This window comes from Hetaerina americana, unplaced genomic scaffold (assembly GCF_022747635.1).
Source record: "Hetaerina americana unplaced genomic scaffold, ioHetAmer1.1.p SCAF_37, whole genome shotgun sequence".
NCBI lineage: Eukaryota > Metazoa > Arthropoda > Insecta > Odonata > Calopterygidae > Hetaerina > Hetaerina americana.
This window is the reverse complement of record NW_027286952.1, coordinates 2,805,527-2,866,474: the sequence shown is the minus strand read 5'-3', so window position 1 is coordinate 2,866,474 and position 60,948 is coordinate 2,805,527. Positions and strand designations below refer to the sequence as shown.

Here is a 60,948-nt window from a genome sequence, read left to right as displayed (position 1 = left end):
CCTTGCGCACGACTACGAATGCCTGTGACATTGTATGTACGGTATTTCGTCACAACATCTTGTTCCTTTAAAAAGCCCCAAAATTTCAGAGTTTAAGAGGACGCCTCGGTAGCTTAAGTGGCTAAAGCACTCGACCGGATATTGAGGGATCTGGGTTCGTATCCCAGTCAAGGCGAATGATTTTTACACCCTGAAACTGTTGCATTGAAATGCAGATTAGCGGATGACTCCGTTAAAAGTTACTGTTGCGGCATCTCCCGCAGTTTCTTTGGAATTTGTCAAAGTTCACTCCTCATTTACATGACGAAACACATAGTGGAGATGATGAGGGTGACACCTCCATGATCTTCAGTTTACCACTTCATCCATCATTGTGTCATAGATCATAAAAGCATCCATTTGACTGATAAAATAACATTTATTTCATTATGCATAAGGTACATTGATTGCATTGTCACTTAGAGGTAAGAAACATACATGAAAGACATTACAGGTTAACTTTGGAGGCAACCCATACATTTTATAACAACATGAGATAAAAATGAGTTTTCACATGTTAAAAGAAAATACTCAATATCAATATACATGGACACAAGTATAATTATACAGTTATCAACATAGAATCGAATGAAAGTAATATTATTGTTAAGACAAAACGATAAGTTACAATGACAAATAAATCTGTATACAACAATGTTTAAAACACTTTCTCCCCTTGCCCAATGGATTGGATGACAGCCGCCACCATCTTGGTGCATCCTAGAAGAAAAAAAAACAATCAACAAACACGATTATGGTAAATATGACTAGAGTATTCTTAATTTTAAAATAGCACTTATTTGGATCAAAATAGAAAATAGATACATATTTTGAAAATTAAAACATTCAACCATAAGGATCATAATACTCCAAATAGAACAGTGGTATTGAAATAATATCCCTGGAAAACTACTTCTAAACCGCTACTAAAACTAGGGAAATGACATTAACATTGTAAAAGAAATATTTGGCAAGCCCTTTCTGATTCAGGAGGCCATCAAAAATCATGATGAGTTAGTTCTAACGAACAATGCATGAGGAGATATTAGAACGACTAGAGGGCGAATCAAAATGCTGTGCTATTGAAGGCTCCATCACTTGCGATCAACCTGAAGAACATGTCAACTACCCCCGGGGAGTTTCTCAATAGTTTGACAACATCTGGAATGCCACCACATTTCCCTTCTTTGAAATGTGGCGCAATTGTCTGCAGTTAATTTATTTAAACACTTCATCTGTCCACTTCAACCATTCTAGACTTGTGACAGAGGGCTTGGGTGACATTGCATTCCAACATAAATCAACTTGTGAAATCAAACAATCTGAAAGAACATTTCCACCTAGAATCCACGCAGAATTGCACTGATTTACCAGCCGTTTTCATTAAGACTACAATTTCCAGTTAGGCTGCCATATGCAATGCCAATTAACATAGCACAGGGATCAGCATGTTATCAACTAGCCAGCCTTTACATATGCCCAGTTGCGCACATACCCTTTTCTTGGTTGAAGAAAAAGAGAGAACACAACATTTTGTCACAAATACGAGACAAGGAAGGAAGGTGGCATTGTAGGGTGCAATGTCAAATGGAGGTAAATTGTGGGATGCTCTCATCATAATGTGCAAAAAGTCCAAAAGTGGCCGTAGTGGATCTTCTGGATTTGGTTTGGAGCTCTAAGACTGAGGCCGTCCTGGATTCATTTCAGAAAGGCTCCCTCAAATCTTTTACCCCTACCCCCTTCTCACTCATGGAAGCAATTCCATCCATTTCATGCTATTCAGAAAATGAACCAAACCCATTTCACTCTCAAACCTCACTGGAACCATATGAAAAATGAAGCAGAAGGTTCGGTTTCAAACCCTTCACTAGTACACCCCATGATGGGTCCAGGGACTGTGCTCAACTGTTTAATTGACACATCCACGCCTCCAAGACCATTAGAGCCAGTAGTCTTTGAAGTCGTTGCCACTCCCAGGTCTCCTCTATGTTCCATGGAACTCCACATTAATAATGATTAAATTTCAAGCAAGTATTAATTACTACCATTATAGATTCCACAAGGATGTATTCCAAGGATATGTATTGTTTCAATGAGTAATATTGACTTACCAGGCAATTATTTAACGATCATCTTCACTCAGACCCGTTTCACCTATGAAATGATTATTTGGTGTATTTGATTGAGTTCTGAGAGAAACGTTTGGGCGCGAAATGCATTCACACACACACACACACACACATCAACTCCAATTCTGGGCTTCTTTGCCATATTCTACAAAGACTTTGGAAATGCTATGAATTCTATACTTTCCAAGTATAGGTTACCACTAAAAATAACTTCCCCTAATTTCTCCAAAGAGTTGCCATTACCAACCATCTCATCATTGCCACTTATTTCCGAGACTCCCATTCCTGAGCTTTTCTTGAATTTGAGCTTTATACATGCAACAAATGCTATATTCTTGCTGATATTTCTACTGATACATCAAGTGATTGGAATATGATTTCATATTTTTTGTGTGACATCCCTCATATTAACGTCATGAAGTTACTTTCAGATTTCACCTAAGCGGCAATATGTTAAGTTCCATGAATGAGAGTGGGTGGAGGGGGGTCAAGGCCCAAGAGGAGCTGTTCTGGAATGTGTTTGACCCCGGTGCTCCACTCCAAATCCATAAGAGCCACTAGGGTCACTCCGTGGACTGGCTTTTCGAATTTTCGTTTATAATAAGTCACACCGTTGCTATGCTCATTCTTGGAATTCGTAATTTTACATTCAACATAACTGTTTACATATTTAGATTAGCATAGCAACATTACTAACAAGACATTTAAATAGGATATCAAGTGGAAACATAATAATAATAATAATACATATGCAAGCAAATTATACCATTATTTAAATTGTATTGACAATCTAATGATCCAAAAATAGACTGTTGTTAAGATGGATTTTTGTACAATTTGCACTATTGACAAGTGCTTGTATGTGTCAGTGCAAAACAATTTTGGTTTCAGAAAACAAAGATCAAGTCATCAATTGTAGCATTAATAGTACCAACTATATATCCTGTGAACACAGTAACATAAATATCCTGTGAAAAGCTACTCCGTCCTGAATCTCAATTCGTCACACTTGGCCAATCATTTGTTGATCACGATTTTTTTTAAATACTTGAGTTGTAAATTAATTTGTTAGGAAAATATTCTACCGCACACACCCGTAGTAATTATTACCTTCCCCAAGGTCATAGGACAAATCAAGCGCTTCAAAACCAACCATACCTAGTTTTCTCCAGCAAAAGAGACTAAGAAAAATTACTTTAAAGGTCACAAACTGTAGTGCAGATCAACCCTTAGAGCAGTAGTGTTATGTTAACACGTTGAAGAATGACTTGCACGATTTTGTTAAACCCAATATTAAAACAAAAAATGGAAGATGAATGATGTTCACAGTGATGATGTCAACCAAATTGCTAAATGAAACACACTCAATAAAATTTACGACATTGAAGAATCTAATGATTTCAATAGAAAAGGGGGTAGAGGTTAATTTTAGAAACGAGCCTTCTACGTAAATGGATAAATTTGACAAAATGACTGCTCACGAGGGAAAAAAATAACAAAATTATTTGAAAAATATGTCACTAAGGAGCAGTCCCATTTCCTTTTTTTTGACAACATATAATTCATTACAATTCAGTCCAGAGTTGCCATTTCTCCTCACCAATTACCTTCACGCTGAATTAAACATACATGATGTATAAGTATATGAGGTTTGTAAGTGCCTTTGATGCACCCAAGTCCTCCCAACTGACCTTGAGCACCAGCTGCCGAAGCATCACTTCCTTGGAGTGCAGCCCACAGCCTCTGCCACGCACGACCACCTCTCCTTCTCCGGCACTTCCTTCTGCCCCAGCTTCCGTCGGATTGGAGACATCCTCCCATAATCGCTTGCCCTCGGCCCTCCCCCTGACGCCAACTGCAAAATACTCCGCCGCGCTCCAGATGGTGCCTTGGGTGTCTCCTGCTTCTCGTACATGGTTCTGCGGCGTAACACACTGGTCACCTTGGGCTTGACGAACTCGGCTGTGGATGTGACATGCTCCTCAGAAGTCTGCGTTGCCTTGTCACGCAGGGGCTGCGCAAAGGCCGGGAGCATCTTGCTCCTCAGGCCGTTTTGCACATACCTCAAGGCAGGGGCGATATCTTGGTCTAGGCGTAACGACGATACCAGCTGGTGTAGGAGGTCAAACGTTGACCTCTCCAGGTGGAATTTATTGCAAGCCTAAAGAAACAACACATGGAATACACAAGGGACACGTGTGAAGGAAGGCATGCGTAACACAAAAAAATAAATTCATAGAAAATAAATACAAATCAGAGAATCAAGTGGCCAACAAATGTGTTCTCATGAAAATTTCTAGGCTACAAAATCTCTGAAAAACAAATTTCCAAGACCTTTCCAGACCCATAAAATTAATTTCTACATTTTATTTGTTTCAAATTTCCCACCAATATCATCACACAAAATTCTTGAGGTTAAGAAGAAAGCAATCACTTTTTAACCATTTCAAATGGTCCCAACCACTATCAGCATGAGAGGAATCATAGATGGGATGAATGGTGGGGGGGAAGAGAGGGAGGAGGGAGAATATGCAGAGTGAGGTGAACATAGGATGAATGGTTGGCAAGGAAGCAGGAGGGGAAGGTGCTAATCACTGAGAAACATTTAATCCAGGAGGTTGGAAGGAATTAAAGAGCCAAATGCAAGTCTGTTCAATCGGCCTTAATTGGATAAAGGTGACTGTAGATGGGAGAGAGGAAATTATAGTGACATTAGAGCTATTATCAAAGGTGTTGTGGGATAGCGGCATGCCAGGCAACTGGAGGGGAGGCAGGTGGAGAGAAGGGGTTACACGATGCTCAGTGGCCGTTTATTCTTATTTTGACGAGTGTCGTGGATTGGACAACATAAGGAGTGAGGCTGAGTTGACATTAAAGATAATACACAACATTGTTTGAGGTGTAGGTAGAAGCTGGAAGGGATGGGAGATATTTCATAAAGTAATGCTCGAGAAGGGTATTAATGACCAGCATGGATCAAGTTAGCATGTTGTTCAGTTGCGTGGAGTTGGGGAAGGATTCCGGGAAATGAAGTTAATTTATAAAAGGACCTGTAGAACTTGGGAACATTCAAAAGATTCACAGGACATTTAAATTTTAAAGAGAGACATTTTGATTGCAGTTTGTCATTGGTTTTATCGTTAGAAAGGAAAGATCTTTTATTAGGTTATTTTTATGGACATGGAAGTAGATCTAGAAATAGAAAGAGGATTTATTTTCCTTCTGCTGTACACTGAAAGCAGTGGAAGGGAGGATGTGGAGAATGTAAATGGTAAATATAGTTTTGAATAAAAGATAGGCAAGGACATATTTGGAAACTAGAAACTCAGAGGAAGGGGCTCTGTACTTGTGGATGATGGCCAAATTGTAGCAGGTGTTCGGCCTTTTTTAAGAGCAATCATCACATGATGAAATTGAAAGTGAAATAGACAGCTGGAGTGGGTGAATGTAGAACAAGAGTGGATGAGTTTTGCATTTGGCAAGTGACAGGGACCCATGAAGGGGAAGGAGTTCAGTTTGGAGGGTGGTGAAGTCTAAGAAGATTGGTGGGTCATCTGCAGGAGATAGTGGAACATTTGGAGACAATATTAAAGATAGAGCTGTCCAGCAGGATGGAGAAAATGTCAATTTCACTTAATGCATTCGGTGAAGTTGATGCAGAACAGTGAATCAGTGCTTGATTAGAGGAAAGGTATGCATGGAGTAGAGAAGGAATAATATTGATTAAGAAGGCAGAATCAATAGGTGCATTATAATATGGAGGCTTTGAGGTTCTGTAAATGAAAGGTCAAGGGATGAAAGATTATGGCAAATGCAATGGGCACAAATTGAAAGTGATTGATGGATTGCTCATAACATATTATCCTTGAAGTACATGTACAAACATGGTTTAAATGCCTGCGAAGAGAGGAACTCATCCTCAAAAAGGTCCATTAACAGATTGGCATGTGATGGGAGTCATTCTTGTGCTCATGTCAGCACCTTTAATCTATAGGAATAATTTATCCCTGACGGAGAAAATATTTTTAGCATAAAAAAAGGTTAAATTGAAGAGGAATTAGGTGGAGGGAAAAAGGGGAACAAGGCATTAGGAAAGGAAGAGCTGTAGTGGAGCAAGGACTTCATTGTGAGAAAGTGAAGTGTACAGGGTATGGATACTGTCACAATTCTGATATTGCTTTGCAGTGGGAGTTGGAGACTGAGGAGTCTACCAAAAAAGTGATGCATGCCACAGATGAGAGAGAAATGTGACGAGGGATGAAGGGATTTGGGATGCGGAAATGCATTCTGTGGGCAAATTAATATCTGATATGACAGGTCATCCTGGGTTGTTTGGTTTGTGTATTTTGGGAAGCAAGTAACAATGGAGAGTACATGGGTTAGGGGATTTGGAATGGTTGTATCAGATTTGGTAAGCTATTCCTTGGGGTCATGGGTTTTGGTTGTATTTAAAACTGGATGGCAAATTGGGATCTTGGGAAAGAGGATGATGGAATGATATCATTTCACAGGTGGAATCCTTCTTCATTGTGTGTTCCGTCTCTCACTTAAAACTGGTTAATGATTCTTTGACCTTTGGGACCCTGAACATTAGTGTACCTCAGTGTTTTAAGTATAAATTTTAGATGCATATTAGAAAAAATAAATCAAAGAGACATTTGTGGGAAAATTCAAGCAATTAACATTTTTGGTTTTTTGGCTAATAAAATCATTCAACGATAACAGTGGGAACTTATAATGTCTTCAAGCCTCTGGTATGATTTATTGAGATGTATTAAAAAGCAAATTTTAAACTGTACAAAATGCATGGGTGGAGAGAGAGAGAGGCCAAATATGGCAAAGACTGTTTAAAGACGGATGGACTGGTTACTTTACCTTAATAGCAAACTCTCGCAGCAGGGCAGAGTAGTCATTTTCCCTCTCAGCTCTAAGCGTAGCAGCTAATCGCTGAGACATAACACGTCTCCAGTTCTTCTGAATTATAATTGCAGTTTTGTTCATGACCTCGAGCTTCTCTTCTCTCAGTTTAGCAGCTTTTTTTTGAGCTAATTTGCACCTCCAATTCTTCTGTAGTACACATGCAGCTCTGTCCATTTTGTCTCGTTTCTCAGCTCTTAACTTTGCAGCCAACCTCACAGCCAATAAACGCCTCCAATTCTTTTGTAATGTGCAAGCAGCTTTGTTCATGGCTACAAGCCTCTCGGCTCTCAGTTTGTTAGCCAACCTTATGGCTGTTAAACGCCTCCAATTCTTCTGAAACACACATGCAGCCTGGTTCATTCCTTCTCTTCTCTCAGCCCTCCATATTCTAGCCTCTCTCCTAGCTAGAAGATTCTTCCAATTCCTCTGAATCAAACAAGCAGCTTCATTCATCATTTCAAGTCTCTCAGCTCTTAATTTGGCAGCTAACCTCACGGCCAATAAACGCCTCCAATTCTTCTGAAATACACATGCAGCCTGGTTCATTCCTTCTCTTCTCTCAGCCCTCCATATTCTAGCCTCTCTCCTAGCTAGAAGATTCTTCCAATTCCTCTGAATTAAAATGGCAGCTTCATTCATCATTTCAAGTCTCTCAGCTCTTAATTTGGCAGCTAGTCTCACGGCCAATAAACGCCTCCAATTCTTCTGAAATACCAATGCAGCATTGTTCATTGCCATTATTCTTTCGGCTCGTAATGCCCTTGCTCGTCTCCTTGACACAAAATTTCTCCAATTCCTCTGAATCATAAATGTGGCTCGGTTCATTGCCTGTAGTTTCTCAGCTCTTAAATTGTCAGCTAGCTTTATGGCCAATAAACGTCTCCAATTCCTCTGAATCAAACAAGCAGCTTCATTCATCATAATAACTCTCTCAGCTCTTAGCTTGGCAGCTAACCTCACAGCCAATACACACCTCCAATTCTTCTGAAATACCAATGCAGCATTGCTCATTGCTTTTTTTCTCTCTTCTCTCAACGCAGCAGCGTGCTTCTTGGCTAAAATACCCCTCCAGTTCTTCTGTATGGTGCTGGCAGCTCTGTTCATTGCTACAATCCTCTCCAATTGCAATTTTTCAGCTTTCCTTTTGGCAAGAATGCGTCTCCAATTTCTCTGAATGGTGCACACAGCTCTGTGCATGGCTTCCATGTCATGAGCTCCTTCTTTTTCCAATGGATTATTCCACACTCGTGGAGCCATGGTGGATCCGTCAATAAAATTTGGAGCAGTGCAGAGTTCGATGCCATTGTGGGATTCAAGCAAGCATGCATTTTGTCCCTTTGTGTATGTATGATTTATTACAACCATATCAGTTTTCATATCTGAAAATAAATGAAAAATTATTTACTCATCTCCTGTTACAACAGTCAATCATATAAACCATAAACAAAGTTATCAACCTGAAGGTCGGTTTGGTAGGTGATGGCAGAGTTCACCCAGTAATAAGCCCTATACGGCATGTGAAATTCACACATCATGGTAAGGGGGGCCAGTTCCTTTCCCTATGCTGGATATGGTTTCCCAGGAAGTTCTGGTACCCAAAAAAATCACACAGCTTGTGGAGCTGAGGGTGCACAGGAAACGAACCCAGGACCTCCAATCTTTCAGTTGTCTAATGCTCTACCCCTGGACTACCACGGCCCACTGTATGCATATATCATATATGTATATGATACATACATAAACGATATATATTATGTTTACAATTTCTTCAATTCAGAAATGTTGTATTCTGACCAACTGAGCACCTTATTCTCTCTGGGGAGATTTTACTTTGTTAACTTCAATAATAAGATAGCAGATTACTCAGATGAAAAGCCATTCTGCTCTTCATAGATCAGCAACTTCAGAAAGGGAAATATGAAATGGACCAAATGCCTATAAAATTACATCAGATGGGAAAGAGATGAGGGGTGGTTACAGTGGAAACGCAAAAATTTTTGTTCTGCACGCGAGTGCAGTCAAATTTGTTGCATCATTCATTGAATAGCTTAATACAGATACCATCAAAGCTTATCAATTGGTGAAGAGAGTACATTTTTGGAATAGAATTAATATTTTAACTAAAACTGAATACTAAAACAGGGTTATAAGTAATTCTGATAATTAGTCACTGTGGCCACATGCCACGATTGAGTAATAGTTATTAGAAGAGACAAATGACAGCTATGGTCATTTGCCTCCAGTATTGAGAAACTCCATGGCTCAATGGGCTGCTTTTAATTAAGAAGCTTTCATTTTCCAAAGGGTCAATCTACATCTATTTGGAGATCCACAAATTGTCCTAGATGAGGCATTTTCCCCGAAAGCAGTCATCAACACTTTGCGAAAAAACAAATATAAAATTCATAGTAATAAATGACACAACCCATGCTAACTCCTATGAGTATATAAGATACCCCTATTTTACATGGTCAATAAATGACCTAATAATTTGAAAAACTCATAGCATACCCATTTACCCAAAAATGAGTAAATAATATATTTATGTGTCACCATATTTAGCTGGCAGAATTTAGTTGGATTTTTCATGAATTTTCAACGACAAAAGTTAGGGCTCAACTAATGAGATGTGAATAAACATCTATTGAATGTTATTAATGTACGTCAGACCTCACCTAGAATCATATATCATGTGTCAGAGACCCAGGACAGAAGGAATTAAACATGATATCAAGGAAAGCTGTCAGTTTAATGAAGAATAGCTACAAATGAGCATTTACATAAGCATAATACAGGTATCAACTTTCTGCTGCTGAATTTTTTTCCTTAATCTAAGACATTTTCTTCAGATCTATAGTGAATATCCTTGCAATGTAATCTTAACCCAGGATTTACACTTTCAAATTATGATGCAAGACAATTTTTTGGATAATTGACCAGTAGCTAGATGGCAGCTGACACACTTCACTGATAGCACAAGATGCACAAAACTTTGATTGCACTGATAATACATACATAAGCTCAAACGTGACATATGAATATTTGTTTATTTCATTTCCTGAAAAATTTATTGGTTAGTTGGAAATGCATTAAATAATTATCATAGCATAAAAACCAAACATTGTGATGGTTGAATTTTTTTTCATCAAAGTTTCATGGAAACACGTAAACTTAAAATTCAGTGCCCACAGTTCAATTGCCCACCGTACTTTGTGGTCATGAAGGCAAAGAGGTTGGAAATTGGTGTTAACGCCTGTACTTTTACTTTTTGGTGATCTATCTTATGGGTTAAACGGAAGAAGGGACCATTTGGTCTCAATTTTGCAGAAATAAAGACCTCTGTCTATCCCTCAATAATTCTCATAATTTGAGCAATTTTCCTGTCCATCTCATACACTTAATACAATTGCTTTTGTTTCACTAAGTGTAGAGTTTGCTTTTGTTTCACTAAGTGTAGAGTTCTGTACGAGAATAGTGAGGAAACCTCTTTTAAAATGAAAAACATGCAGTTCACAAAACTGATTTAAATTAGAAGATAAATATCGTTATTTAGCCAAGAGTACACTCGTATGCTGGCATTTCGAGCATCCCTGGCTAAGGGATTTGATATACCAATTTCAGCACTGATGACAAAGGGTAAAATCCCAGAAAAGCATAGAAAAAGGTGCCTTTCCATGTGAATGAAATGTAATTTCCACTCACCAAATTCAGCGAAACCAGTGGCAGCTGAAACAGCCCAATTGCTTCCGTCCACACCAGAGGGCTTATGGAGGAGGATGGGTGAGCACTGAGGGGGATGGGTGGTGGGTGTCGCCCCTCCCGTCATGGCCAAGTGGATGGGGGACGACTGGCTCGGCATGCATCCCACCATCACTCCTCCTCGGTCCACGCCTTCACCGTTCAGGTCCTGCAGAGATAAGACATTCTTCACCGTCAACTTGACCTCATCTATGCTAACTTAAGTTAATAATTCAAGGGGGCAGGAAGGCTATAAACAAACCACATCAGAGGAATAAAAGTGAACAGAAGAATAAATTTGGAAGCCGAAAAATGACACACCTATGCATTACGCAAGCTGCACCTGAGTGAATGAAAACAACAGTTGCCAGCCAAGGGTTTCCCAGAATCCTAAATAAATACGCAGAATATTTAAGGATATTCAGGCCATGAATATGAATTTCCGAGAAATCGTATCATCAGGACAAGGAGGCTTGGCTTGGAGTCACCCACCAGTATCTACCTCTTTCAATATCTAAAGAATTTCAATGTACTGTAACCCAATCTTTTTTAAAAACCCCCAAACAGGAAGTCTGATTGACAGTCTGACCTGGTGGGACGAATTCACAATGCAATATCCCTCTCACACCGAAAAAACAAATGAGCATCTTCTCGTGGTCTGATTTCACTTGACGAGCTTTTTTTGGGTGAGGAGATTAAGAAGTTTTCCACTGGCTTGATTGCTGTTGGCGGACATCCTGAACAAGGTTTGTCATCAAGTGACTTTTCACCTTCTTTGAAAAAAGAAAGCCATTGGTACGTTCGAGATTTTCCCATAGCACAATCCTTGTAAGCTGTTTTTAACATCACAAAAGTTTCTCCTGTTTTTTCCCAGCAAGCAGGGAGCAAAATTTCACAGCATAACAATGTTCACTTGCACCTGCCATGACAGAAAACAAGGAGCAAGCAAAACTGCTTTTACATGACGAATCGTTGTGACTGAACACAACCTTCCCAAATGACATCAATGCTTGCACAGAACTCCGAACGATTTGCATTATGGTCACCTAGCGGAAGATAGGCACACTTCGTAAGCTCCACCAACTGCAGAACTATTCCGGTTATTTTGGGGCCCCCCTCATATTTGACAACTTCATGGTTCCGGCACAGTTCTCAGTCTCAAAACCAATTACAACCATAACCAAATGGAAGTATTTCGAAAGTTTTCCATGATGCTGCAACTGAAATTTCCATGCATTTCTATTTCAATTTGATCATTTATGCACATACCACCCGTGGAGAACCTCCTGCCAGCTTTTAACTTCCAGTGACATAAATCTCCAAATTTGCCTTTTCATTTAATAGAAACTTAATTCCTAGCTAAGCACAAATAGACCAACCAAAGTATCTTCCCCTTCTCAGATCAGATAGTGCGCACAGCGATACCAAACTCCCAAAAGAAACCTCTACATCCAATTTCTCAAGAAAATTCCACTTGCTCAATGCTCCAAGTTAAGTTTCCTTTTACTGCCGTGCTTCTTTTTTGGTTACTCTGTTGTCAAAAGTTACTTCCGCTTTTCTGCCACTGGATCCCATAATCTTTAAATATCTGGGTACCCTTGGAGATTCATAAAAAAATTGATGTTAAATCATCCAACCATCTATTTCCAAGCCATGTGCCACATACATAAAACTCGCAGACTTTACATGAACATACGAATTATTTTTCGTGCAGCAATAGTATTATAATAATTTCAAAAATACAGCTGGAAAATTGATTGAAATATTACAATAATTTTCAACCGTATTTATGGAAACTTGAAAGATGTTTTTTGTTGGCCGAGTGCAGCAGAGTTACCTCTTGCGATCCCATAATAAGCCAATGTACACACAGGCAGGACACTGTCCAGATTAGCAATGGTTTACAGTAAATTTATTTCAACACTTACGGTGGCCAAATAACACAATTTTCCAAACTCTTTGAATTATAAATGACATAATAATATGAAATTAACCAATGACCGGGAAAATCTTTGTCATAATCATGTCCATTTCAAAATTACCTCAGCGTAAAAGATTGATGCACATGATTTTAAAAAATCAAACAATTTGAGATTATGCAGAATAATGTATCAATAAAAGGAAGGACCTTTTGTGTATATATTCTATTGTTTCAGGCTTCACTTCGTGGAAGTAATTGATATCCATTATTGAAATAGAAAGAAAGACTCGTACTTTTCCACAGATTTTATTATACGGCACGACGCGTTTCACCGACTTGCGGCATCATCAGGTACCTGATGATGCCGCAAGTCGGTGAAACGCGTCGTGCCGTATAATAAAATCTGTGGAAAAGTACGAGTCTTTCTTTCTATTTCAATAATGGACCTTTTGTGTATTCGATGGTTTCTGGCTCAACTTTGTGGAAGTCAATGTTCATTAAATGTGGAACACCAAGTATTTTTCCACTGCTCTTTATTTTGGTATGAATAGTTTCAACGCTAAGGCATCATCATCAGGTACAAATTAGTCAAGTTGCGGTCCATATATATGCCATTCTCTCACCCACCCCTTCCCCCACAAAAATGGTAAATCAATGGACCAAGCAACTTGACTAATTTGTACCTGATGACGACGCCTAAGCATTGAAACTAGTAGTAGCAAAATATAGAACAGTGGAAAAATACATTGTGTTCTTCATATAACGAAGACCTTCCGTGCTTCACTTTAATGTTTGCCACACACAAAATCTCTCTCTGGGATAAATAGTGCTTACAATCGAAGATTAAAATTTGCATCTATTCATTTGCAGCCATAGGCAGCTTTCTGGGAGTGAAAGACATGAAAAATTAAAAGCAAAACCTTAGAATTTGACAACCTGGGAGTTGACTAGAGACTATTTTCTTGGGATGGGCCATTTCAAGTGATGCAATTACGATTCATGCAATTACTTTTTAGTTAGATTGAAGGTTTCCACAGCAACTAATATTTTCTCTACATTTATAATCGTTTCTGGGTATCTTGCTGTGCACTGAGTATTACTTAAGACTCAAGACTTCATTCTTCTCGCTGCGAATGACATCAAGAGAGATGTCAATTGAAATAGATTGCGTGTTGTGCATGAGTTGCCTTTCCCTTGGTGTGTCACAGTATTTCATGATTACGTTAATGGATTTTTCAATGTTATTTGCCACTTAAATGTTCCCAGAAAACGGTGGTGGTGTCCGTGATAGTATATACATGCTAGTATCACTAATATTGACAAAAGAACTTCATGTTTACATTTACTCCAAAAACAATTAAGCATCATGTTCCGGAAAAATGTAGTAAATCACATCAGAAAGACAATTCCTATGTTAATTGCACTGTGTGTGATAAAAAACACACATTTCTCCTGTTCTGGACTATCTGAAAGTACTCGGAGGCATATGTCTAAGTTGAAGGGAACAAGTAAATAATTTAATTACTTGGGGGAAATCATTGATCAACATATTAACTTGGGTGAAAATATTTTAAAAATAAATAACAAATTAAATTGCATCCTTCATCAAGTTCACTACATCACTAGTTATGTACGAGGGTCATCCGGAAAGTAGTACCCGTTCGTGAAATAAAGACACAAAAGTAAATATTAACAAACATAAAAAATTTTATTTGAAAGAGGATACTTTAAACTACTTCTCAACATAATCTCCAAGCAAATTAAGGCATTTGTCATAACGTGTGACAAGTTTCTGTATTCCTGCTGCATAGTCCTTCGCCGCCAGCTCATTGAGATACGCGAGGGACCCATCTTGCACAAATTTTTGCATAATGCAGATGGTGTTTAACAATTTCATGAACAATTGTTCGAGAAACATTGGGAAAATGCTCACAGATGTCATCAATTGTGACGCGCCGATCGTTCCTCACGAATTCGTCAACTGAGCTCACCAGTTGGTCTGTAATGACAGACGGTCTCTCCGAACGCTCATCGTCGTGTGTGTTCCCCCTCCCCATGTTGAAGTTGCGACACCACCGCCGAACAGACGACTCGTCCATTACATTGTCTCCATACACCTCCTTTAATTGGCGATGAATATCACATGGGCGAACGTTTCTTGCATTGAGGAATTTAATCACTGCCCTCACTTCACAACTGGCGGCGTTCTCAATTTTTTTAAACATTGTAAACAATCACAGAAACAACACAGGCAATGCTAGCGTCACGCAACTTGGCTCAGAGAAGGCAGACAAGCCACTGAAGCTATCTGACCTCGTCCAGCGGCTACTCGCGTCGTCAGCACTTCATGCGGCACGAACGGGTACTACTTTCCGGATGACCCTCGTAAGTTTGAATGTCATTCAGCTAGGGTATTTTGCACGGGTCGAGAGTATTTTAAGATAAGGTAAAACAATCTAGGGATCTACTGGTTCCAAAAAAAATTAATATACTAAAAAACAAACAGCAAAAAATTCTGGAGAAAATGTCTCAGGCTAGATCAAAAAACACAAATATTCTAAATGAAAGGTATAACTTTCATAAATTTGGGATTCTGCCTGTAGACAGGCTGTATAGACATGTCATCATAATACGAAACCATTTTTGTGACAAATACAAAATACCAGATTTAAATAAAAAGGAATCACCATTAAGGGACAATATTAAGCACCCAACAAAAAAATTTCTAATGAATCAAGGTAGAAGAAAATTGGAGGTACCTGTACCTCTATTTTTTAATGAAATGCCTAAACGTTTAACAATATTACAATCATTAATTGGGAGAATAAAAGCCTGGCTATTACACAGAATGGATTAGGGCTTGGAACAAAACCTGACTTAGAATATACGTAGCTTTATAATTGCAACACTTTAAGCTCTCATTTTTGTTTGTGTGGCACCTGCCATGAAGCCAGAACTGACTGGCTTCATGGCAGGACCAGAATGAGTATTCCATTTATAAATTTATGCTACTATTTTATATCATGAAGATCACATAAATATGGTACATGATAAAGATTGTCTGTAATTGTATATTGTATTGATCGTCTTTAACTCTATTGCATATCATATATTATTAAGATTACACTACTATTGTACATGAAAAAAATAAAATAAATAGTTAAATGATAAAAATAACAGTAGTGTGAAGATTTCATTTTATTGAAAAGAAATGAAAACAGTGTTTCTTTTAAGATTGGGGCTGATTTAACTCTACTCGATAAATTACTCAATTGTGAACTATGGCCCCAAGGTGCATGTATAAAGCGATTTTTTTTTCGCAAGCCCTTCGCCCGTAGTGATAGGGTAAATGTATCGACGGGAATTGCGGATGGTGTTGAGGAAAACCGTGCTGAACTACCCTTGGCGGTCCCACCTGGGTTATCGCAGCGAGGCACTCCTGTGAAAACTAGATCGAGTTCTAAGTGACTAGGAGTGGATGGAAACTTGCTTAAGTTTCTTTATCTAAACATACGATCTCTCAGGAATAAGACTACTGATTTAGAGGTCCTTCTCCAAGAAAAGAAGAGTGATGTTTTATTAGTAACAGAACATTGGCTATTAAGTGACGAAATCCAACGCTATGCTATCAATGACATGAAGCTTGCAGCGTCGTTTTGTAGACAGGATAACAGAGGTGGAGGTGTTGCAATCTATTGCAAACCTTCATTGTCTTTCTCACTTATGAAGACAAGACACAACGTTGAAAAAGTCCACGAATGTGCAGCAGTTATTTTAAGATCAAACAAGCTCAGTCTAGGGGTAGTTGTGACGTACAGATCTCCAAGTGCCTCTTTCATTTCTTTCTTACAGGAATTCAGTGACAATATTCAATTCGTGTTAAGTGGTAATGTTAATTACCTAATAATCTTTGGTGACTTTAACATTGACTTATTAAGTCCCTCTGTCCAACTTGAAGAACTTTGTGCCTTGCTTCAATCTTTTGGCTTAGCAGTAATTAATAATGTCCCTACAAGGGTAACTTCTCATTCTTCTACTCTCATTGACTTAGTTGTAACTAACAAACCAAATAAGATGATTCTGTGTGATACTGTATTTAGTTATCTGTCTGACCATTGCGTCCTTGATATTGAGGTGATGTTTAACAGTTTTAAATCAACTGTACCAATATTTGTCACTAAACGTTTTTATAATGATAGCAGCATTGATGAATTTCTTAAGAATTTGGCAAGCATAATTTGGGAAGATGAAAATTGCACTTCCGAAGTTGATATTAAATTTAACTCCTTCCTTAACAAATTTTTACTAATTTTTAACCATTCCTTTCCTTTAAAAACAATAATTGCTGATCGTAAAAGGAAAAATGTCAAGTTCACTTCGGAGTTGATGGACATGAGTATTAGAGTAAGAGATTTACATCGCCAATGTAAATTTTCTGACCCTTCTCTTTATAATGAGTACAAAGTACTTCTGCACAATTATAAAAGCCAAATCAAGGAATTTAAGAAAAACTATTTCAACCAGCGTATCTCCTTATCTAATAATATAAGCAAAGCTGCATGGAATGTTATTAAGCAGCAGACGAATAACAACCCCACTCAACAGCCGCCACCTTTCATAAAGTTTAAGGATATTGCTGTTTCAAATCCAAATAACATAGCAAATTGTTTTAATAAACAATTCTGCCAAGTTGATGATAGTTCTCCATCAATCTTCAGAATGACGGGTACTTCTGCCTCAATATTTCTTTGTCCCTCAGATCCTGCTGAGGTTGAAGATGTCATAAATTCTCTCGCTAATAAATGGTCTGTCGGAAGTGATGGGGTACCTATGCCCATTATTAAGCTAGCTGCTAAAATTATTTCTACCCCCCTATCTGATATTTTCAATCTATCAATCTGCAATGGTCATTTTCCGACAAATTTAAAATTTTCCGTGATATGCCCAATTCATAAAAAGGGATCTTTGAGTGACTCAAATAATTACAGACCCATAGCACTACTTTCTGTGTTTTCCAAAATCTTAGAAAAACTTTTTTATAACCGTATCACTGACTATCTGTGTAAATTTAATTTATTGAATCCTTCCCAACATGGCTTTATTAAGGGTAAGTCAACTATGTCTGCTGTTTTTCAGCTTGTTAATGACATTATCTTTGGTCTTGCCAATCAGAAACAAATTATTGGGATTTTCTATGACTTAACTAAGGCATTTGATACTGTAAACCATTGTATATTGTACAGTAAACTTTGCCAAATTGGAATCAATGGCAATGCTTTAGCTTGGATACAATCTTATTTAACAAATCGCAAGCAGGTAGTGCAACTAAATACTAATTGTAAGGGTGGTGCCAATCAGCATTACTCTGATGTTCTTACTTCAAATTGTGGAGTGCCCCAAGGTTCTATTCTCGGGCCACTATTATTTACTATTTTTATTAACGACCTAGCATCTCAACTGCATCAGAGCAAAGTGCTTTTATATGCTGACGTTACTACTACCCTTAGTTTTGGTAATAAGACAGGTGAGGTAAATGATTTGGCACGTTCAACAGTAGCAGATATGAGTGGCTGGTGTAAAAGAAATAACTTAAAACTGAACGGAAATAAAACATGTTTTTTAAATTTCCATCATAAAATTAATCCTCCAGTAACAAGTCCTCTACTTAAGATTGATGCATCCACATCTATTCAGCAGTCTAGTTCTACAAAATTCTTAGGGTTAAAATTAAATGAAAACCTTGATTGGCAATATCATATTGAGGATTTAGTTAATAAAATGGCAACGGGAATATATATGATTCGTAAACTGGCTCCAACTACTTCATTAGAAATACTGAAATTAATATATTATGCCAAAATCCATCCTCACTTGGCTTATTGTGTTGTTTTATGGGGAAACACAAGTGCTGCTGCTAGGGCATTCTCTATGCAAAAAAGAGCTTTGAAAGTTATGGCAAACGTGTCCATCAGGTTTCCAGGAAAGCCATTATTTCTAAAATTTAATATAATGACACTACCAAGTATGTACATTTTTTACTGTGCATTATTTGTAAAAAAGAACCCTACTTTATTCTTACCAAACTCCACGGTTCATGCTTATCTGACCCGTGGGAGTGAAAACATACATATTTTACAACAATTATGTGCCAGAAGAGGTCCCCATCACTCAGCTTCGCTTATTTTTAACAAACTGCCTTTGAATATAAAACTTATTTCAAATATTAACGTTTTTAAGACAGAATTAAGGAAACTTCTATAGCCAAAGGGTTATTACAATGTAAATGAATTTTTATATGATAAGTTATGACAACATGTACGCTTTGATGTCTTGCCTGACAATGTTCTATGTCGCATGTATGACCTACAGAACAATAAAGATTATTATTATTATTATTATTGATCACCTTCATACGGGTCTCGCCTACCCAGGCGACATCTTCCGATGCCAATACACTTTTTACTTTGGTACACTATACCCTGAAACTACATGCCTGCTTTTCTGAAAGCTTCATGCAAAGACCAAATGTAAGGAGAGGAACATTGGCCTTGATACACGCAGACAGCTTTAAAATCAAAGGACCATCCACTGCTTCAATTGTTGTAATTTTCATTTCTAACTTTACCTTTTATGCAGGTAGTAGCTGAATTAATATATCTACATTTCTATCGCTATTGATACTACATCAGCTCCAAATTATTAGTAGTAACTTTACTCCGCAAAATCTAGTATATTGTTCACTGTTTTTCTTTTAATATGCACATGCCTTGACTGTAGAGTATTTTGCAGATCTGTGTGAGTGTGTGGCATGGTATTTATTTATTTTATGACTTCTATTGCAGCAAGATTGAGACTTCATGGTCCCTTCTTCTATCTAACCTATAAAAACCATAAACACAGTAATCAACCCGAAGGTCTGTTTGGACGGTGATGGTAGAATCCACCCAGTCCTAAGCCCTATACGGCATGTGAAATTCACACATCAGAGTGGGGGGCCAGTTCCCTGTTCAGGTCATGGTTTCCCAGGAAGATCTGGAACCCGAAAAATCACATAGCTTGGGTGGAGCTGCAGGCACCCAGGGTGCCTCGCCCAGGAATCGAACCCAGGCCCTCCAGTCAGAAGTCCAATGCTCTACCCCCGGGACTACTGCGACCCACACCAAACCTGTATACATTACAATAAAGACAATCACACCCATCCATGCCCTACGTGGAATAAAACCCACACAGCTAACCTGCGACCTCCGAATTGGTAGGAGAGGGCTTGACCCTCCTGCCACAAGGGCTGGCCTGGCACGGCAGTGATGGCTGTTGAATAATATCTGCTTTACTTAAGTCACAGATGATTATACGGTGGGCAACCATCATATTTTGACAAATGCATTGTATTCTGGTTGGCTATTCTCAAGATCTCAAGCTTATAGCACTGCTATAGACAAAAATTCTCAGAGAGAATAAAGGGCTAATATTGTTTAGAGATGACTTTCAATGTATTCTCTCCAAGAACTCCTCCACATCACACACACACAGAAAAGTTCCCATTTTTCAGAGTCGAACCTTTTAAGTAGCAGTACTCACTGGCATAGGGAAGATGGGTGTCGACTTCGCACCCCCACTCAAAATGGATTCTCCAATGCTTGTGGACGAATGCTGAGATGTGGGAAGTGGGGACCACTGCCCTGTATGGCCAATGAAAGTAGGAGCCACGTCCCCAAGGCAGGACTCTGTAGCCTGTGCTGCTGGTTCACCAAAGATCTTGGTCAATGGAGACAGCTGGATTTCCTTCATCACCTGGATGAATCTCAAGTCGGGTCCCTTAACCCTTGGCTGCTCTGGCAATTGCTCTTCCTTTGAAACCTGAAGGAACAACCCACATTTGAGAAAACTGTGAAAGCTAGAAAGCACGCACTCCCAAAATATCATGTGACATTTAACAAAAAAAGTACTTTGAAATATTTATTGGATTTAGAGATGGATAAGTTCAACTTTTTTGCAGTTCTGGCAGCTGTTCAGTTCTTAGCTTTAGTTCTTGGTTTCAGCTCTGATAGCATGGGGCAAATAATTCTCTATCAACAAGAATGGAGCATTTCTTCATATTGGAAGAAGATAATACGTAGTATAACTAAGATAAGGAGCACTAGAGGTATAATTATTCTTCACATTTATAAAAATACATACTTATATATCTAAAACTCTCCTGTGTTCCGACTAACCATGAACAATTTTAACCACATACCAACAAGGCAGGCTATATTTTGTGACAAAATGAGACATAGGTACATGGAATATTGATTATCTGGAATGAAAGGGAAATAATTATCCCTGAAAATGAAAATCCCAGTAAATACACACTACACATAAAAAAAATAAGGCAAAAACCATTACCCTATTGCCACATTTTTTCAGGAGGCTGATACAATTATTACAGTATAATTCAAAGGTACGGCACTATTCAAGAAAACAATGTAAAATGTTGCCCATCTCATAAACATTCCACCTGGTAAATCAGGGGTATGAATGAAGGGGGATCGAGATGTTGCGGGGGCTAACGTACTTGCTTCCCACCGAGAGGGCCCATGTTCAAATCCTGGTAATGTTAAATATTTTCCAGAGGTATCTCGATCCCCACTTGAGGTGCTTTGTGGAGGGCACTTTGAGTGATGGGACGTTAAGCTGTGGACCCCTTGGGGCCATTCGTAAAGAGTAGGCCCATGCCGACGCCGGGTTTCTCTTCACCCTTCATCCTTTCCTGTCCATCCCCTATGGCGCAAATGACCTCAGCTGTCGGTCGCCTCCCCTCGAAACTAATACTACATGAATGAAGGGCAACAAATGAAGTGCTTGGTGCACATTGAGGGAAGAGAGGGGAATGTTGGGTGAAATCATGGGGAGACTGGAAATATTTCGGGAATTCGGAAAAACCGGGCGCTTTCATTAGTGATGGAATACTGATGAGTGTGATAGAGGGAAGATGCTAGGCAAGCGAGGAATGGGCAGGAATAGGATAGGGATGTTGGATGGGATGAAGGGAGGAAGGAAGTGCAGGTAATTGAACTATTTGATGCAGTGTAGGGTGTACGGTCCTGTTGAATGAGGACTAAGTAGTGTAGAGAGCATCAGTATGTGTCCACCCAAAACCTCTTTTAAACTGTTGACTAAAAATAATAATTATCATTCTACTGTGATTATTGGTACCTGCAAATATTAAATTTCATAGCCTTTTCATTTACAATCATTATGTCTGCTAGTATTAACAAATTGGTGGTGATTTTATCCTTTGTTTTATTGACATCCAGTAAGGTGTTGAATGTACGTAAAACATGTCAATACACTGGAAATATTTTTTCTCCTCTCCTTTTCTACATGAACCATAATTGTATATAATTTTTCCATGGCCTCCCTGAAAAAATGTAACTTAAAATAAAATCAAAAGAGTCTTCTAATTACTTATCTTTTTTAGGATAACCTTGCTCCACTATCATTTACTAAAACTTTTACGCAATGAATTCCAACTAAAATGAGTCACCAACAGTGGTACCTTGAACTTATGGACCGCAAATTTACCATATCCTTGAATTTGTGCATTTTTTCAACTGTCAGAACAGATCTCCACATAACTTGATGCAATTGAAACCTTATATTTACATCACTGACAATGGATCTTGGGTATTATATCACAACTCCGCAGAGATGATGGACTCATTTTTATTGCACTTTTTTCAGACAATGTTCAAAACTTAAATCTTTTGTGTACATCACTTAAATTGGCATTAATACCAGTTTTTTGCAAAAAATTAGTCATTCATAATGAACTTTTAAAACGGTTGTGCATCATTACCCGACAGCAATGTTGTCAAAGTTGAACAATATTTATGCTTTTATTTTTCGACTCCCTTTTTAAAGACAAAAATAATGCCATGGATGTTGTCTGACCTAGTTACACACTATTCTATTTTAGATTATTATTATCAGGTAATCTAAAGGTTAAGGTAGGTTTTTTGAATGGACAAAATTACTAATTCAAACAATTTGTGGCCCGCAGCAAATCACAACATCCCACTCTACATCAGGTCCCTCTTCATCTCTGAGTGCTTTCTTCCTCCCTTAATCCCGTCCAACATCCCTATCCTGTTCCTTCCTTTTCCTCGTTTGCCTAACATTCTCCCCTTCATTACAGTCTTCAACATCCCACTGCCGGTCAATACCCCCTTCAGCCACTTTCCCTGCCTCCATAGGATTTCTACCAACAAACCCCTCTCTTCGCCCACCATACCAAGTACTTCCTCGTTTGTTTTCTTCTCTGTCCATTTTACCTTCTCCATTCTTCTCCACACCCACATTTTAAAAGCCTACAGTCTACGTCTATCCACCTGCTTCAATGACCACGTTTCCACGCCGTACATAGCTACGCTCCATATCAAAGTTTTTACGAGTCTTTTCTTAACATCCTTACACAACGTCCCCGTCATCAACTCCCTCCTCTTTGTGAAAGCCTCTTTGCCTAGTGCAATTCTTCTCCTTACGTCCCTACTACTTGGACCGTGTTGGTCCAAAACACTACCGAGATATGTAAACTGTTCTACCTGCTTTAGTTTTTGCCCTCCTATTTTAAAGTTAAGCTTAGCCTTTTTCTTTCTAGAAAATCGCATAACCTTTGTTTCATTAATATTGATTGCCCAGTTGCATTCCAATCCCCCATCACTATCAAATGTTTCCCTGCAGGAACACACGTGATTATGTACTCTAACTGATCGTATATCCTATCGACCTCTTCTTCCTTATGGTTGCTCGGTGGCATGTATACCTGAATAATAACCAAGTTCGTCTGTTCTGCTTTTATCTCTATTAGTAATAATTTATCCGTTACCTGCTCTATGTTGACTACGCTTCTTCCTACCTCTTTATTTAATATAATGGCAACCCCTCGTTGGCTCTCGTCCCCACCGCTGTATATTATTCTAAAATTATCACTCCAGTAATCCCCGCTATCCTTCCATCTCACCTCGCATAGGTTAAAAATATCTATATTTCCACTTTCCATCTCTCGCGTAAGATTCTCCAATTTCCCTGTCCTCATCATTGTCCTAACATTCCACGTTCCTATTCTAACTAATTTGGTCTTCTTCTCCTGCGTCTTCTGTCCAGCTGCTGCTGGTTATCCCTTGCAAGGTTTTCGTGGGATGAGGACCGCGGAAGCCTTGCCTCCCCCGCTGCCGGGCACGACACAACACCATTAAAGACAGCACAAACGTATATGAAAAATAAACTTCATACATAAATACTCCATGCGCAAGTATTCATGACTCTATGATGAACTAGGGGACGGAAAAATCAACTCAAAGTAATAAAAGAGTGAGATCGAAATTTGTTCATTTAGAAACTGTCCTAACTTTAAACCTATGAAGTACTCCCTACCATAAATGTAGCAGTGTTGACTGAAGTTTCTGGAGAGAGCAGAAATGACTCTTGGTGCTGACCATTGCCTCGTACATTGTATGTGACCCTGCGGATGGGTGTGGATGGGATGCTGCAAGGGGGCAGCAGGGCTCCCTCTTCCATCGGCTGGAATGGCTCCGCTGGCTGAGCAACCCCACCCATCAGAGCCATTCTATCCTCCTCAAGAGAGTCTTGTTCGTCTACGCTCGAGGGCTGGCTGGGCAGAGTGGACTGCCGTCGCTGCTGCTGCTGCGTTTGTTGGGCAAGCGTCTTTCCTCTAATGACCAATCTTGCAGCGATCGGGGGAATCTTAGCACTGTTCTCCTTCCCCCTGACCATCACAGGTGTTGTGGTGGTGGCAGCGCCACTCTTGGGAATCTTCTTCACATTTCGCTTACAGCAGGTGGTGCATGCGCCAGCCACCGTGGTTACCTTGCCAACAGCTCCTAAGTTGGGGCGGCAATTGCGAGCCCTCAGGGGTGGATTCACATGACAACATTTCTGCAAATTGAGAAAGGTCACTCGTAAATTTAACCCAGGAAATAATGAATGCTTTGTTTTAAGTGTGAGTAAATGTTACCCCAGTGAGGAATCAAGTTCTGCAGAAAAACAGACACATTCCACACATAGGAAATACCAGGAGAAATTATATTTAATTTAAATTAAAAGTATTAAAGTCCAATGCCACACAGATCATATCAAATGAAACTTCTACCCACATGCTTTGGCCGGGGCTCCACGGATGTGAGATGCAGCATGACCCTGAAGTTGAGATGGGGTGGCGGGAGTCCCCAGACTTGCACCTGGACCACATCCCTCCACGAGCCAACGCACGTTGGCAGCCACGTCACCTCCACACGCTTGCTCTCTTGCGTCTCGAGGTGGAACTCTATTTCATCAAAAGTCAAGCCCCTCTCGGGTGGCGGCAGTTTTGTCATGGAAACCTGAACAAACAAGACATTCAATGCACGTGATGATAAACATGTCCAAACAAGAGGGAATCATCTCTTCACAGAGTCTAAGTCAATAAAATTTTCGTATCTACCCCATTCATCGACGCACAATTATTCCTTTCAACTTTAGTGGGCTAGATTCAAACATAATTCAGAGAGATACACAACACTGCTGATCATCAAGTGTCAGTTTCATGGTTTTCATTGCAGCTTAGAAAACCCTGATCACCATCTCTCATTTTCTCAAAATGAAAGCAGCTGTTTCGTAATGCTGAATATTCATCTTTCCAATACAACATAGGATTAAATGCCATTGGCGGAAAGAGGCAGTAACACTAAAAGGGTAGATCCCAAAATAGTGATTTATTTTGCTGACATATAACTGAAATTAATCCATAACAAATTAAATCTTGTACAAATTATACAGTTTTCACTTTTCCAGCTTTCCAAAATTAATTAGTGATTACCCTTCTTTCGAAAGACATTTAAAGAATTGACAGATGGTACTTATTTGCTATGGTGCTTATTTCCTATATTGGGTATACCAATTTTTTCTAAATAACTAAAATCACACATTGAATAAATGAAAAGAGAACAGCATGTTGAGGCTAAAAATTAAGGAAACGAGGCAACTAAATATTTTCTTAATGAAAGCACTACGAGAGGTGAACCAAATCTGAGTGTGGATTTTGTGGGTATGCATTTTCCACCATGTCATTTACTTGTATTGCAAAATCTTGATTCTGTTACACCTATGCACTCCAATAAATCTCCCATGCTTATACCAATATAACATTTTATATTGGTGCCACAGTTAAAATTGATTCACACTCTTGCTGGCACTGCTTCTGGTAGTAACAGCGATGAATACCAAGGGTTTTAAGTGTGTAACACCTTTGATAAAAGCATTACCATTTATTATTATCATTATTAGCAGTAGCTTCTGGGTTAGGGTTGGTTTATGATAGATCCATGCATTACACCCTTCTGTACTCATGAGCCCTAGTTCATACGTCGCTTTATGATAATAATTTAAAAATATATTTATTACTGCTATTCCCGGCCCATAAGATTGACTGTTATCACTCCAAATGACTTCTATCATTATCTATCCATCAACTATCATGACAAATGACCCATTGACTGTTCCACTCACTTGCTACACCTATATACTCCAATAAATCTCCCATGCTTATACCAGTACAACATTTTATATTGGTACCACAGTTAAAATTGATTCACACTCTTGCTGGCACTGCTTCTGGTAGTAAAAAATACATTGATTTATGATAATAATTTAATATATTTATTACTGCAATTCCCGGCCCACAAGATTAACTGTTATCACTCCAAACTGTGTGCCAGCCACCAGCTTACGTATACTTCTTCCTGTGAGTCACAAAAGGATTGGCTGGGAAAAATACTTGCCATTGAGTATTTTTTCCCTCGCAGGCATTGAAAATGGTATTATTTATTACACATGTTGATAATAACACAGTTTTACGCCAGTAATAAGCAACAGAACAGTTCAGAACATGGCAACAAGGCAGCTGAAAGGTGTTTTGGCCCACCTCCAGCTGAGAAGACGATACAAGAACAAAGGAAGCAGATTATTGAGTGAATGCAGATCTTTTTAATATATAATAATAATAATAAAATAATACTTTGCGTTCATGAACTCCTGAATTCCTAAAGCTTGAGGAATATGTTCAGAACTGGATAATACATCACAAGAAGAAAGAATTACTATTTCAACGTGAGTGGTGATCTTAACTGAAGCAAAAGGAGTAGTGACAAATGTGTCTATTTCTGATTTCCCTGGGACAACTTTACGGTGCATTAAGTGAAATGCATGCAAATCAGAACTACAGCAGTGCAAAAACTGGCACTTGAATATGAGAGAAAGGTTATAGAATTGCACAGAGAAAACAACTGCAAATGTGATTTTAGCAGCCGTGATGATGAATTTCTGGGCTTATGAATAATAAAAAATATTAATGCTAATTTTTTTAATGAAACAATTCTGAACAATAAATTCCAGGCATTATATTTTTCTCTAAACCCATCAAAATCTAGTCCTCCAATAACAGCGAATAGTCAAAATATAGAGTTAACCACATCCACAAAATTTCCTGGCAAGCCCAGGACCAAAGTGTACATCTACATCAATACCCTGCAAGCCACCAAAAAGGTGTGTGGCAGGGGGTGCAGCACCAGGAGGAAAGGGTAAGGGATGAGGGGGTTAGGGATTTCCAAATGGATGGGGAATGGTGAGGGGAACCTGCAAAAAAAAATATAAATATAATCGTATAGCCATGCGCAATCGCTACCTTCTCAAGCCGTCAAGCCGACTCCTGGGGGATTTCGATTACAAGCATTCTGGTCTCTTATTGTTCTTGGAAAAAATGACCATTTAAACCAGTCAGTCTTACAGTCAATCTCTCTAATCTTATATTTGTGATCCCTCCGTCCGTAATACGTTGGGGTTTGTATTATGTTCATGATGTCATCAGAACAGGACCCACCTTTAAATGTCTTTAATAAGTTTAATCTATATTGTAAACGCCGCTGTGTAAGGGAATCCCAGCCAAAATTTTCTAGCTAAGTAGTTACGCAAGTGCATTGGTCATAACAATTTTTGACAAATCCAGCCCCCCTCCGCTGAACTCGATCCAATTCCGAAATTAAATTTATCTCTTGAGGACCCCATATTATGGCAGCATACTCTAGGTGGTGCCTTACCAGGGCAAGAAAACATCGTTCCTTCACTTTTTCGTCACATTTACCCAGCACTCTTTTTACAAATCCCAATTTTTTATTAGCATGACCGCATATTTCCCGTATGTGCTTTCCCCAGGACAGATCGTGAGTAATTGTTACACCCAAGTATTTAAAGGAATCAAGCCTCGCGATTTCTGTTTGTTTCACTTTGTAACTATATGGGGGGGTGTTACTCCTTTCCCAAAAATGTATTACTACGCAATTTTTCAAATTTAATTCTAATTGCCATGTATCGCACCAAGTCTGGATTGCATTTAGGTCGTTAGCTAACGTGACTCTGTCTTCGCGACTTCGAATGTCCCCATAAATCACCGCATCGTCAGCAAAAAGACGGAGCCTGCTATTAACCACTGTATTGAGGTCATTTATGTAAATAAGAAACAAGAGGGGGCCTATGACACTTCCCTGTGGTACACCCGACATGACCTTAACAGCATCGGATGATACACCGTCCAGGATGACTGTTTGAACACGATTTTTTAAGAATTGTCTAATCCAACATATAATACTCCCGTGTATTCCATAGGTTTCCAACTTCGCGAGTAACTTGCAATGAGGGACTTTATCAAAAGCTTTTTTAAAATCTAGGAATATCACATCAACTGGAATATTACTTTCACCGGAATGCATTATATCATGAACAAAGAGTGCGAGTTGAGTTTCGCAGGATCTACCCTTACAGAACCCGTGTTGGTTATTTATCAATAATTCTTGGCTATCGAGGTACCTCATTATGGAACTAACAATGATGTGCTCAAGAATCTTACAGGAGATGGAGGTGAGCGATATTGGCCTATAATTACTGGGGTCCTCCCGGTCTCCATTTTTAAATATGGGTGTCACAGAAGCTATCTTCCAGCCGCTTGGCACGCTTTCTTCTGCTAATCAGACTAAAGTCAATGGGACTAAACCCATATAATAAATTACCAGAGAAATATAAAGACATAGGAGATGTAACACTGTTTAGAAGACAAATGAAAAAATTTCCAACAGAGAAAATTATTAGTGGGCCTGAAATTATTAAAAATAAAATGATGCACGTGTAAAATAAAACCCATGAAAAGACTTGAATCCATATATGAATGCTCTGAATTTCTATTTTTTATGAAGTTACCTATATCGCTATTGAACACCAATCCTTGGAAAAATAAAATTATAATTATTCCATTTTATTCCTACTAAGTGTTAATATTAAAATTCTTCTTGCTCTGATTCAAAACTTTTTCCAAAATTCTAACAGGAAAAATAATGGTGTATCTAATGGGCCCGGAAATACAGTAGGTAGAATATCTAAAACAACTAGAAAATTACACAGCATCAAACAAAAATAAGTCCTCTACATGAGCTGATGTATTGACCAGTAGCACTTTTCCCACTGGGAGCAAAATCCAATTGACCAGCTGGTGGCAGCACAACAATGGTTAAAGAAAACTATTCTGTAATTTTGGGACATAACGTCACCCATACTTAAGTAGTAGTAGTTTTTATGGGAGGCCGATCGACAGCTAAGGTCATTTGCACTAGTAGGGATGGTTGGGAAAGGAAGGGTGGAGAGTAACCTGGTGTCGGCATTAGCCTACTCTCGTCAAAAGGCACCAAAGGGGTCTGCAGTCCAGTCCAGTGGATGCCGTACTTGCTCGAATTACCCTACACAAAGCACCACGCAAGAAGGGGTTGAGATACCTCTGAAAACTATTTGTTGTCTCCAGGATTTGAACCCAGGCCCTCTTGGTGGAAGCCTGTATGTTATCCACCGCACCATCCTAACCCCTTACCCATACTTTATGCCTTTTATGATTCCATAAGTTTTTTGTGTTAAGAAGTGCTGACATTAAGGGTAAAAAATTATGCTTTTGAATTTCCTGGAGCAAGTAAAAAAAATTGCATGACAATCATCCCATACGTTTTCAGCCAATGGAAAAGACTGATTTCAGTTTGAAAAATATAACCAAGCAGTTTTATTTTTTGCCGAGAGCTTAGAAAGTAAGATTGTGAGTTTGTGATAAGGAGAGAGCATCCAATAAAATGGACCATGAAAATGTAAGTAATTTACTAAAGATATTACCTTATCAAAGGTATGGTTTTCATAGATGGTTGAGATAAGACGTTGTAAAGAACACGCAATAAACTTTGCATTCCACAGGAAGTACTTACATATTTACTACTCAATCACCAGGTTTTGCTACACAGCAGCATCTTCAGGACTAAATGAATACATTTTCAATGACTTTTCCATGAACATAACAAATATTAAAAGTTTATCCTAGTTCACTGGTCTACTCTTGGCCTACAATCTCTCTCAAATCGAGGTATAGTTAATTGATGAAAACAAATAGCCACCAACATGATTTGTTCATTAATTTGATTGATTGCTTTGCTGGCGAAGAGTTCATTAATTCATGGCTGCTTTCTATGCATGGGGATGCCTCACTTCAATTGCCCTTTATGGAGTATCGACATCAACAGCAACAACGTAACATCCAGGTTAGAGTATTGTAATTTCATTATCTTGATGCGTAAACATGGCTTTTTCCTCCTTGGTTTTGGTCCTTAAGGATTACCCACCACCCCTATCTAAGGTTTAAGGTCGGTTCGGTTAACATCAGTTTTCCAATCCAACAACTTTTAAATTCAAATATTTTTATTAATTCAAACATGAATCTAAAACTACTCTAGAAGCTTCCAAAGAGTATCAATTGTATTAAATCTCCTATTTTCCAATGAAGAAATTTGGGATAAAAAATCTGCCAAGTGCAATTCGACACGAGGCCTATCCTAGAGAAGGCCTGGGGTATACCCTGTAACAATCTGCAGAGTGAACACTTCAGGCCAATTGAAATGGTATGGGTAGTTTAATTAACAAATTAAATAGGAATCACTACCAATCATTTCACATACTTGGACTCATAAAAAGGTAGGCTAGGGCTAGACATAAATAAACACCCTGAGTCATGGGTGAAATTGCCAACACCTAATTTACTGTACATACCTGTATATACATATATCTACTTTTTTCAGGTACATCGTACAAGTATCAACAATACCAAATAATTACTAAATATAAATGTCCTTTTTGGTCGATTTTTTAACTGCTATGCAAAAAACTAAAGAATTCAATAAATCACTTTCTTTTTATGCATCCTGCAACTTATTTCATGTTTGACCAATTTGGGGAAATGTTTACCAAGTTACAGCTTTTAAACATGGCTGAGTTTGTGAATTACTGAAGTTACTGCATGTGCTAACTTATTATGAATGTAATTATGATATAAGTGAAGGTAGTACACTGCTAGCTGCAGGAGACAATAAAATGAAAAAAAACTTACGGCATTATATTTTCTTAACTCCCAGTAATTGTGACATTTTTTTCGGTATCAAAATGGGATATTAGTGTAATAGCATACTTTTCATAGAAGTGCATCGACAAAATATCGGAAAGTACCAATTTATGAACACTGGAAATATCACTGACTTCCTAGAGAAAAGGTATGCCACGATTAAAGGACCCCAACCGTAATCAAAGGAATGTCACCTTGTTCATAAATCAGTGGATACTAGAAGATATATATTTCTGAAGGACCGAGGAAGTGTAAGAGAAACTGCCTAACTGAGAGGAATCAATTTTGAATCATCTCCTCTGCACGATCCTCCATGGCAAACCTACTGACACCACAGGCAATTGTTTAAATTTAAAATTGGGCTTAGACCCCTTCGACAATTTTGCAACATTACATTTACAGACAAATGCAATTTGTATCTCATTCCGAAATGCACCTGCATATAATTATCAAATTAAGTAAAAAAATATGGAGTAATGTGCAATAATCAGAACTCACATGAAACATTCGGTAAGTTTATAGAAGATTTTTTGATCACGTGACTCATGTCATTAATGTTGTGTACACATCGTGGAACCAATAAAATTGTAGATATACCGTTTTGCTGACGGTGACGGTGTCAGCATAGCTGCATGAAAAATCAAACATTGCCACTGCTTGAACACTGCTACCTTTCCCAGGTTGGTGGTGGAAATAATATAAATAATATTGCTCACAATTTGCTAACGCAAAATTCATGGATAAGATAAACTGGATTCATTGCTGACTCCCTAATAAAATATGGAGCAATAGATTTAATTACGTAAGAGATTTCTAAGAGGTTAGATGAAAATTTGACCAAAAGAGTCTTCACTCTTTCTTAAGATATGGAAACTATTCAAGTTCTTAAAGGTTAGTCAATAAAAACGATAGAGTTCAACACGCCTGCGATAAAAAGTTAAACCAACTGCGAGTAATTAAAATCAATGGAGTTCCGTTTGAATCTTTAAATTTTTATCACAATAATAACTAAGACAATCAAATATATTCTTATTCTTTGCATAATTGGTCCAAAAACGCAGAATCGCAGCTGAATTAGATAATTCTCCCAAACACAGAAAGTTAGTTAATCTTGCTGCTGAATTTCGGGAAATTGAAGAACAATCTGAAAGGCGAATGAACTGAAAAACAGCCTAAGTTTTTATCTCTAACTTTGATTCAGATAAATCAGATGTGAAAATGCTAAAGGAATGCGAACTAAGTTAAACATAATTTATGTGATTAAGGAAGAATTAATGCAATCAGTTTTTTTTGGAACTGGAATGCTCACTTACCGTAACTGTACAGTCATTCGAGTTTTTTATCCATAGTCCTTTTGTAGATGACTGCCCGACTTTAAGATCTTTAAATTGAAGGGATGGCGACCTCGTAAATCTTTCCAACATAAGAACCGGCGAAGGCTCCACAACAACTTTCTTCTTCCATTTGGGTGTTACTGAAACCTATTAAAAATGCATCTATAGTATCAACTCACTACCAACCGTTCAATATACGAATACTTCCAAGGAAAATCATACCTCAAAAGTTGATTCCATATCTGCACAATCTTAATTCAACATCAAATGAAGAAGCCTACTCCTATAAAATAGAATCACCACTGCCACCAATTACAAATAAATTGAGCTCAAAAACTGGACTAAATAAGGAATGATAACGGAACACCACAAAACAAGCCCCAGTAACGAAATCATTTGACATGCATTAACTCCATGGCATTGCCCAGTTTAACGTACGTACCGTTCAAATTTTGTTGAGGTTCCGCATCGGCCAATCAACAGAAAGCGGGCTTTACGTTTCGTTTTTGTTTTGAATAAAAAGTGTATTTAAGTTTGTATGCAAATGAATATTAAACTCTTGATATATATAATTACAGAAGGACATATCTCGCCTTTATGCTTTTTATCTAACTTCATTGACAGTGATGTTTACAATTTTTCTGTTGTATATCACTTAACAAGCCCAATCTCCACGAGATTGAGGTAAACTTAAACTGAACTAACCGATTAGAACCATAGCTAAGTAAGAAATAGTTGAGCACTGTAGATTAAAATAATGTACCTATGTATTAAAATAATGTACCAGATAAATAATGTACCTACCTAATATAAAGTAATAAAATAACCCTGAACGATCTGCTGGCCCCGGAAGAGGGTTATGTACTCGCCTCTCAACCCAGCGGTTAAGGGTTCGATTCCCGTCCAGGTGGGTTTTCCTCCGCATAGGGCTTGAATGTTTGTATTTGTCTACAATGAAATGTGCATGGATTATGCGGAAAAAGCGACATTGAATTCTCGAATCTCGCCCCAATTAATTCGTCAAATAAAATAAATGAATTACTTCACAAGGGCATGTAAAAAATATATCCAAAACATTTTGTACCTTCAGAATATAGCTGCAGTGTGTGTGCCTTTATTCATGAAATTTGAGAGGCAGTATTTAGATGAAATGAGCAGCTGGCTTGAAAATGAATTCCACATCCTGTGTAAAATGAAATTTTATTGGATGTGAGTTAGGTCGCTCCAAGCTATGAATCGTAGCACATGCAGCAATAATCTGTCACATGCTAATGTCAAACGGTTGCATGATCATTGCTGCAGCTTGGGTGGTTCATCACTAAAATACAAAAAAGATCAGGGGCTAGCATTTGATGATTATTTCGGTTTCAAAATGCATACCAATTTATCAGCGTACAAAAGCTTAGGTTTTATCTTCAGTTATACCGAAAACGTATTCAAAGAGTAGCTAAAATTTTACTCTGCAACACCATAGTATGCAGTTGACTTTCATACACTTAAGTAATTTTGAGTCCTACACTCTCAAGTATAACAATGCTATTGAAAATTTCAAAAGAAATTTCTAAGATTTCTTTACTTCTCTGAAAATGGCGTTTGTTTATCCCAACTGCAATAATTGTGTACTAAGGAGTTGTTAATATATATAACCTTACTGGTTAGGAGACACTTTGGAAAATTATTAATCAAAGCTTGTTATTACACATTATTAGCCACCGCCTGCTACATAAATTAATTACATTGTTCCTGTCTTCAACCACGGGATTAGTTAATTATTCTTTATTCCATTTGTTAGTTCATTTTGTTTCAATCCTCTACTTCGCATTTGAAAACGACATAGCAATAATTGTGCGGAAGTTAATATTTTTAATACAAAGTGTGCATTCTTAGTATTAATAAACTTAACTGCTTACAAATGTTTCACCATGAGTCGTGATATTTTGTTTATATTCCATCTACTCAAGATATGACATGCTCTCTATTGATTTTGACTTGAGACTGTCTTGACAAGTATCTAGTTTTTGTTGGCTCTTTCTCTCTCTTTCAACTGATATTCTTAGACACTTTACTTGTATTTGTCCTTCGTTTGTTTCTCAGCTGTTGTATCAGCCATCATAGTCTGTCCCATCGTCAGTCCATAAGTTAAGTGCATTTGAATGACGACAAGCCTGCATTTACCCCTTAGTTTTGTGTTGTAAGGCAAATTGTCAGTACTTTGAAACTGTAAAGGAAAGGACACAGTAAACCATTGCCACACTCCTAATTCTAACAGTGTCTTAATGCCCAAATTGCCAAACCAAATTCCAATGACAGTATGTTTAGAGTACCTTTCAAAATCACTGAATGTTAAATACACCGTAAGTTTTTTGTCATATTAATAAATCAATTGGGTAATTATTAAAAACAATAAGGCAATTGCTTTGCCATTATTTACAAAGGGCATACAACTATATAATTTCATCCTGAAAGATTGTTGTCCTCATCAGCTGAAAACGGCTGCAGCAAATCCACACGTGTGTCAAATGAACCGCAATATTTACTTGCCTCTTGACTGCCTTTAGAAAATGTTATAACTTTCCTTCTCCTGTCTCGCATCCTGAGACACAATACTTTTGAATCTCACTATCAAATGATTAACCAGCTTGACAAAAGTAACGAATGAAGCACCTGTGGTGTGAGAGATAAATTGTGGGGCAACAACAAACTATGTATCTATCATCACAATGCTTAGTCACAAAGCATATCATCCACTTCAAACACTACAGCCATTTATGGAGGTCATGGTCGTGCAGAAATCGATTCCTTCTGGTTTGTTGAGAGAGCTGGCAGGTCAATTGGCTCCCTCTCCATTCCAAAAACCATTTATTTCCTTTGATGTCACCAAATTACATGACCTAAGAGGTGCCAAATTATCATTTTATAATCCTGTTTTATACATTTTGTTGTGCTTGTTTTCACAATATACCCTTTGAGCATGTGTACAGTATAGGCACCATGTTGTCCTCAGGCTGCCTCTTACCTTGGATGATACCAGCAGTGAAATCTCATGTGGCGTAGAAAAAGGCAATTCTGCTGTTGTATCATCATCAGAGTCTTCATTCAGAGTACTCTGCCATAATTTGAGAGCATGTTTTTGCCCTCGGTAATCAGAAATATCAAAAAGGCATTGCTTTAGTCAATGCTCATTGGCACAGTAGTAGTATTTAGGGGAGGCGACCAACAGCTGAGGTCATTTGCACCATTAGGGATGGACAGGAAAGGATGAAGGGTGGAAAGAAACCCCAGCGTTGGCATTAGCCTATGTTTAAAGAAAGGTGCGAAGGATTCAATGGCTTAATGTGTCATCCGATGGATGGCACACTCACTTAAAGTGCCTCCCACAAAGCACCTCAAGTAGGGATTGAGATACCACTGAAATATATTCAACACCACTGGGATTGGACCCAGGCCCTCTGGGTGGGAAGCCAGTGCAGATAGCCTCCACACCATCTTGATCCCCGTTGAGTGGAATACTGATGCTGGATATCCATTGGAGATCCATTAGTTGTTTTGTGCTGTGTCCTGCTTGAAGGTGTGCGGCAGAGATGGACCAGCAAATTTGATCATTTTCTCATTTTGTAACCATCGAAAATCTTCTGGCAAGGAGCTGAGGGTGTTGTCTTCAGTTAACGTGGATGAATATGAGTCTGCAGTCAATTATTTAGAGGAGAATAGTGAGTCATGCCATTTGAAAAAAATATTTTGGAAATTATTGCTCTTTACTTTTTTTTTTACTTATCCACTTTAATATTAATTTAAGTTTCATAAATAATAAGTATTCAAATAAAAATTATTCATATTCTTCATTGAGTGACCTCACGCTCTCCATACATTAACTAATTTTTCAACAAACCAATGTAGAAAGCACCAAGTTATGCCTAGTTTAAATAAGAAATGACTTTTACAGCATATATTACGTGAAATTTTATGTTTTTAAAATGTAACTTTGTTATGTACCATCATTAACATTCCCGTTGTATCTAATTAAAGAAAATGCAATCACTCATATGTATTTTATGACTGATGAGAGGACTGCAGCACCTCTGGTAATTAATTGTAACTCCTGTTTTCATGTTGAGTGAAGGCAGACGTTGGTCTCACGAGGAATCAATAATAATGCAGACCTATGGCGAGCAGCAGTCATTCTTGATGCAAGCAATCTTTTCATCGCAGATTACATGAGTAACCGTTTGTGCCAATCTGAAAATGTCTGGGTGGCTCCAGCGTGGGTTGGTTGGTGTAAAATTTTGCTCAGATGCACGGCTAGAGGGGTGCAATAAACCCACTTCAAAAATATCAATACAAGGCAATGCTTCTGAGTCTAGGGGTTTGAAACATCAACATATGTGGTTGGCCTCTTAATCTCACTGTCTTTTCCACCTCTTTAATGGCCTCAAACTCTGATTAAATTAAAATTATTAAAGGATAAAAGATATATTATAGTGATTCTGAGGGAGTACACGTATGAGATTGACTCCCAATTGTGATGAGGCACTAGAACAACTTCCACAATTCATAAATTGAGTAGCTTCAGGTGTGATGTGGTGGAAGTCGAACATAATGAATAACTGATCGTAGCACTTTTCCACTTGATAAAAATATTTTTTTTTTAATTTACGACCGGGTAGCATACAGCTTTTTTTTTAGTCATCAAAATATGTCAATTCAACATCATTTCTCTCCATAATTTTCTCTCACTGGATTGTGATTGAGCATAGGATGATATATCTGAAAAATGAAAAAAAAAACTCCCAACTCCACAACTGCTGATGGCTACCATATTAATGGTAATACTAATGGGCCAACAAATGTTTTCTTATTCACAATAACATTGAAGAAGGAGCTGCAGTCAAGTCGCAAAATAATAAAATTCAGCATTTGTTTTATTTGAGTAAGTACACATGAGAAATTTTCGAAGAGGTTGAGAAATATTTCTGGTATATAGGATATAATGTAATTTTCAGCTCTTTCCAATCATTGTACACATGCCCTTTTTGTATCAATTCTGGAGAGTCTTCAGAGCTTAAATGTTTTGGATAAAATGCTTCCTCAGACAGCACTTATTTTTTAAAATACAGGGTCTTTCCCAAGAATAAGTTGAACGATTTTTTCCCATTAATACGGTCAGCTGGAGTGGGGCAATTTGTGGTGGGAGGTCTTAGGTAAGCAATGTGACCCATGTCAGTTACAGTGTGCGGATTGTTGCTAGACTGGGCCCTTGTTCGAGAGTCATGACACAAATTCATGATGCCATGATGTTCCAAGGAACAACAATACGTGTTGAAATTTGGTGTTAAACTCAGAAAATTGGGTTAGGAGACTATGACTATTGGTTAAGAATTCTTACGGAGATGAGGCAATGTTCCCAGGAATGTTTTTCTGCTGGCATAAGATGTTCCAGGAGGGTAGAGAAGAGGTTGACGACGAAGAATGCCTTGACCATCCATCAACGACATGTGTAATGAAAATGTGCAAAAGTGAGAGTCATGCTTAATTCTGATTGATGCATTAGGGTCAGGATGTTAGCATGCTATTTTTAAGAATTTTAATAATATGTACTTTGATCTGTAATAAATTTTTTTCCCAGGTTTATCTTACTTTTCTTTGGGACAGAACCTGTAGATGTAGTCATTATGTCAGATGAAAACTGTGACAAACGCAGAGCATTCACATAGTGAGCATTTTCATTAAAAGAAGTAGAATTATTTTAAATAGAACTGCAACTTTATTGGCAGGATATATTGTTAACACAAAATATTCCTAATTCATAACCATGACATAAGCAAATCAATCAGTTATGTACACAAATAACCTATAATAATATTTGAGGAATAATTTAAAGCACAATTTAATACATCCTAATATTGCAAACAACAGTTTCCCCTCTATCCCAGAAGATATCACGAAAATGGTATGCCAATCAAATGCCATTAACCTATATTCTCCACTTTCATTTTGAGTCTGTTAATGGTCAAGTGATTTTTTGTCAAACAAGCACTCCATTAAGCCTCTCCAGGATCACTCATCCTTGCATCATATCTATATATTGTCTCTCACTTCACTGGAGAAAAAAGATTCCAATCACATTTCTGTGCACTACGGTCCACCTCAGCTGCTCCTGATTTTATAGTCTTTCGCTAATGTCATGTGGCTGTGGGTAATTTGGTCACACCTCTCCTGGCATACATGACATTAGTGAATCTTGAGTTGTCTGCTCAATCGATGAATCCATTGATACTTGAATAATGAAAGAGAAAAGAAAAGATTGCAGTTGAGTTAGGATACAATCAGTCAGTCAAGTACTGTGCACTAATAGGCCTTTCAAATGAAAGCATTGACAATGTCATGATTATTTATAAATCTAACTTTTGTCCCATTAGAAGAAAAAAGAAAAATGTAATGCATGAATGATCACTTAATTTAATTACTGTTCTGGTTTTATAAGTGCGTCAAGGGATAAGTAAAGCACTGTTGGTGCCTCAAAACTTGAGTTATTAGTGTGATAAAATGTTTCAAGTTTTTTTACTAGTTTTACTCAATAGAAAAATAATACTTTATTGGAATCTTCTTCTTAAATTAATATGATGTAAATTTTTTTCTAGTGAAACCTATACATTATGTTTGTGGCCTGAGGAATGTGATTGCATATGTTTAACAAGCTCACAGCAGGAAAAGACACACACACACATACACACACAAGGGAATAGCTGAAACAACTTCCAGAGACTGCTCATTCAGCTGTCTGTTGCCAAATGCTCCCCTCCCTTTCCTGGGCAGCGCAGTAAATGCTATCATCAAGGCCCTCTTGGAGTGTATTTAGAAATGATGGCCCCTACCTGTACTTCTCAAGACAAGGTGAAGCGGGGAAATGATCCCATAAATATGAATTCACTGCTTTCATCTTTTTGGCACTGTCCTTTGCGTGAGAAATTCTGGCCCTGAACTAACCAATGGCTTTTTTATTTCAAGAAATATTAATGAAAGAGTTACAAATTGTATTTACTCAATGCCTGAAAGAAAATCTTTTGATCTTTAGGTCCCTCTCAATAATTACTTACTATTGGAGCTATTGAATAAAATATGTATTCCTCATCCCATTATCTATTCAATGCTTTAGAATTTAATATTTGTGGATGCTTTCAATACGTTTCATGTATTTACAAACACTCCCTATAAAAAATTTCTCTTAGCTGAAGAATCTGAAGGTACTTCAGCATGCCATCAAAATTTGCTGCCATCTCTCAGAAGTGAATGATGGAAAATATTACTCAGTAAAATCATTCAGCTTTGCCATGATTCTGGGGACGGTTTCTCAGATTTTCATGTGGAATTGCAGTGGCTGGAACCGTCACATTTTCCAACTTGTCATCAATGCAAGGTGATTCCTAGACTTTTCTCAGTTGGCTTGCCACAAAAATAAGGAGTAATGGCTTCATATAATAGGGAACATTTTATTTTTTCTACAATCCTCATGCCCAGCTTGAATGTTTTGTGACCATTCAAGGGACTATTCCTATGAGGCTGCCAAATTTGTTGCTGTTTTTCCTTACCAGTGATGACATCACAGTAACGAATGGCTAAAAGAAACTTAGCCACCATGTGCTCAAAAAGGCTTCAAACATGGCAAGTTTGCCTTTTCTCATAATGGAGTTTACAGTGTGGGCAACACATGAAGAACCTTTGAAATGCAAACTCTACCTTTCCCAAGTCTGCCTTCTCCTGCAGTCCAGGACTCACTTCTTGCATGTTCATTGAGGCAGCAAATATGGTCCACACAGAGCCAAAACAAAGGGGGGAACTATGGCCACCTAATTTGTCTCAATCTTTCTCAAATATTTTCTTCCAGTCACTGGTGTCACATCAAGGTTTCCAATAGCACACATTGAACACCTTTAACAGCGGTTATGTTCCCAGCATAGAGCAGGCCCTTAATGAAAACAAACAGAATTTCACCAAATCGATTGTAAGATCATTTAAAATTATGTGGGTATTGGTTAACATGTATCAATTTATTTTCCCATATGTATCAAGAACAGCCACTTTAAACTATGCATAATCAGTGAGCTGACCTTTTAGAGTATTTTATTCAAGGTCAATATTTATGCACAATCCCCACTTTTATGGTTGTGGCAATAATTAATGACATTTAAAGCACCCACATGAGATGTAAAATCATTCAAAATAATCTAAGCAATGATCTACCCTCAATTACCGAGGCTGCCATCAAAGCTATTCATTATCATCTGAAACTATGCATATACTTCTATCCAGCAAATGTCAGGGGACAAGCTATCCACAGAGAACTTGAAGATTGGATTTTTGAAGAACTTATGAAACTAGATGCAATTAATGCGGGCAGCTACCTATTGGACAAGATAACTTATAAGAGCACCAATAAATAATAATGAGTACATATTTCTACTCTAAGCCTTTATTTAACTTTTCTCGCCAAAAATACAATGTACCACGCACATATGGTAGAGGAAATACTGGATAGAGGTAACCACGTTCACTTGTAGATGCCTATTAAAACACATATTTTATTTGAAGCTTGGCTCAGAAAAATTATATGTGTCTTTCATTTTTCATTGTCCTTCAATAAAAGTTTATTAGGTGTTTAATAAGGTGCCACCTTAATCATGGGCTAAAGAAGATTTGGACTAAATGATCATCATATTATTTGCACGAAAAAACAGTGCATAATATTGAAAGCAGAGAAAATCAATCAATTACATATTTAAAATCAACAAAACAATGGGGAGATTTGTGGTAAAAACACCACAAACTAGGCAACATACCAAGTTATGCTTCAAAAGTATCTACAGCAAATTTATTTAAAATAATAATATTCCATTAACCTAACTCAGCAAAGAAATACTTGGAGTGAATCATTTTAATAATTACATACAAGCTGCATTGTAGTAGCTTGTGCTGTCAGTCACATGCAGCAAAATACAAGGGGGAAGTTGAGGCCCATGGCCACATGTGAGAGATGAAAGGTAACATTTTCGATTTCCTACCTTTGAGGGATGTCACTTCTTGGACTCAATTCACAACTGCCTTTCCTTTCATAGAAGTTATTTTATGCCAGATTGTAAGCTTGTTAGAGGAGTGCAAATAATTTAGGTTTGGTGAAGAAATTTTTAATGCACTCCACCCTTGTTATAATACTGTAGCTTGCATTAAAGATTCAGATATACCACAGATCTTACTTTATAGCACTACTACGATAAGAAATTTTGAGAAAAATGTTGTAATAAAAACATGTTCATCCAGAGGGAATCCAAGAGGTCGCCAAAAGCCCACCTCTTCTGAAACACTCCTCCCCAAAAATTGCACCCATCCATTTTTGAATTGCGTTGAGACAAACCCAAGAAAAGCAATCCAGTGATCCAGTTACAACACTACTATTGGGTGTACAACAAGCTGGCAAATAATCTCAATCAAATTGGATGATAGCATGCTTCCACTAAGATTTTATTCCCCAAAAATGAATAAACATGAGCCTGGGAATAGTCATGAGTAATTACTAATCTACTCAAAATGATTGTCAAAGTCAGTGAAGATGGGAAATAAACATAGCCAAGAAAGTTTTTTGTATGAAGCAGTTTTAAAATTAATTGTATCAGTGAGGATATTTGGCAAACATTTAAAAGAGGAACATTCAGCTTCCAAAAACTCTAAAATCAGCTATTTTCATTTTCAGGCTTCTTACATTTTGATTATCGGCAGCAAAAGTATACATTATTACCAAATTCAACCGCTTTCTAACACAAACTGACAATTTCTCGATATACTAGTACTACTTTACTAGTACACCCACATCCATTGATATCATCTTTGGCTCACCTTGGTTTTTTGGTTCCATCATCTTATTGTAATGCATATTTAAGTAGTATGTTGTATGTTGTTGGGTTTATTCAGAAGGCAGACAATAGGTGAAAGGGCTACATGCCAATAATAATATATTTTCATTCCATTGGTCAATTCATAAATGGTAATTGCCAAAGAGAGACAGGGACATGTGTGTGTGTGGATTTTCATGCATGGATGTATACTTTTTCCCCGGTAAGTTGTCGCATAATTTGATGGTCTCGACTTATTTGTTAAAGAGATAACTTTTAAAGTGCATCAGCTCATATTTTTTAATTCAGTGTTCATTATTCACAGAAAAATCTACCTACTGGTACCCAAAAACCATCAATAGAATGTGTGGAAGGAGATAATTACACACCAGGCATACAACACCAAAAATTAAGTTTTTCTTAACTTTTAGTTCCAATAGTGTTTTGTAAAATAAGGCTGTACTCCATTCAGGGGGATATGTTACTTAACTTGTAATTTACATTTCTGTCACCTATTCTTTAAACATATCTATTTCATAATTAAAGACCTCAAGATATCTTCCAGAGAATAAGAATCTTTAAGTTTAACGTAAGGCTAGATTAATGCAAATTAAAAGGAGATACATAAAAAAGCTAAAGATTAGGATTGACTGTACGTTCCAAAAATTCCCAAAACTTTAATATACAATTATACCAGTGGTATTATATGCTTTTAAGCATACATTTACCTGTATGCCTTTAACAACGGTGGGTTTAAAAGGGAAATTAATTCTAAGATGAAATGATAGATGGCCATGGAGAATTGTATGCAATTGGGTGTAATTAAGAGACCAGTAAAAAATTATTAAGTCAAGTGTTGTGGATGTGCCTGTAGTGACTTTGGATGGCATGTCATTTGAAATGTTGAGTCCAAATGAGCTCAACAAGTTGACAAGATCAACCCTCCCAGGTGAGTTTTCACTCAGTTGGTCAATATATGAATCACCAATCATCAAGGAATACCGAAAACCTTTACACATTATTAAAGGCATGGCATGAATCAAATGCCTTAAAAATAAAATAAAATTTAAAGTCTGGAAAGTTACTGCTAGGTAAATGGTAAAGACAGCAAATTGCAAATGACAAACTGTTTATCCTAAGGACAGCCATATGAATACATTATCTTTGACAGTGACACCCTGGTAAAAGATATGAAAATTAGGTCTACAAAATTTCAATAATAACACTTTATCACTTCACTTGGGCATGACAGACATGAGAAATTAAATTCAGTCCATGAAGCTTAAAAGCTTAGATTTTACTTTCTTTTAGCCAATGTTCAGTTGGAAAAAGCATGTCCCACTTGAGTTTTTTTACAACAAGTTTTAGCTCACAAGTCTTATTTGAATTGACTGGATATTGAGGTACATATATTAAATTCAGTCCATGTAGTTATGTTTGCTTTTCCTTTTGTGATGACACCAGCAGTAGGCCTTGGGCCATTGGTGTTTCCTCCATCATCTGGAAGCCATGGGCATAAGGCCAAGGTCAGGGGTATCAAGGAAAATGGTGCTGACTAGAGATGGCAAGCAGGCACCCTGTTCAATGGGATGAGAGGATATGGATGGGGATGGCTCAATGGGCAGTTTGCTAATAGGAGGACTGAGCAAGGGCACCATCACTCGTGGAATGAGATTTCACCAAGTTCATGCATTGGGTGGAGGGGAGACCAAAATCTACTATTGCTGGGAGCTGCTTTTGCACAGAGGACTTGTTTGGTGGACCATCCATCCAATCTTCTTGCTTGTACACTGGACAGCCAAGTTCCACGTTGTCAAGGTCAATTTCAAGCTAGCAATGCATTTACTTTAACATTAAAGGAGGTGGTTATGTCCTACATTGTATAGTCATATGCAGATAAGATTGTTGCGTGAATTTTGCTTATAAAATATTTGAGAATGTCACTGCACTCAACTATTGGTGGACTCATACGATGAACATGGTATCAGACTCTGTCAAGTTATCTTCAGAGGTATTCGATTCTAAGACTCTTGCTAAACACAAAATTGTTTCACTTGCGGTGGGGTCATACTACAGTCAAGTTCTTTGTTTTTTGAGGGGAATACTCTTAATGGGAATAGCACCAGCCAAATGTAGAGTGGTAGTTGCTGTGTGCGTATTTTCTGGCAAAGTTAAGTCAGAACAAGGTCTGCATAAAGTTCATTACAAGGTGGAAATGCTTGGATGGCAGGAATGGACACTCGATTCAGACTAATTCGTGGCCAGGAAAAAATCCTGAGGTCTGGTCAAGAAACAGCATTTTGATAGCCCATGAGTGTTTTGTTGGGGCTACATTCTAAGATAAATCACTAGACTAGGCTTCTTTCACATAATAAATGTCATAGTAATAGCTGGAGATTCTAATAACTAGATTAACGGAATGATCCATTCCTAGTGTTAATTTTCCCAAATAGAGCATACAATTTTATCAGAAAGATCAACACCAAGTGAAGATGAAAGGGTGTCACTGATGGTAGCTTCAGCATGGTAGATGTTGCTTGGTTCACTGGCCTGCTTACACTCAGTAATATGACACATAGCTGGGGTGCTGATTCCTTTTGTCCATTTCATCAAACAACAATTCCTTGTGCTCCATGCTATCCAAAGGAGATGCTGCCACTCTCAAAGCAATTCGGGGTCGGGGTCACATGATTATCGAGTAGTAGTAGTTTTTAGGGCTGGCGACCGACAGCTGAGGTCATTTTTGCCATTAGGGATGGATGGGAAAGGTGGAAGGGAAGGGTGGAGAGAAATCCGGAATGGGCATTGGCCTACTCTTAACGAAAGGCACGAAGGGATCTGGAGTTTAAAATCCCATCCGACGGACGTTGTACTCACTCGAAGTTCTCTCCACGAAGCACCACCCCAAGCAGGGATTGGGATACTATTGAAAAAGATCTTTCATCTCCAGGATTCAAATCCAGGCCCTCTTGGAGGGAAGTCAGTGCATTTGCCACTGCACCATTCTGATCCCCACGTAATTACCAAATGAGAGTTTAGTTCTCAGCAATATTTGTATTCAAATAAAAAACCTCAGATATTTTACAATAATAGGAGAACTTGCAGGGTTACCTTTGCAACACAACTCACAGCCACAAATTAACCATTTGCTTGCATCCACTTATGAATATACACAAATTCACTATGCAAGAGACTACAAACTGGCAGATTGATCAGTACCTGCTTCATTTCACTTCTTTACGTTAAGTGGTATGCCATTGCAAATGCGATACATTAAGTGGTATCCATTGCAAAATGGTATTGCAAGAATATAGCATTTACTATACCCATTTTCTGAACTTTTGAATCTTTCCCATGGCACGTAGGTGCATGGAAATGGCTGGTTGAGTAACACCCAATAGGTCAACAAGCATTTTTTGCAATTATGTTTCATCTTGTTCCAAAATAGCCTGCAATTGATGATCCTCAACCTTTCTAGGCTGATTTTCTCACTCCTTATTGCTTAGGTCAAAATGGCCGTCTTTAAACTGACGAAGCTAATCTCTGCATGTTGTTTCTGATAAAACACTGTCGCCATGGGCCTTAACAAGCATTCGATGCGCTTCGGCAGCCGATTTCTTCAAATTAAAGCATAAAAGCAGGGCTTCCCGCAGATGCTTTTTTTTGCATAAATTCTTTTGAAAAACACTTCTTTTTCACTAATGAATAAGATATTCCAATGGCTGAACTGATTGTTAGGCCATTTAAATGTTCTCTTACACTATATTAAAAATGAAATTTCTGTATTTATCAAAGGAAAATATGAGATGCACATGGAAAGCACGATGATGCAAAATCTTTGAAGTGTTTCTTTACCAGACAAGAAATGGATTATGCCTGGAAATGTGACTATTTTATTTTTTCAATTAAATTCTGTCAAATGGAATAATTGCATGTCTATCGCATTACAATTTTGGCCACCCATTTTTTTAATGTGCCTGAAATTGATGTATGTATGTATAAATTATAAAACTTTAAGTGGCTTATCACTTTAAATTAAATTTCAATTGCTTTCAGAGGATAAAGACATTTATCAAATCATGTAGCATAAGTCACGACATTTTAGTGCAAAAGTAGTGTCATCAGCATATAAAACAGATTTAGGTTTCATATTACACAGCAAATCATTAATCATGATGATGAAAAGTACTGGGCCAAGCACATAGCCCTGTGGTATACCACATTTTACTTTAAGAGCTGCAGATCGACCGCAATCAAGTTAAACCAATTGGTGGCATTCATCCAAATATGACTTCATTAGTTTCAGTGCAACAACCTTAACACCATAATATTCTAGCTTTGATTGTAATATTGAATGATTAACACAGTCAAAAGCCTTACTAAGATCACATAGTGTCACAGAGACTGATTCCTTCTCTTCAAATGCATTAATGACATAATTCTGCTCTGCTCTGCAACTATGCTCTCTACTGCCAAAATTGTAAATTTCCCTGATCGAAAGCCATACTAAGATTTGGAAAAGAGATAGTTTGACTCAAAAAATTACATATTTGATCTTTTATTATAGCTTCAAAAATTTTACCAATAACAGGGACTATGGAAATGGAAATTATGCATGAACACTCAAGCTATAATGACATTTTATGGCAGAGAGCAGCTATATATCAGCATTGTTTCTTCAGTTCCCATCCATCTTTGCATGCAACTTAGCATATGGATGATTGGATGAGGATGAAATGTATATTCTAGTTTTCACATTGAGTCTTAAGTAGGCAGTAATTTATAAGCTTTTTGACTGGAGTTTAGTGAACTCAAATTAAATTTATTCATTGGAAGGGCTTAAAGTACTTATTCTGCATGACTGGACAAGGTACATACTAGGGCAAGAGTCAGATTTCCTAAAAAAATATGTTTTCATAGTATTTAAGTTGAACCCCTATATTCAATATCCATTTAAGATATAGCCTGCAGACAAATTTTAAAACCACTAACATTCTAAACAGATTGTAGTTCTATGTCCATGTTTTCCCTACTTCCTTTTTCACTTTTACAATAAAACAAAACAGGGTCGACGGGCATTCAGTCAAACAGAGCAGCTGTGGAAACAAAAGAAACCACAAGCAGAGGGAAATGATTCTACGCAAGAAATATCATGTGGTATTAATTTATGCCATTGCTTTCATTCTCTAAAAATAAGAAAACTGAAATATAAAGGAAAAAATTAGTTAATTTCCAAACCTCATTGGAGAAATCTTTAAAGATAGACAGTAGCTATTGAACGCTTGGGGGTCCTAATTACAGCTCCACATAGAGCTTCAAGGAATAATGGAAGGTGCTTTGTGTCAATTATAGAATTTGGTTGGGAGTGCAGAAGACAAGTAAACTCTCATAGTTATCACTACCTCTCTCCTTGGGGGATATCATGAGGAGTTACAGGTTTACTAGGTTAGGAGTGTCACCCCTAAATAGCGCCAGATCTTTGAGTGATAAAATAACCCTGAACCCTGAAATTAAGCATCATAAGATGAGCATGCAGACATTAGAAGATATACCAACCATGCGTGTGTGATGGGAACAAGGCATTGGTCGTGGGAGTGACAGGAGAGGGGGCTGAGGCGGACACGACGGCCACTTTGTTGTTGTTGTTGCTGCCGGCTCCTCCTGCGAGTGGGACCGCTGACACGCTGACGGGTTGCTGACTGAGAGAGGGTGGTGACTGGAAGGAGTAGGTGAGGTGGAGGTTGATGTGCCTCCCGAACGGGGAGGAGTCCGTGTCGCCTCTTGGGATGGGTGCTGATGCGTGGTGAACTGCCAAAGGAACACCCCAGAGTGTGACATCAGTGGTTGGAACAATCGATACTACACACTCAGGCCAGTTGGGACATGGTTATTCTTGGATTTTTAGAGTTGGGGCATCAAGGGAGAAGGACAGGAAAAAGGGACACTTGGTAACTAAAGTACAGATACTGGAAAAATAAAAATTAAATCATGTATGCATCAATAATTTGAGGCATATTCAATTGCCCTGAATATAAGTGCTATTTTTATAAAATTGACCCAAAAATATTTCCAAGGTCTGCATTAGAGCACAATTTTTTTCTGAAAATAAATGTATTTCCCATATATATATATATATGGGTCGCGATAGTCCAGTGGGTAGAGCGTTGGACTGCTGACCAGTGGGTCCTGGGTTCGATTCCCTGGCAAGGCACTCTGGGCACCTGCAGCTCCACCCAAGCTAAAGTGACTTTTCGGGTACCAGGTCTTCTTGGGAAACCATAACCGGCACAGGAAAAGGAACTGGCCCCCCTACCCTGATGTGTGAATTTTCACACGCCGTATAGGGCTTAGTACTGGGTGATCTCTACCATCACCTACTAAACCGACCTTCGGGTTGATTACAGTGTTTATGGTTTATATATATATATATATATATATATATATATATATATATATATATATATATATATATATATGCTTTCGTAGACGTAACACGGAAGTGCCGAATAGTACAATACACACTCGAACACTCAAACAAGAACACTCACACGTATTTTCTTGATATTTCGACGGAAACAATTCGTCTTCATCTGAAGATATAGATGTAATGACTGCTGGAATTGTTGAGGTGAGGGGTGCGAGAGAAAGGGAAGGGGGCCAGGGGAAGGGGAGAATGGGAGGCAAAGGAGGGGTGAAAGGAATGGTTGGGGAGAGGAAAGGGAGAGGGAAGGGGTGGAATTGACACAAAATCGGAAAATAGAACAACATGCTCACCGCAACTATTGCAACATACGAGACTCATGCTTCACCTTCAAAGTATTGATAAAGACCTCGCAAGTCAAAACAAAGGCCACGTACACCAAAACTCATTCGGAAAAACACAGTGTCCACCCCCCGATATGCTTTGCTTCCACAAAGTAACAATTTTAGGCCACTCCCATCAGTGAACGACATTGAGGCCCGTATGCTGATAGGCCATACAGATGTAAATGAATGCCATTTCAAGAGTTTTTAATTCTATAGGGTTATTGGATGTGGGAAGGGACGCTAGGACGGAAACATTGTAACACTGGTTGAAAGGGGTATTATGATGGGAAGCATGTTTAGGGATGGGGAGACCCGTGGACGGGGAGGAGGGATTGCACGAGGCACGGTGGTTATTAATCCTAATGTTAAGTGGTGTGGAACATTGGCCTATGTAAAAGGACGGGCAGAGTTTACAGGTAAGAAGATAAACAACATTCTTGGAAGTGCAAGAGGAATAGGGGAAGGGCAGGAGAGAGTTAAATGGTGGGATGGAGTGGGGTGGAGTGGTGAAAATAGGGCAGGTTTTGCATCTTGCTCGATGACATGGAGTGGGTATGGCTCTGGGGGTGTGACGGGATTTTGAGAGTGGCCTGGTGGATTTGAGGATATCTGCTAGGTTGGCGGGACGTTTGAAGGTGACAGAGGGGCAATTGGGAAGAAGGTTGGAGGAAGTGTTGTGATTTTTGAGGATGGGGAATAGGTCTTTGAAAATGAATTTGAGAGACTGAATGCCTGGGAAGTAGGTAGTACAGATTGAGAGAGGCTGAGAGTCTGTGGTTGAGGCAGGCTTGGGGGTGTAGGAATGTTTAAGTATTTTTTTATGGAGGAGAGAATCAGGGTATCCTCGTTGGAGGAGGGAGTGGTGAAGGTTGTTAAGGTATTTGTTAAGGGATTCGGGATGGTTGCAAATGCGGTGACCGCGGATAGAGAGAGAGTAAGGGAGGCATGAGTCTCGTATGTTGCAATAGTTGCGGTGAGCATGTTGTTCTATTTTCCGATTTTGTGTCAATTCCACCCCTTCCCTCTCCCTTTCCTCTCCCCAACCATATAACCATATAAACCATAAACACTGTAATCAACCCGAAGGTCGGTTTAGTAGGTGATGGAAGAGATCACCCAGTACTAAGCCCTATACGGCGTGTGAAAATTCACACATCAGGGTAGGGGGGCCAGTTCCTTTTCCTGTGCCGGTTATGGTTTCCCAAGAAGACCTGGTACCCGAAAAGTCACTTTAGCTTGGGTGGAGCTGCAGGTGCCCAGAGTGCCTTGCCCAGGAATTGACCCTGGGTACCTCTGGTCAGCAGTCCAATGCTCTACCACCTGGAATACCGCGACCTATATATGTATACGTGTTTATATATACGAGGGTCATCCGGAAAGTAGTACCCGTTCGTGCCGCATGAAGTGCTGACGACGCGAGTAGCCGCTGGACGAGGTCAGATAGCTTCAGTGGCTTGTCTGCCTTCTCTGAGCCAAGTTGCGTGACGCTAGCATTGCCTGTGTTGTTTCTGTGATTGTTTACAATGTTTAAAAAAATTGAGAACGCCGCCAGTTGTGAAGTGAGGGCAGTGATTAAATTCCTCAATGCAAGAAACGTTCGCCCATGTGATATTCATCGCCAATTAAAGGAGGTGTATGGAGACAATGTAATGGACGAGTCGTCTGTTCGGCGGTGGTGTCGCAACTTCAACATGGGGAGGGGGAACACACACGACGATGAGCGTTCGGGGAGACCGTCTGTCATTACAGACCAACTGGTGAGCTCAGTTGACGAATTCGTGAGGAACGATCGGCGCGTCACAATTGATGACATCTGTGAGCATTTTCCCAATGTTTCTCGAACAATTGTTCATGAAATTGTTAAACACCATCTGCATTATGCAAAAATTTGTGCAAGATGGGTCCCTCGCGTATCTCAATGAGCTGGCGGCGAAGGACTATGCAGCAGGAATACAGAAACTTGTCACACGTTATGACAAATGCCTTAATTTGCTTGGAGATTATGTTGAGAAGTAGTTTAAAGTATCCTCTTTCAAATAAAATTTTTTATGTTTGTTAATATTTACTTTTGTGTCTTTATTTCACGAACGGGTACTACTTTCCGGATGACCCTCGTGTGTGTGTGTGTGTGTGTATATATATATATATATATATATATATATATATATATATATATATATATATATATATATATATATATATATATATATAGTATATATATGTATATATATATATATATTTATTTATAAGCAATGCAGACTGTTTTCAGTGATCATCTCGCTGATAGACCTGCAGTCACTCAGCCACTACTTCCATGCCCAATGACTTGTGGCTGACTTCATTTTAAAGGTTTAAAGGTCTTTACACAAACTCAGTAACAGCAATCTTGAGATGAAGGTGAACATTTTTATATTATTAGATTTTACTCCGGGAAATATTTCTTAATTGTGCATGGCTGATCCAAAAATTCCCATTCTGCCCCAACCTACTGAGAGTGGTAGAGAGCCTCGGGTTGCCATGAAGGAAGGAACTGTGGGTGAGAGCACCTGCGCAGGATGCATTGACATATGCAAAGGCCTTGTGAGGGCCAGCGCTAACGGTCCCTTGACAACTTATCTGCTCATGATGTTTGGATGCGAGGGCCAATTTCTATTTATCCTGAGAATTATTCTTAAAAGAAAGCATATCCTGCAGTCATTGGTTTATTTAATAAATTGTTGCACTTTGGGAGGAAGTTACTCATTACTGGAAAAGGCAGATTTTATGGCAACTTATAAAAAGTATTTAAATATCCTTCTACACACAAATAAGGCAGTACCCACAGCTGACTAAGAGGGCATACTTACAGAGAGCTCTGCATAGCCTTATTGAAAAGTAATAAAAATAAAGTTTCCTCTGAAATCTCAGTAGATGCAGCAGGTGTAAGCATTCCACAAAATTTCAGTGTCAATTCCTAGGAGTTGTCCTGCATAGAAACATGTCATGGGAGGAAGGTATTTTGAAATTATGTAGACAGATAAGTTCCCTATGCTTCCTCATAAGAAATATTAGATATTCTGTAAATTTAGAGATCCTTCTCTCCATTAATAATGGTTAATTATAGTATTGTATTCTTGTATCCTCTTCTGAGGTTCCTCTCCCCATGTGGGGATATATATATATACATATATATTAATATATATATATATATACATATATATATATATATATATATATATATATATACATACATATATATATATATATATATATATATATATATATATATATATATATATATACATACATATATATATATATATATATATATATATATATATATATATAATCTTGCATGCAAAGGGTAATATTTCTCAGTACAGGTCCAATAACGATTTCTGTAGTCACTATACAAGGACCTGCAATGACCTACACCAGCCATTTGTCAGAACACACAACACTGGGCCTAAAGGAATCATGGACAGTAGTATTTATCAGGGACGGTAATTTTTTTATAAAATCAGAGCAGTGTAGATGTATATATGCAAGGGAGAGGAAAGATTGTAAGATGATCACATAATGGGCTAACTAGATACCAAATGGATACCCAAGTATGGCTTTAATTCATTTTTTTTGCAATGAGAATACTCTAGATAGCCCTTGAATTATCCCCAGAAGACTATACCACATTCTATGACAGATGTGAGTAATCCAGCATAGAAATACACTTTTAAGGTGTAAATGGAGGTTATTTGAACTCACTCTTGTGATTACCATGCAATTACCTGCCCTGAGTTTGTTGGAAAGATGATTGACTGATGTAAGTGGTTCAATCAAGATCCTCACATAAGTTAAGGTCCAGGAATTAGACAGCCCAAGAACATTAGATGGTGTAGTTGAATTTGCATCTGATGTCTGACGAGGAACAGAAGGATATGCAGAAAACACTGTGTGAGTGCAGAAGAGAATAAACATGCATGCAAGGATAGAGTAGCATGGAAGAAGTTAGGGAAAGAAAATAAGTTTCTATAAATCAACAGAGAGTGAAACATTTTTGGCTTAGCCTCTTGTGAAAGTAAATGATTCAAAATTCTCTGTTATCTGGTTTTCTCACTAGTTAAACTGCTCAAGTAAATTCAGAAAAAGTTCTCTGACAACATGTGCATATTTTAAAATCACATGAAAACTTTAGAACACCACATCTCAGATAAATAAGAATTCTGTTGTCCCTGCTGTTTCCCTTTTCATAATGTTTTGGTTGTATTCAAAGTGTTGGCATGCTCAGTGGGAGGAGTGAATTGAGTGAAGGCAAGAACAAATATGCTCTGAGTCTTAAGGAAGGAGCAAAAGTGGTTCTGGTGAGCAAGAATGGAAATTCATGGACAGAATTGGCTGAAATTTTTCACAAAGGAAGGATATTAAATAAAAAACCTCATAACGGAAGCTGAAATTTCAAAGCATTGAGAGTAAAATAGAATTCACAGAATTAAAAGTAAGAGAAAGGTGAATGCTAAAAAGGTGGATCAAGCTACTTACAAGTTTATTGAGCATGTGTAGAATGAGATTCCTGATCAATGACTGATGATGAACTGTGTGGTCATCTCAAATAGAGATGGACATGGGTGTGGAGTATTTTTATCTCCGGTTGAATGGTTAGAATGTAGTAGAACATTCTTCCTCAGCATTACATTTCATGTGATGTGTACTGCAGGATGTGATGAAAGCAAATTAGATCCCTCAAAGACCAAGAGTGGAGGAAAAGAGATAGTTTACTGTTTCAAAAATGTAGATTTAAATCTGCGATGTCTGATGTGGAATAAAAATAGAAGGATATTGTAAGTTATAATGAAAACTAAATGAGGGGAAATCTTTTGACTTTATCAGAAAATCTGAAAAACTAACTCCATGGTTACAGCATATGTAATCCTATACAATCTCCCTTCCTTGATGCATAACGTTCTGATTACCAGATTTTCCTTTTCTTTGATGGAATTCTACTGCTCTATAATTAAAAATACTGTGAAAGGCTGCAAACCCGCTTTGCCCTCTCATACCCTCCTGATAATATCTTACCTACTCATAACTTGTGCCCATTTCATATTGACTGGTTTTACTTTATTCCTTTCATATTTATTTCTTTGAGAAAGGGCACTAGACAAGTTGTTACTCCTGGCCTCAAACAGTGACTTTATTCCTTCCAGAAAAGGTCAACATATTGAACAATACACATTCTGGATAATCTGCCACTTCATAAAGGTACTTGAAGTTTTGTTGCTCTAATGGGAGCAATACCTGGAAATGAAAACTAATTAAAAATGACCACTCTTTTCATGAAGGCTCAGGTTCCCACAACTGCTGATCCATCATTAAAAAATTTCAAAACATGTAATAATATTGACCAACTTAGAGCTACTTTAATGGAGACCAGGCCAAGCTACTTTTAGTCACAGATATCCAAAATATGCACAAAGTAAAAGATAAGAGAAGCTATGACAGTGTCCATTTTAAGATGTTAAAAATACATTGAAAATTAATTACATGGCATTACAACTAATCCCTTCCCATGGATTACAGCCTTGATGGGGTGGAATGTCTTGTATATTCTGGTGACCCCTAGCTCACCCATGGGCTATGGCTAAACGTCAAAGAGACCTCAATCAAACATCTGCAGAAGCACTGGATGCACCTTGGGGGATGGTTCCAGCTATGAAAATTGCGGTACAATGCAATAAAATCCCACCTAATGTTCTTATCTGGTGGCACAGGGAAGAAGTCCAGAAGAGCCAGTGGTCTGTCAATGGATTTTCCCTACCAAATCAGTAAAATTTTTAGGGGAGGCTATCGATAGGCTATGGAATTTCAGGCGACGTGGATGGGGCAGACAGACATCTGAGCCGGGTGCAACCTATCTCATCATGAGAAATAATGACCATTCGGGTGGTGTCAAGTCAAAGTGTCAGAATGGAGTATGCTGGACTGAAATGTTTCTGAGTGTCACCTGCATTAAAAAAGGTGTCACTGGAACACAGAATCCTGAGACAGCTGCACATTATTCGTCCTTCAGTTACCTAGAACACTGTGAAAATTGAAGAAAAATGTGGCACATCAGGTAGCTGACTATATCTCTGATCTAATGGAAGCCATCCCACAATTATTAGGATATCACAAATAAAAACTGCCAAAGGAGATGTTTATGATGCTAGCATGAATCATCAGCAAGTATCTTCCGTCTGGTGTTGAGTCTTAATGATAGGTATAATAGGGTACGCACCTCCTTTCATTGGATGGAAGGCTACACTCAAAGCACCCTTCTGAAGCACTCAAATATGGATTGGGAGAGCAATTACATCTTTGCCATTAGTGGGGTTTGAAACTGGACCAATTAGTATTCTTCTCTCTCAAGTGAAACTGTAACACAACAAGGTTAAACTCAATATCCTCCATCACACTTGGTCCTGAGCATCTTCTTTCATTTGTCTGTGACTTCTAACTTTCTCTTATCATCATTATCTCTGGTCCTCTATTCTCCTCATCATTATCACACTCATCTTCCAGCAACAGCCTTGAAGTATCAGCATGTGAATCAATATAGTTCCTTTATTCAGGTCATCCATTCTTTCCTGCTCTCTTCCAATCACAACTTCATCTTTGCACCTTCATTTTATATTCACTGTTTGCTTATCTTCTTTGGTTCTCTCATTCTCAGATTCCTGACTATTCTGTACATTTCTTCCGATTTTTCCTCACTTCTCCAGTTCTTCTACCTCATTACTCTGTCTCTGAGTACATCTCTCTCTTCCCATTTCTAGACTCATCAATCAACCTCCTTGATTCATTGCTATGTTTTCTGCACTGTTTCATTCCATTTTCAAAAAAGTAATTTTTTCCATTTTCTATGGTCCTCCATTGTATCTAACATAATCTTTTTTTTTACATTATGTCTTATTCCTTTCATTTTTACATCTCCAGCTTCTTCCTCTAAAGCCTTCAGCATTGTGTTTCAAATGTCATTCAATTCCTCTAATACTATTCTACTAAGTATATTTGTAGCCTGCTTTCAATTGTCAAGTTTCTCTTGACATTTTTTTAGCATTATCTTTCCAAGAACTTTCATTATTTGACTTTTCAAAATCCCATTTCTTTATCTGCTGTTCTTTTTTGACATGCTTCAGCCTTTTTTGTGCATCAACCTATGAGTACATTACGAGATGTGTCAATGCCCACATCTGGAAAGGTTTTAGTCATCTTGGCACTATTTTTGAACCTTTTTTTCACTATAATAAAATCTATTACATACTCACAGAAGCCTTCCACCTTTCTAAGTGTTTGCTGAACCATTTATTAGTTATCTAAAGGTCCAAATGTTTTCAAAAGTCTATCATTTTTCCTCTTCTTTCATTTCTCTTTCTAAGTCCATATTTTCCAACTGTATATCTCTCTATTTCCTTCCCCGTCATTCTTATACTATTCCAATCTTCCATCATTGCTGTTCTCAAATGTCCTTTCCCATTTTCTACATTGACTGCCTCTATCTGCTAAGACATCTGATATCAACATCCATTGCTGATGTAGGCATGTAAACCTCAAAAATCAACAAGTCCACTGGGTCACTCAACTGTCTATTTTCTAAAACTTTGTTACTTACCGGAAGAAGCTTCACTATCTTTCTCCTCTTATGTTTTCCATACATTCTTCTTACAACATGGTCTTTACTTTGTCCCCCTTACTATTGATCTTATGGTGTGCTTAGACATGGCTTAATTGCATGCACAAAAGTACTCTATTGTGTGGTCAATTATTATATTTTTTACAATTCACTTGTTTATTTGGCTCATGTTACTTAGAATTTTATTTTATCAAACATATCACAAGCTCTTCCAATTGCCGAAGATAAGCCAATATTACTTCCAAGAAACCGCAGTAGATGCCGCAACAGTAACTTTAAACGGAGTCATCCGCTAACGTGCATTTCAATGCAACAATTTCAGAGTTTTAAAAATCATTCGCCTTAACCAGCATTCGAACCTGGGTCCCTTGATTTTCGATCGAGTCCTTTAGCCAGCTAAGCTATCGAAGCGTCCTATTAAATAATGACATTAACTGGCTAAACCACTCGGTCGGACGTCGAAGGATCCGGGTTCCTATGCTGGTTAAGGCGAATGATTTTAAAAACTCTGAAACTCTGAAGGCGAATGATTTTTACATCCAATTCATTTTATATTTACATTTTACATTCTGAAATTGTTGCATTGGAACCAATATTACTTATTAGCATCAGAAAGCTGAAAGCTTTCCCTTGTTAAGGGGCCTGGAAAATATTCGTTGTCAGCATAAAATATCAAACCCTGTTTCAAATGGTTTTAAAAAGTTTAATAAATTTAAATAAAAAAGTATTTTTCTCTCTATGTTCAAAAAATGTGTTGCTAAGTTTATTGCACCGGTTTATGGTAATAAGTAAACAAATATACATACGTATTTGGAACTAAGGAAGATACCAAAATGAATGCAACATATAGAAAGGTATTCTCTTTAAAACTCCTCCGTTCATTTTAATTTTCTTTTCAGAACGCCTAAAAAAAAGCTTGTATTCACAATTATCTAAGAAGCGCGAAAGTTATTCCCTGAGCAATATTTTCATTGAGAAAGGAATGGGTTGACCAAGGCGAGTGGAGGAGGAGAGTGTGGTGTTGCAGCAAATCCAAAATTGTATTTTAGCGACAGCAGAATGACGATGGAAGTTGGACGCAACATTTCCACTGCAAGAGAAGTTGTCGCGAATTCAGAGTCTAGAAGTATGGGGTATGTACCGCATGGACTGTATCACGTGTTACTCACTCTGGCTCTTCAGTTTCCCCGTGTGCAGGTGCTTCTTCTGCCGTGCCCTCGAGTTCTGGAACCACACCTGAGTGACCCGCTTGCTAAGGCCCGTGATCTGTGCGATCCTCTCCAAGTCCTGGCCGTCTGGGTTCGAGTCCAGCTGGAAGTTGGCCTGAAGAACCTGCAGCTGCTCCTCCGTGAACGTGGTCCTCACCCTCTTCGCCTTGTTCTTCTGGTAACTCTCAGATTCTCCGCCCTCTGGCATTGCCGCAGATGACACGAAATTCAGGAGGGTGGGGAAGAGAGAAGGACAGTGGTTCAAGATGGGAGTACATACCACTGCATGGAAAGAGAATGTTACTCTCGATGACGATTAAAAGAAAATCTGTTTTCCTTTACGCTAGAAGGAGGCCAGTAAACCTCATTCGTGAGTTCACCAAAAGTCTCTCGGAATAGATCAAAAGCTCGAAGCAATGAAAGCAACAAGGCCTGTATATCTTTTGGAGCACCAAGTATAACGTAATCTTAAAGTACCATCGCACAAAAGGTGTGCAAATACACATGGTAATCGAAGTGTGTAATTGAATACAATTGGTACACTATGCTGAAGATAACTTCAAAGGCACAAATCTGTGCCTGCAACAGAGCCGATTTTGCCGGTGATCCTTACGGTTGAATCACCTGATGATTTCAACGACTGACTAGTCGCATAATATGGGAGGGGTTTTGCCCGACATCTAATTATTTCTTTGCATCTATTACATTATTATCAAAACAATAAATGATCTGATGAACTGAAATGATCCCTTGAAAAACTTCAAAGAAATCACAAAAATTGGAATGGAACAGAGGGTTTGATAGAAGGGTAGGTTTGACAGACGTGGCATCCCAAACCAATATTTCGTTTGGTGCCCTAGCAATATCATCGGGTATCAGAGTACGCCTCCTTTATATGGCGCCAGTACTTGTCAACCATGGGCATCTGAACCTCGTCCCAACGATATCCTTGTTTTCTTTATCTCGGAACGTCCATAGTTTCACTTCCCTGCTCGCCTGCGGATTAGAAGAGTTCCATCTCGCGTGCTACAAATGTAACTGACGCAAAAAAACAGCGAACTTCTGATGCAATCACGGTAGGAACGGTAGCGTAGAGAAAGAGGTATATAAGAACAAGTTGAGTTGATAGGGAGCACTCCATTTATTTCACCGGTTCGTTTTCCCTAACAGAAGACCAAAAGGTTGAACTCCGGTGGGATGACTCACGCACGAGTCGATTCCAACTGGCGCCACAGTCTGCCGAGGCGGTGAGCGATGCGCATTCCGGCTTCCTTCTTGCAGGGGCGTCCAAGCACACACACGGAGTGGAACTCCATCCCATGGTGCGTGGGATCAGTTCCTTTGACGGCGATCCCTTTTGGTTCTTCGGCACTCTCTGCCCACATTCGGCGCCCGGCTCTTCCTTTGCGAAGGTCGTCAAGAGAAGAGTGTGGGTGACATCTTCATTTTCGACTTCCGGCGAGAGCCCGCTTTGCCCATTTTCGCCGCCGAAAGCCACGTGCTTTCGCGTATGGCTTCACGGAGGGCCTATTTCCTTGGTGCACCCCACAGCACGACTCGTCGTCAACCCTTGGTTCAGTCCGGATGGCGTCCGTTGGCAAATTTCGCGATCGGCCCCAACCTTGGCCCGAATGGATATTTTTACATTAAGAGGAATCATATCAATGATGTGTACACGTCATCATATGTTTTAGAGTAGTCGAATTCCTTGAATAAAGCTGTTGTGGAAAAAGAGTAGTCCTTTACCTCGAATGAATTACGATTTACCGTAAAAATTACTCTTGAAGTTTGGTGATAGCGGCAATACAAGGTGTATATAAAAAGTATCGGGAACAATTTGTTCCTGAAGTGACCGTACGTCGCAGCGCGCTCGCACCGCACAGGCTCGGTGGTGGGGGATTTGAAGTTCAATACGTGCCAATTGCCAATCGCCGGCGTGCGTTCGTTCGGGCTATATTGTGTTTCCTGTCGAGTGACTCGGTTCAAACGCAAAGTGAAACAAACGATTGAGCAGCGATACTACATCAAATTTTGTGTGTGGACTGGGGAAATCGGGTTCGGAGACGTTGATCATGATTCGCCAACTGTTCAAGGGTGAAAGAATGTCACAAACTGAAGTTTTTGAGTGGCACAAGCTCTTAAAAGATGGCCGAGAGAGTAGTGTGGAAGACTAGTCCCGCTCTGGATGGCCGTCGACGTCAAGAACCGACGATCACGTGAAACGTGTGCGTGAAGTGCTGAATTCAGACCGTCAGTTGTTAAGTCTACGCACGATCACAGATCGTATTGGAATCAATAAGATGACAGTGCACACCAATATTTCGGGAAATTTGGTGATGGGAAGATCAGCGCTAAACTCATCCTTCCGAAGGTCTTTGGACGGCCGAGGAAAAGCCACTGACAAAATTGTGACCACACGTAGAGCATGTACTTGGAAGAATTTTGAGGCATTGTAGCAATATATCTATTTTTTCCGAAAGCTTTTCTTATAATTTTTATTCAAACCTTGTTTATACTCATTGGCAAACCTCTATAACGATACATATAGTTGGTTAGCGTTGTCATATTTTGTATTTTTTATTATAACCATGATGAAATGTTATTCATTTTTCTAGTCAATGAAATCATACAAGAACATTGAAATGGTATGTTGTTATAATTCGCGCTCGAGTAACTTTCCTGAAAGAGCAATCAAGTACATTTTATAAATGATAATTCAATTGATATAAAAATAGAGTAATTACGTAGAAAATAGTATTTTTAGCAAAAAGAAAGCATTTTATCATAAATACATTTTTAACATACGATCGCCACCAGT

The 60,948-nt window shown here is 38.4% G+C and overlaps 2 protein-coding genes and 1 long non-coding RNA gene across 3 annotated transcripts in view; all 3 read right to left on the bottom strand.

Moving 5' to 3' along the window:
* Positions 1-424: 424 nt before the first annotated feature.
* asp (abnormal spindle) lies at positions 425-25,007 on the bottom strand. The gene is made up of 7 exons (XM_071589378.1): positions 24,903-25,007; positions 24,163-24,684; positions 20,326-20,604; positions 10,791-10,995; positions 7,044-8,467; positions 3,860-4,329; positions 425-759 (listed from the first exon to the last, which is right to left on the bottom strand). The coding sequence occupies exons 1-6, from the start codon at positions 24,939-24,941 to the stop codon at positions 3,883-3,885; spliced, it is 2,916 nt and encodes a 971-aa protein (XP_071445479.1). The 5' UTR covers positions 24,942-25,007; the 3' UTR covers positions 425-759; positions 3,860-3,882.
* Positions 25,008-32,890, bottom strand: LOC139691520 (uncharacterized). Its single transcript, XR_011701603.1, has 3 exons — positions 32,812-32,890; positions 32,569-32,736; positions 25,008-25,127 (listed from the first exon to the last, which is right to left on the bottom strand). It is a non-coding gene; the product is annotated as an uncharacterized lncRNA (long non-coding RNA).
* Positions 32,891-38,488: 5,598 nt separating this feature from the next.
* Positions 38,489-60,948, bottom strand: part of Awh (LIM/homeobox protein arrowhead) — a 37,653-nt gene continuing 15,193 nt past the window's right edge. Inside the window, exons 4-6 of the mRNA XM_071589350.1 lie at positions 58,092-58,412; positions 48,027-48,278; positions 38,489-38,862 (exon numbers count right to left, since the gene is read on the bottom strand). Coding sequence (XP_071445451.1) covers positions 38,792-38,862; positions 48,027-48,278; positions 58,092-58,412 — 644 coding nt within the window. The 3' untranslated portion in view covers positions 38,489-38,791. The remainder of the gene's footprint in view (positions 38,863-48,026; positions 48,279-58,091; positions 58,413-60,948) is intronic.

Bases quoted from the DNA above. Each gene is read 5' to 3' on its own strand.
- asp (XM_071589378.1), bottom strand. From the start codon at position 24,941: ATGCTGCATCTCACATCCGTGGAGCCCCGGCCAAAGCAT. The intron at 10,996-20,325 runs GTGAGTACTGCT...TTATCTCTGCAG, and splicing joins CACCCATCTTCCCTATGCCA to GACCTGAACGGTGAAGGCGT. The intron at 4,330-7,043 runs GTAAAGTAACCA...TTGTTTCTTTAG, and splicing joins TGCGAGAGTTTGCTATTAAG to GCTTGCAATAAATTCCACCT.